A 72,089-nucleotide genomic window follows, 5' to 3' on the forward strand; every position below is an offset into this window, starting at 1 on the left:
AAAGATTGGGGGATGCATAATATTCTATTAAAGGAATAAATCATAATTAATTTGATCTTTGTTCTACTTTTGGTCCTTGAGATTTTCAAAATTGCCATTATAAATAATTATTCAATGAGTGGCTTTGCAAAGTAATGGTTGTTGTGATTCTGACTTTTCTCTTTAACCAACTTCTTAGAAGGGAAATTCCTGTGTCAAAAGTTATGGGTTATGAATTATTTGAAGCCTTTTCATATATTTTGCCTTTTTTTTTCTCTTTTCCAACTATCAAAGATTCCAAAAATAATAATGTAATGCTGGCAAGGGTGTGGTGAAATGAGCATCCTTTTATACTGATGAATGTAAATTGGCACAATTGCAAAACGTATCACTACAATGAACACATTTTCACAATCAGTTCAAAAACATTTTCGTTTATGCTAGCAGGATGGTTGTGAAAATTAAATGAGTTAGTTTGTTTATTGACCTACACAAAATAGGTGTGTAGTTTCTCCTATAAATTTTGGCTTACCGGGTTTTTTTTGTTGTTTTTTGTTTGTTTGTTTGTTTGTTTACTTATATATTGTCATTACACCCATGGTATTGACATTCTCTCCACCCTCTGATCCCATTGTTCCAAATCTTGCACATTTTTGTGGTTCTGAGTCAAAATTCACTTAGCTCAAAATTCGTATTTTCTCTGACATCTTTATTCCTCTGGGATCCTTCAAAATATATGCAAAACATTAAAATATGTTAAAAATCATCAAGAATCCGGGAAATAAAAATGAAAACCTCAATGAAATATTACCACACAACTATCAGAATGGCTAAAGTTTTAAAAAATAGTGACAACATTTAATGCTGGCAAAGATGCAGAGAAACTGAATCACTCATAAATTGCTGGTGCAAATGTAAAATTGTACAGTCACTCTGGAAAATTTTTGCCGTTTCTAATCAAGATAGACATGCAATTACTATACTATTCTCTGGAGCATTTATGCTAGAGAAATCAAGACATTTGTTTGCAGAAAAAAGTCTGTGAATGAATGTTCATAGCAGGTTTGTCATAATATTCATGAACTGGAAATAATCCAGTTGTCTGTCAACAAATGAATGGTTAAAAATATAGGTAGATTCTAGGTATATGGTATTTGCATAACTTGAAATAATACTCAGAAATATCAAATAATAAACTATTGACACATGTCAAAATTTAAATGTGCCTTGATGGAATTATGCTGAATGAAAAAATAATAATCTCAAAAAGTCACATATTTGATTAGTTATATATCATTTTTTTGAAATGACAAAATCGTAGATTAAGAACAGATTAGCAATTGTTCAGAGTTAAGGATTCAAGCTGATGTGGTTATAAGAAGTAGAATGAGAGATTCTTAATAGATATCCAAAATAGAATGGTTCTATATTTTGATTTTTGATTTGATAAGGAAACTCACACAGATATAAACTTGGAGATCACTTACACTATACATACATATAAATACACAAATGAGTACAAATAATACTGGTGATCTCTAAAAATGATTGGTGGTTTTTATCAATGTTAATTTCTTGGTTTTGATATTATACTATACTAGAGTCCCAGTGCACAAAATTCATGCACGGGGGGGGGGGGGGCGGGGGGCCCCTCAGCCCAGTCTGCACCCTCTTCAATCTGGGACTCCTTGAGGGATGTCTCACAACCCAGGAATGCTGGCTCCAAACTGCTCCCCTGCCTTCCTGACTGATTTCCCCTTATCACTTCTGCCCACCAACCTGATCACCTCCTAACCACTCCCCTGCCAGCCTGATTGGTGCCCAACTGCTCTCCTGGTGGTTCAATTGCCCCTAACTTCCCTCCCCTGCCAGCATGGATATCCTTAACTGCCTTCCTTGTAGGCATGATCATCCCCAAATGCCTTCCCTTGAAGGCCTGGTCCCTCCCAACTTCTCTCCCCTGCTGACCATCTTGTGGTGGCCATCTTGTGTCTACATGGGAACAGCCATCTTGTGTGTTGGAGTGACAGTCAATTTGCATATTACTTTTTTATTAGATAGGATTTGTGCAATATGTTACCATTTGGGGTAACTGGGTGAAGCACAGGAAGGATTTATTGTATGATTTCTTATTGAAGGGGAAAACACTGTGCTCAATTAATATTTGACAAAGGAGACATGAACATACAATAAAGGCAAGACAGTCTCTTCAATAAATAGTGTTGGGAAAATTGAAAAGATTCATGCGAAAAAAATTAAACTAGACCACCAACTAAACCATACACAAAAATAAACTCAAAATGGATTAAGGACTTAAACATAAGACAGGAAACCATAAAAATACTAGAGAAATCCACAGGCAGCAAAATCTCAGACATATGCCAAAGGAATTTCTTCACTGATACTGCTCCTAAGGCAATGTAAACTAAAGAAAAAATAAACAAATGAGACTAAATCAAAACAAAAGCTTTTGCACAGCAAAAGAAACCATCCACAAAACAACGAGAAATCCCACTGCATGGGAAAACATATTTGCCAATGTTATCACTAATAAGGGTTTAATCTCCAACATTCACAGGGATCTAACACAACTTAACAAAAGGAAGATAAACAACCCAATCAAAAAAATGAGCAACGGACCTAAATAGATACTTATCAAAAGAAGACAGAGGAAGGACAAGAGACTCATGAAATCATGCTCAAAGTCACTAATCATCAGAGAGATGCATATCAAAACAACAATGCAGTATCATCTCACACCTATCAGAATGCCTATCATAAACAAATCAACAAACAAGTGCTGGTGAGGATGCAAAGAAAGGGGAACTGCTGGTGTGAATGCAGACTAGTGCAGCCACTGTGTAAAATAGTATGGAGTTTCCTCAAAATAATATGGAGTTTCCTAAAAATGGAACTCCCATTTGACCCAGTGATTCCACTTCTACGAATATATCCCAAGAAACTAGAGACATCATTAGAAAAGATGTATGCACCCCTATGTGCATAGCAGCACAATTCACCATAGCTAAGATTTGGAAATGGCCTAAGTGCTCATCAGCAGATGAGTGGATTAAAAATATGTGGTACATCTACACAATGGAATACTATGCTGCAGTTAAAAATGAGTTCTTACCATTTTGCAACAGCATGGATGGAACTGGAGACCATTATGCTAAGTGAAATAAGCCAGTCAGAGAAAGATAAATATTACATGATCTCACTCATTTATGGAATATAATGAACAACATAAACTGATGAACAAAAACAGATCCAGAGACAGAACCATTGATCAGACTGTCAAACCTCAGAGGGAAGGTAGGGGAAGTTTGGGGGAAGGGGGAGAGATCAACCAAAGGACTTGTATGCATGCATATAAGCCTAACCAATGGACACAGACAATAGGGGGGTAAGGGCATGAGTGGTTGAGGTATGGGGGGTAATGAGGGGATAAGGACACATATGTAATACCTTAATCAATAAAGAAATTTTTAAAAGTATATATATATATATGGCCCTGAATTGCCCCATATATCCCATGCCCATGAAAACATTGCTCCTTATTCCCCCAACTCCCTGCCAACAGACAATTTTTCTTACAGACAATGTCCTAACATAGGGTTTATCACACCAATTTTATTATGTTTTATTGGAAAGCAATGCCCCTTACCCCAATAATAATTTTATAACTGATAGAACATGAGGTATTTTATTATTCTTTATTTTAAATTATTCAATACTGTTATTATAAAAATGTTTTGGGCCCCTACAATTTTCTGAAAACTGCAACAATATGGAACTAATCATAAAAAACCAAATAGATATTCCCTGCTTTCAAGGCATTATTGAAAGAATTTTAGCATAATGATTTAAAGTGAGCTGAAGTCCCAGCTTTCTTATTTCATAAAAAATAGATAATAATAGTATGCATATTATAAGGTTGTTATAAAATTAAGTAATCATGAAAAATGATCAGTACAGTACCTGAAACACAGTAAGTGCTTAATAATGTTATCTATTTTTCTATTACTGATATTCTTCTGGTAAGCTCCTTGTATACAAGCTACTTACTTGTGCTAAACTATGTAATACAAACAATACATATATTAATATATTAATCTTCCAGGGATGCAATATAATGTTTCACAAACTTGTTGGCTTAAGACAGAAACTTATTCTCTAATAGTTCTGGAGGCTATAAGTCTGAAATCGAGGTGTTAGCAGGGTTGATTCCTTCTGAACATAGTCAGGGAGAATCTGTTCTATGTTTCAATTCTATATTCTGGTGATTACTGGAAATCCTTGGTGATCCTTGGCTTGTAGACTCATTATTTCAATATTTTTCTTCATCTTCACATGGCATTCTTTCTGTGTATCTCTGTTCTTGTGCTCATATCTCCCTCTTATTATAAGGACACCAATCATTCTATGTTTAGAGTGCACCCTATTCCAGTATGACCTCATCTTACTTTGATTATATCTACAAAGACCCTGTTTCCAAATAAGGTTACATTAAAAAGTTCCTGGAGTTAGAATTTCAACATACCTATTTGGAGGAACACAATTCAACTTATTACAGTTAGGAATTAGGAGTAAATGTGGTATCTGAAGACTGAAATACTTATTAAAAGCTTTATGGAAGAGGCGGGATTTGATGTTTTGATTTGATCAGGTAAAGAAGAGTGAGCAGGGGAAAAGAACAATGACAATGGACACAGGCATAATTAGATGAATATCTTTTTCTATATTTATTCTCTATGATTCACATTAAACCTGTAATAATCTGTAAACTTCCTATTAGTTGAGAGCTTTTGATTGGTAGAGATAGCTATTCCTTACCTGTATATCTTCCCTGTATTGTCTTCCTTGGGATTGGCATAAAGCAAGTACTATGTAATACTTTAATCAATAAAGAAAAAATAAATAAAAATCTAAAAAAAAACTTTCTGAACTGAACAGAATTTAGTAATGTTAGCAAGGAGTTGATGATTAAAATAGTATTACAATTAATGCAGATGAACTTTTTTCTCTGTAAGGTCTGTTCAAATATACATAAATCTGTTTTAAAGGTCAAATTCATATATTATGCATTTTATGAGGATGCAGAAAGAGTTCTAAGAGGCTGAACTGCTATCAGGTGTACAAGTTCTCTATACCACAGTTGATTGCTAAACTTCGAATAACTTTGGGAATGGCCAACTCAGTATTTCCCATAACTATAATTGTTAGAAATATTTTTAATTTATTTGTTTCCTTGACTAAATATTAAGATTAAATATCTGTTTCTGAAATTAAGACCCATTGGCCTTACCTTTGTATTCTGAGAATGTAAAAATTAAGTACTGTTACAAAACCATCTTTGTGTTCTGAGAATATAAAAATTAAGTACTATTACAAAACCATAATCCAAGAATGATATCCAGTGGTGAAAGCCACTGTAGAGGAAATGTGCAATAATGGAATCACATTTTGAGTGATTCTTTTAAAACTTAATACCTGCCTGTGCATTAAATGAAATATCTGACTGGGAAAATTTTATTGCTACCCACAGGAAAAGAGAACATTTTTGTTTCCTATTTAAAATCAGTACTCCTAGAGTAAATCATTTCTGTTTATATCTCTGATTGCTGCACATAAATATTTGACCTACTCTATCCTTGTAACTCCTTTTGAGTGTGATTGGGAAAGCACAGCAGAAAAGATTTCTGTTTGATTCAAATCCAGACATAAGCTGCACAACTATATTTACATTCATAAGATGGCTAAGTAGGTCAGTGGTTTAGAACTGGAAAATATCTGCTTCTTGCTTCCTCTCCTCCAGGGCCTCTGAACACAGAAATGTGACAGGAAACAGGTTTGAGTTCCTTCCGTGTGTGTGTGTGTGTGTGTGTGTGTGTGTGTGTGTGTGTGTGTGAATCATGTCTTTTCTTTTCAGGAGAGTCCAGACAACCTCATGTACACTACTTTTATAGGTGTGAGTACATATTACATATGAAGAAAATGATTAAATGAGGTATTAAAGTAATAAAGCTTGTAGAATCCTTTCTAAAGTTCAGACTTCCTTTAAATTTCCCAAAGAATGAACAGAAATTCTACAACATGAGGAAATAAAGTCACATCTGAAATTTTGCAGGGAACCAGCCCTAATCAACAAGCTAAAGTTTGTCTCAAGAAGTTTATCTAATCTCTGCTACTGCTTGGTGTTTTAAACCTATTAAGCCTGAGAAGGTGTGAAGTCCCTGGCAAACTAACATTGACCAGACCAGCAAGATTTAGATTTGTTCCTAGAGCCACCATTTATTCCACAGCTCTCCCTCTTGGAAGTTGTACATTGTGCATTTTACATCTATTCTTAGCCTTCCAGTCCACCACTTCTTTTTCCTCATGGGATATTGTATCAGAAAAGAATTAAAGGCCAGATGATTCCTTGAAGTCATTGTGAATACTAACAGAGTTAAAACTGAGAGCCACCTGTTGTTCCATCAATCTTGGCTATTTCCTTTAAAAAAAAAAAAAAAAAAAAAAAAAGGCATGATTATACTGTGTTTCTATGGCAACATAATAGTCAGCTGTGGCTTTGGCTGTGTGTGCAATGGAATCACATTTTGAGTGATTCTTTTAAAACTTAATACCTGTTTGTGCATCAAATAAAATAACTGACGGGAGATTTTATTGCTATCCATAGGAAGAGACCATTTTTGCTGACTTTTGGAAATTGTCCTCCCCCTTCCCTATTTACATTCCTATTTTATTTATAAATTCTCTGTGGAATTTGACAACAAATTGTAAAGAAGAAATCAGTATTACTTGATTTCAAATGATAATTTTATAGTCACAGAGATCAACATTAAAGTTAACCTAATCTTTTCATCTCATTTAAGTTTATATGAAATCAATTTCATTAATTCATTAAATGAGAATCTGATATCTGGATATATTCAAGATATCCGTCCCAGGAACAATGACAAATCAAATTAGGACATTGTAGTCCCTTTCTATAGGATGATTTGATTGGGGCTACTTAGAAAAAGAAAGTGATAGGGAGAACTGTGACACTAATAGTTAAACCATAGTACACTGGAATTTTAACTGCAAAATTCAAAGGAGAATAAGATACTCAACACCTCAGGAGGTGATTGTGTCTGAGAGGAATAATTTAAGTTGCTATCATGATCTATCAATTATCCATGCCTGGGGATTCATGTTTTAACTTTCTCAAGTGGTAATTCAATAAGCATTGAAGACAACAGAATCATTCTTTAGGAGAGCCCCCAAAAAGAGTTTGCTGGCTGGGTTGATATAATGATACTAGAGGCCTGGTGCATGAAATTCATATATGGTGTGTGTGTGTGTGTGTGTGTGTGTGTGTGTGTGTGTGTGTGTGTGTGTATTGTCCCTCAGCCCAGCCTGCACCCTCTTCAATCTGGAACCCCTTGAGGGATGTCCGACTGCCTCTTTAGGCCCGGTCCCAGGGGGCCTAAATGGGCAGACAGACATCCCTCTCACAATCCAGGACTGCTGGCTCCCAACCACTCTCCTGCCTGCCTGCCTGATTGCTCTTAACTGCTTCTGCCTGCCAGCCTAATCACCCCCTAACCACTCCCCTGCCAGCCTGATAGACATCTAACTGCTCCCCTGCTGGCCCAATTGCCTCTAACTGCCCTCCCTTGCCGACCTGGTCACCCCTAACTGTCCTTCCCTGCAGGCCTGGTCACTCCCACTACCCTCCCCTGCTTGCCCAGTCACCCCTAACTTCCCTCCCTACCCTGGTCACCCCTAACTACTCTCCCCTACCAGGCTGGTTGCCCCTAGCTGCCCTCCCCTACCGACTTGGTCACCCCTAACTGCCCTCCCCTGTTGGCCTGGTCACCCCCAACTGCCCTCCCTTACAGGCCTGGTCCCTCTCAACTGCCCTCCCCTGCGGTTATCTTGTGGTGGCCATCTTGTGTCCACATGGGAGCAGCCATCTAGTTCATTGCATTGTATCCTGTACTAATCTACTTCTCACCAGGAAAATAGGAGCTCCTTGAGAGTAGGTAACTGTCATTCATCATAGAATAATCATGAATGTCTTTTTGTACCAGGCACTGGAGATAGCCAACTGGATATTCATTATGAACAAAGTTGACTTGACCCTTGCCTTCCTGGAACTTACTCTCCAATAATTTCAAAGTCCTTACAAAAGCCTACAAAGCCCTATATTATGAAATTTACTCAGTGTCTGTGATTTTCTTTCTTGCTTTCAACCCATTTTTTTATTTTAGCCACACTGACCTTTTTGCTATTTCATTAAAACTTCAGACATGATCTAGCCCTAGAACCAATGCACTAGTTGTTTTCTCACCTGAAATGTTCTGTACATAAATATCCATATGGTAAACTCCCTATTCTCTTCACATCTGCTCTGGTATTAGCTTCTCAAATGAAGCCCATCCTGAACAATCTATTTACAATTACAGCTCCTATTTCCAACACTCCTTATTCTTCTCTTACTAAGGTGCAATTTTTACCTCTGAAATATTTATCACTTCCTATATACCACATGATTTACCTGTTTATTATGTTATTCATTTATTATTTGTCTTTCCCTATAAAAATAAGAGCTCCATAAGACAGAACACAAAGTTTGTCTGTTTTATTGACTTAATAGATTAGAACAATGCTTGGCACAGAATATGTTCTCAATTACAATTTGTTAAATGAGTAGATTCCTAGAGACCTTTTGCATATTCCCTTTCCCATGTGCCCCTTTGTTCAGCCCAGATTCCTATATTCTAGTATCCCCCAAAACAGCATTGTTTTTCTTTCATGTTCCTTCTTTCTCTCCATTTTCTGAAAATAAAATATATCTTTTGTGTTTTATTCATTCAGGGTGCTGCTTTTATTAAGAAATAAACCAACTCCTCAGAGTATAATATAGATTAAAATAACCTAGAGGATATCCTTGCCTACAAATCCAAATAAATTAAGTTGGTTGGGAGGTTTCAAGAATGGCACAAAACTGGGGAGGAATATATTTTGTTCCAATTAAACTTCTTTCTTATTACAAATTCTACCCCATCCTATTGGAAGGTAGCAGAAACCCTGTTATAATGGAAAGATACAGGGACTTAGACTTGGAAGCCACAGGTTTACTTTTGCCTTGCCACTTAATTATTTATGATTTTCAGAAATTTACTTTCATTTTCTAATTCTCAATCTACTTATCTCAAAAATTGGGAGGGAGAAATAGTAGTAATTGTTTTACAGTTGCCAAGATGAAAAAACAGGATCAAATAACTAATGCACCTAGCCCATGGGTGGCAAACTGCAGCTCGCGAGCCCCTTGAGTGTGGCTCTCTCCACAAAATACCACAGCCTGGGTGAGTCTATTTTGAATAAATGGTATTAAAAGAAGTTTAAGTTTAAAAAATTTGGCTCTCAAAAGAAATTTCAATTGTTTTACTATTGATATTTGGCTCTGTTAACTAATGAGTTTGCCAACCATTGACCTAGCCCATATTAATATCTCAATAAATTATAAGTATCATTTTCAGCACAATTTCTTGTCATAAAATTTGTTCACATTATTAATTTCCTCTCTCACAAATTTGTGGATATTAAATTTCATAATGAATTAAGAAGCTATAAAATGCTGCACAAAGGTTAATTGCTTAGTTAGGATACAACTATTAAATTAAGTCAACAGACAAAAAGGTCATCTTTCAATATCTTTAAGTCTGCCAGTATAGTATTGTGAAAACTACGAATTAGGTCTATATTTTAGAATAAGATGTATTGTAAGAAAGTACATACCAGGGGAAAGAAACAAAGATGGAGGCATAGGTAAACACCTAAACTGCTGCCTTGTACAACAATTTCAAAACTACAACTAAAATACAAAACGTCTATCACCCAGCACCACAGGAAAGCTGGCTGAGAAGAAGTTCTACAACTAGAAGGAAAGATAAAAGAGCATTGAGAAGTGTACAAGCCCTGAAAAGCTGAGGTACAGAGGCACATAAATCGGGATGGCAGCGGGCAACTGAGTGTGTTGCTTTTTCAACCCAAAGGGAGACAAGCTCCCGATTACTCTGAACTCCAGTTTCTGGGGAGACACTGGGGACCCAAACTCCTATGGGAAGAAACTGGACTGTATGTCATGGGGTCAGAAAATGATGGTGACTTTCTTGCAGAGGTGCACCCAGCATTCATTGTTTACTGTGCTGGGGCATGGGATGCTGGTTCTTGGAAATGAGGAAACACAGAGATGGCTGATAGCAGCCATCACTGTTGGCCATGCCCTAGCCTAATGATTGTTCAAGACCCTGCTCCAGACAATCTACAAACCCACCCAAGCTCCATGCAGCGGTTTTTGCATATAAATGGCCTTCCCTATCACAGTTTAACCTAACAAACTGCAGCTCTGCTCAAACAGCTCCAAAACCTCCAAACCCCAACAAAGAGGAAAAAACTGTAGTTCTCACTATAGCTCCTGATGGGTTGCCTTAGACAGTAGATGACCTGCACCTCATTGGAGATTCAAAAGCTAGTGTATCTAGTGGTCAGTGTGAGACGGCACGAGATTTCAACTAGTCACATCAATAAGTGACTCATTCAAGAGGCAGACTCGGTGAGCACCAAAGCCCAACTGAAGCAAGTCCTGCCCCATAAGGATGTCTCCAGTATAGCAGTTCTTCCATTATAGACACAGTGGGTCCTCACAGCCAATTGGCCTGGAGGTCAATTTCTTCCAATGACACAAACAACAATAAAGACTTAACTACAACAAGGCTGTGCACACAGTCTACAAAGGGGTGAACCAAGAGTATCCACCTAGGGTACTGGGAGGCCAACCCTTTGTCTATAGGGCCATATAGGACACCTAGAACACAAAGCCACCCTACCAACTCAGGGAAGCAGCAAAAATGTGGAGACAAAGAAACAGATCACAAACGAAAGAAATTGAGAAAAACAAACTACTGATCTAGAGTTCAAAAATACGGTAATAAGGTTTTTCAAGAATTTCCTAGAAAAGGCCAATAAATTTAGCGAAACCCTCAAGAATATGAAAAAGGACCAACTAGAAATTATGCACTGACTGATATATATATATATATATATATATATATAATACAAAGACCCAACAGCAGACTAGAGGAACACAGAATCAAGTCAAAGATTTGAAATACAAAAAAAGCAAAAAACACTCAACAGGGAAAAAAAAAAAAAAAAAAAAAAAAGAAAAGAAAAAGAAAAAGAAAAAAGAATCCAAAAAGTTGAAGATAGTGTAAGAAGCCTCTGGAACAATTTCAAGTGTACCAACATCAGAATAATGGGGGTGCTAGAGAAGAGAGAGAGCAAGATAGTGAAAACCTATTTGAAGAAATAATGACAGAAAACTTACCCCACCTGGTTAAAGAAATAGACTTACAAATACAGGAAGCACACAGAAACCCAAACAAAAGGAATCCAAAGAGGACCACACCAAGACACATCATAATTTAAATGCCAAGGACAAGAGACAAAGAGAGAATATTAAAAGCAGCAAGAGAAAAACAGTTAATTACCTACAAGGGAGCACCCATACAATTGACAGCTGATTTCCCAACAGAAACTATGCAGGCCAGATGGGAGTGGCAAGAAATATTCAAAGTGATGAATAGCAAGAACCTACAACCAAGATTACTCTACCCAGCAAAGTTATCATTCAGAATTGAAGGTCAGATAAAGAGCTTCATAGATAAGAGAAAGCTAAAGAAGTTCATCACCACTAAACCAGTTTACATGAAATGCTAAAAGGTATTCTTTAAGAAGAGGATGAAGAAGAAAAAAGTAAAGATAAAAATTATGAACAACAAATACATATCTATCAACAAATGAATCTATAAAATTAAGTGAATTAAAAATCTGAGGAATAGAATAAACTGTTGAATATAATAGAATAAGGGGCATAGAATGGGAGTGGACTGATAATTCTCAGGGGGGGAAAGGTGTGAGGGGTACGGAAAGAGACTGGACAAAAATCGTACACCTATGGATGAGGACAGTGTTGGGGAGGTAAGGGCAGAGGGTGGGGTGGGAACTGGGTGGAGGGGAGCTATGGGGGGGAAAGGAGAAACAATTGTAATAATCTGAACAATAAAGATTTATTAAATAAAAAAGATATTAGATATCATCTGACTGACAACTCACAACTCAAGATGATTTTAAAAAGATTTAGCTCATTTTACATTGAGAATTAAATTCTGATTATTTATCTGATGGAATCATTGTATGAAATCTTTTCTTTGGATAAACGTCCCATTTTGGATTCATTGAAACCACTTTGGAGTGAACTATAGAGATTGGTAAGAGTCTTCAAAAGAATAGCAACTACAAGGAAATTATGTTCACCTAGCACTCTGGACCAACCACATACTCATTTAGTGTCCCATATCTTCCCTTATCTGTAATTTCCTGCTTGTTTTGATCTTCAATTTACACAGAGATTACAAATATTACCCTCATTCTTATGCTCAACTATTACTCATTCACTTATTTATTTAAAAGAATTTAATAGTCACTACATGCCATCGAGTGGGGATGCAAAAACATAAAACTCAATCATTGACAAAGAATAGGGGAAAGATTTCCAGAATAAAACACTAGCAGATATAAGAGCTCAGCCTGGCTATTCAGGCTAAATGATAGTAAGATAGGTGCTTAAGTAAGGCATAATAAGAAGCCTGTAACTATTAAATCATCAAGGAATTTTTTGTTGTTTCTGTTGAATAATGTAAAATTGTTTATTGACAAGTAAACTTATATATAACATATTCTTAGATTAAAAATCAAATTATAAAATAGCAGTATAATATGATCATATTTGAGGTGGGAAACACACAAAGCAATATAAAATGATATATCATAGAATTGTACTCTTGAAACCTATATAATTTTATTAACCAATGTTACCCAAAAAATTTAATTAAAAAATAAATAAAAATAGAATTTTAAAGTAATTCAAAATGTTAACAGTAGTGAGCTTATGTATATTTTATTTTCTCTGTGATATAATATACTAACTGATTTTTAAAAATCAGAGCATTTATTTAATTCACCATTTTAAACTTAATCATTTCTATTTTGTAAAACATCAAGTAGACTTTAAAATACTTTTTTCTGTCACAAAGTTTTATTTGAATGACTACATTTGACATACAATATCCAATTGGAATTCTGAATGCAAAACAAAATGTTGGCTTATATTTATTTATTTTTAAAATATTATTTTCATTGATTTCAGGAAGAAAGGGATAAGGAGAGATAGAAACATCAATGATGAGAATCACTGATTAGTTGCCTCCTGCATGTCCCCCACTGGGGATGGAGCCCATAACCTGGGCATGTGGCCTGACCAGGAGTCAAACCCTGACCTCCTGGTTCATAGGTCAATGCTCAACCACTGAGCCATCGTGGCTGGGCAGCTCATATTTATTTTTATTTTATTTCTGAATACAGGGCTCTCTAAAAATATAATTATTATGATCAATTTGTTTCTGTATTACATTATTTTATTTTTCTGCCCATATGTATTAAACTCTTCTATATCCTCTTATTCATTTTCCAAATCATTATCTGGAGAATAAATAATTCTCATTTTTTCATTCTATCCTAATTTAACTGAAGGCCAAAAAAAGGCAGCAAACTTCTGAGTTAAAGAAAATGCCAGAAACAGACATTCAAAGCACCTTTCTTGCATGAGACATGTTTGAAAAGGTGTTTTTTTTAAGTTTTATCAAACCTCCAAAACTCTAAAAATTTTCCCATTTTATTTTATGTTTGTAATCTTTATTGCTAAAAGTATTACAGATTTCCTCTCCTTTATCACCCATTGCCCTCCTCCACCTATCAATAGCTCCCACTCTGCCTCAGGTCCTTACCACCCAATTGTCTGCAAATACCTTTTAATGCTCTTACTGCTTGTAAAATTATAATTAAGCATTTTAAAATACTAGCTCATAGTATTTGTAAATAAAGCATGTCCCAATGATTTTTAAAGAGCAAGAATATACTCCTGGATATCTTAAAAAGTAAAAATAACTGCACATTTTATACAACTCACATTATTCATGTAAAATAGAAAATAGTCTTTTATATATGTGTGTGTGTTTTCCTCACAAGAATAGTTGAAAGAAAAGTTCCATTAAATGGAGAAAATATTTTATATGCCTACCTTTTAGTAACATTAATTTTGCTGTCTTGTTCTCACTTGTTTCAATCCACTGACACAAAGACCTCAGCTCCATACAAAATTTGACAGCCTTTGGAGGACTAGTATAATATTAGTACATCATTACTCATTTCAAATAAAATGTCTAACAGAATAGTGTTAAATATTGTAACTTAGAGCTTAGTCATGTACTACAAATAATTCATATTACAAACAATAATAAAAACAGCTAGACTTTACATATTCTTTAGAAGCATGCAAAATTTCAGGGTGTCCTATCAATCTTCATTTCAGACCCTGTAACACAGAAGCTAGGTTTTCTAAGTAGGATTTCCACAAATTTCAGAAGGGAACGTTGATCTGATCACTAATTCACTTCCACTATCTGCACCTTATATACTCTTATATACTTGCCCCTTTTCGTTAAGTCAGAGAATGGTTTTAGTTGTTCCAAGAGCCTCAATTGCTACTTGAGGTATATGATTTGGTATGTGTATCACCATCTGAGAGTTTACAATGAACAATCTGTCCATGAGAACAGCAATTGTTTTCAGCAATTGGTGTGGATGGCTATACTGAATGAAGAATAACTGAAAGAAACAACATATTTTGACTTTAAGACATGAACATTGCTACATGTTTGAAAATTTCTAACACAAATCAGTTACACCTCATTCCAGCTCCAGGTTTTCATCACTTGCACTACATCAAAAAGCTCTAAACAAAGGTGTTCTGAGGACAACTTTGCCATTTCTCATTGGGTTTTCCTGGGATCTAAATAGAGTTTACACCCAACACTGCTTTTGGCTCTCTACACTTGATTTCTGTGCACTATCCAGACTCCCAAACCACCCCAATTTAATCTGGCTGTTTGAGGCTTTGACATTTACATATCAGAACTGGCAGGTCCCAATGGATAATAATTATTCTTCTGGACCACACCTGCATCCAGGGAACACTAGGGAAATAATAGAGCTTCTTCCTACTATAGGCAAAAAACCACTACCCTCCACCTAGAGAACAGAGCTTCCTGTTCTGGACCAGGTGCAGAAATAAGCAAATGAAAATGCAGCAGGCCAAAGTCACTAAGTTAGCACCATTTGGCATCAGCCTTGGCATTTATGAAGCTTTTCAAACCATTTCAAAATCTGTCTCAATTACCTTATGGCTCTTTTAAAGTATCCTTTCAAACAAGAAGTCTCTCAGAAAACCAAAAGAGGTAGACAGCTTTATAGATTTAAACTGCATCAGTCTTCCAAGAAATCCAGTAAGAAGTGATAAATAATGGAAAAATCTCCTGCTTATTTTTAACTTTATTTTTATTGTTAACAATGTGAAAGATGTCCTCATTACCCCCACCTCCACCCAGCTCCAAGCCCCCTTCCCTCTGGCCATCATCACACTGTTGTCTATTTTTATGGATTTTGCTTAATTGTCTGTAGCTAATTCCTTAACCTTCTTTCATCAAGCTGTCAGAGTGTTCAAGGTGTCCATGCCTCTATTTCAATTTTGTTCATCAATTTATTTTGTTCATTAGATTCCACATATAAGTGAGATCATATGATATTTGTCTTTCTCTGAATGGCTTATTTCACTTAGCATATGATCTCAAGGTCCATCCATCCATACTATTACTAAAGGAAAAATAGTTCCTTCTTTTTTATTGCTATGTAGTATATCCCATTGTGTAAATGCACCACAACGTTATTATCCACTCATCTACTGATGGGAACTTGACTAGCATGAATAAAACTGCAATGAACTTAGGGGTGCATATAATTTTTAAAATTAGTCTTTTGGGTTTCTTCAGATATATTACCAGAAGTAGAAGTACTAGGCCATAATGCAGTTCTGTTTTAAAGATTTTTTAGGAAACTCCATACTGATTCCCACATTGGCCGCACCAATCTGCATTCCCACAAACAGTATATGAGGGTTTCCCTTTTCTCCACATCCTCACTAGCACTTGTTCTTTGTTCATTTATTGATGATTAGCATTCTAGTTCTAATTTGCATTTCTTTGACCATTAGTGACTTTTAGCCTCTTTACCTACCTATGTCTATTGGCCATATGTATGTCCTCTTTGGAGAAGTGTCTAATTTGGTCTTCTGCCCATTTTTTTACATTGCATTATTTGTTTGTGTGGGTTTTTTTGGTATTGAGCTTTTTATAAGTTATTTGTACATTCTTGATATTGACCCCTTATAGGATGTATTATTGGCAATTATGTTCTTCTATTCTGGTTGCCTTTTGTTTTTGTTCATGGTTTCCTTTGCTGTAAAAAAAACAAACACATTTTAGTTTCATGTGATAATGGGAGAAGCTGAGTTCAGCTTCCCTCTATCCTGCCATCTTGGCATAGCATCTACATGATTGTTAACTTCATTTTTTCTTTAAATCAAAGCATTTCTTTTTTAATTCAAAAATATTATGTCTTGAGTAAGAGTAACTGCGAATTTACAAATTTAGTGTTGCATTATAGCTTTTATAACATTAATTAAATTAAATACATACTCAAATTAATATTCAAATTAAAAAATATTCATATATGTACCAACTTTAATCAACTCACAAACCTAGCAATGGTACACATTTCATACAAATCTATGAATGATACACATTCCACACTTCTAGGAGCCACTGAGACATACAATTCTGCAATTTTATCACTTGCCCAATATCATACAGCTAGTGACAAAACTAGTATTATTATCCAGGTCTTCCAACCTTTTGTATTCTACTAGACTAGGCAGTATCTCTATGGATACCAATGAATAGAAGTGGATCAAGAAATTAGATGGAGATAATAGAGAAGCTTAGCTTAGTGCAAAGCAGTGAAAGTATTATTAAGCTAATATAAATATATTAGTGGCCCAGTGCATGAAATTCATGCACATTAAGAGGGAATTAATTAGAGGAAATATTTTAATATTGCCATTTTAATGTAATAGAATATTATATTAAATATTAGAAGTGTCACTCTATAATAGAAGTGTCAGAGATGAAAGAAAATTAGTAAAATGTATATGAAAATCTCCCTCCTGTCAGAGTCTGGGGTGTGCTGTGGGACCAGGAGTCAAGTCCCCGCCCACCCGCGTGCACTTAGAAATTGCCTGAGACCCAGACCTGGCCGGTGCCACCCCCATCAAGCCCCACAAGGGGAGGTGGTGGCACAGCCTCAGGTCCCTGGGCCCAGAGCCAGGTCCCCCAGCATGGCCTCAAGTCCCCCAGCCCCAACTCTGGGACAGGTGGCACAGCCTCAGATCCCCCTGCCCCAGTGCAAGGGCACGAGGGCTTGAGGGCACGAGAGTGCAATGACTATTTGCATATTAGCTCTTTATTATATAGTATGTGAGATACAGAAAATAGGGGATGGAGAATGGAACATAAGGTGGCAATTGGTTGAATAAAGTGATTTATGTTCATTTCAGAGGTTCTTAATGGCATATGACAGCAGCTTTGATATTCAGCTCCAAAGAATTCTCACTCCATAATTTATCCCTGGGTCTTGCCCTATAGTATAGTTTGTGACTGGATCTTTACCCTAAGACTTTTGGTCACTTGCCACACCTTATACACAAAACTGCTCATTAGGCAAGAATCCCCCAAAAGCTAAATCTTTCCATTATAAAACTCCTTTACATATGCTAAAATATATTTTCCACAAAGAGAAATAATACATGGTAAGAAATACATTAATGTACTGACTACAAATATGGGAGTCAAATTTTCTGAATCTTCACCTTTGTTTCCCCACTCATTCACATTTAGAAGAACAAGCTTTTACAAGAAGCTTCGAGAATAAACATTTACTTTGGTTCAATTCAAAGCTAGACTCAATATAAAGACCTCTTTTTACTTGTAAGGGAGTGACTATGTTGGATCAGCTCAGCAGAAACACTGGTTCTGGACCAATTCCTTTTAAGAATTTGCCTTGCGAAAGTCCTTCCTCTGAGTTAAGTGACTGCACAGTTATGATCTAGGTTTAATAGGTGCTGCTTATTCCAACACAGCTGTGACAGCACAAGTAGAATCATGACAATATAAATTATAGAATGCTAGACTAAACTCTGCTGAGTAAATTCTTTTATAACAACCATAGATCCAGGATAATAAATCTTTGCTTTGTAACAGCTTTCACAAAAAAGAAAGAAGAAAGATTTGTTTATTACAGATTTACCCAAAGCACTTTGGAAAAATTAAGGCTGGTCTTTGACTGACAACCTGAAATACATACCCATTTCACCACCACAACTCATGCACCTACACATTTTTCTCTAAGATTAACATGGTTTTTTTTGTATAATTTTCTCATTGAGATATAATTAACATTGTATTATATTAGTTTTAGGTATTTGACATAATAATTTGAAATATGAATATATTTTGAAATAATAGCCACAATATATCTAATTACCACCCATCACCATACACAGTTACAATTTATTATTATAACATTTTAAAATCTTTATTGTTGAAAATATTACACATGTTTCTTTTTTCCCCATTGACCTTTCCCATCCTGCTCCGTCCCCCACTTCAGGCCTTCACCACCATATTGTCTGTGTTCCTGGGTTATGCATATATGCATACAAGTTCATTGGTTAATCTCTTCCCATCTGCCCACCCCAACCTACCTTCCCTCTGAAGTTTGACAGTCTGTTCGGTGCTTGTAAGTCTCTGGATCTATTTTTTGTTCATCACTTTATATTGTTCATTAGATTCCACATATGGGTGAGATCATGTTGTACTTAACTTTACCTAATTGGCTTATTTCACTGAGCATAATGCTTTCCAGAATGATCCATGTTATTGCAAATGGTAAGAGTTCTTTCTTTTTTACTGCAGCACAGTATTCCATTGTGTAGATGTACCACATGTTTTTAATCCACTCATCTGGTGATGGGCATTTAGGCTGTTTCCAAATCTTAGCTATAGTAAATTGTGCTGTTTTGAACATAAGGATGCATATATTCTTCCTGATTGGTGTTTATTATTTCTTGGGATAAATTCTTAGAAGTGGGATAACTGGATCAAATGGGCGTTTCATTTATAATTTTTTGAGGAAACTCCATACTGTTTTCCACAGAGACTGAACCAGTCTACATTCCCACTAGCAGTGTAAGAGAGTTCCCTTTTTTCTGCATCCTCACCACACTTGTCATTTGTTGATTTGTTGATGATAGCCATTCTGATAGGTGTGAGGTTGTACCTCTTTATTGTTTTGATTTGCATCTATTGGATGATCAGTGTCTTTGCTCATTATTTTTCATATGCTTCCTGACCTGCTCTTTCAAGAAGTGTTTATATACATAGGTCCTTTGCCCAATTTTAAGTTTGATTGCTTATCTTTCTTTTGTTAAGTTGTATGAGTTCCCTAAAAATTTTGGAGTTAACCACTTATTGGATGTATCATTGGCAAATATGTTCTCTCATGCACTGGGCTCTCTTGTCATTTTGTTGATGGGTTTTTTTTGCTGTGTAGAAGATTTTTATTTTCATGTAGTCTCATCTGTTTACTTTCTGCTTAGTTTCTATTGTCCTAGGAGATGTATCAGTAACCATATTGTTATGAGACATCTATAAGATTTTGCTGCCTGTAGTTTCTTTTAAGATTTTTATGATTTCATGTCTTACATTTAAGTATTTTATTGATTTTGATTTTATTTTGGCATATGGTGTTAGTTGGTGGTCTAGTTTCATATTTTCCATGTATATGTCCAATTTTCTAAACACCAATTATTGAAAAGACTGTCTTTATTCCATTTTATGCTCTTGCCTCCTTTGTCAAATGTTAATTGAACATAATGCCTTGGGTCAGTTTGTGTATTCTCTGTTCTGTTCCATTGGTCTATATGCCAGTAAGACTATTGGACTATTTTGAGTACAATACTTTGTACTATAACTTGATATCTGGTATTGTGATTCCTCCAACTTTCTCAAGATTGCTATAGCTATTCAGGTTCTTTTTTGATTCCATATAAATTTTGGGGTACTTTTTTCTATGTCTGTGAAATATGCCATTGGTATTTTAATAGGGATTGCATTGAATCTATAGACTGCTTTGGATGGCATGGACATTTTAATGGTGTTGATTCTACCAGTCCATGAACACGGTATATTCTTCCACTTGTTTATATCTTTCTGTATCTCTTTTTCAATGTCCTATAGATTTTTTAGTATAGGTCTCTTACCTCCTTGATTAAGTTTATTCCTAAGTATCTCAACTTTTTTGTTGCAATGGTAAATGGTATTGTTTTTTTGTTTCTCTTTCTGAGAGTTCATTATTGGTGTATGAAAATGCCATAAATTTCTAGGTTTTAATTGTGTATCCTGCAAAGTTGCTGAATTCATTTATCAAACTTATTAGTTTTTTATTGAGTTTTTAGGCTTTTCTATGTACAATATCTTATGATAACTTTTAAGATTTATTTTTGTAAAAATATTAATATAGTATTATTGTTAACTCCAATAACCATGCTGAACATTATATCCCCAGAATTTATTTATTTTATAACTATATATTTACATTTTTGGTCATTTTATCTCATTTTATAATTTCACCCACTTCCCATCAATCTCTTCTTTGTGTTTATAATTTGGGATTTTGTTTGGTTTGTTTTTATTCATTTGTTTTTAGATTCCACATATAATGAAGATCATATTGTATTTTCTTTCTATGTCTATCATATCACTTAGCATACTATCTTCAAGGTCCACCCATATTGGCGCAAATATGAGGATTTCCTACTTTTATAGGGCTGAACAATAACCCACCTTTTCTTATGCATTCATCTATCAATTGACACTTAGCTTGTTTACATGTGTTGGCTATTGTAAGTTGTACTGCAGTGAACCTAAGAGTACAGCTATCTTTTCAAGTTAGTGTTGTTGTTGTTGTTGTTGTTTTCAGATAAATACTCAGAAGTGAAATTACTAGATCATACGGTAATTTTTCAATTTTTTTAGGAACTTCCATAGTTTTTTTTTTTTTCCATAGCAACTGTACCAGTGTGCATTTTCACCAGCAGTGTACATGAATTTCCTTTTCTTCACATCCTTACCAACACTTATATTTTGTTTTTTTTATAACAGACATTCCCACAGATGTGAGGAAATATTGTGATTTTTCACTTGCATTTTCCTGATGATGAGCAATGTTATACAGATTTTAATATACTTGTTGACTATCTGAATAGCTTCATTGGAAAAATGTCTGCTCATATCTATCAATTTTTTAATCAAGTTGTGTGTTTTTTGATATTGTGTTTTATGAGATTTTATATATTTCATATATTAATCACTTATCAAATATATTATATGCAAATATTTCTCCCATTCTTTAGATTGCCTTTTCATTTTGTTAATGGTTTCCTATACTCAAGCCTTTAGTGTTTTTTACACTTGTTTATTTGTTTATTTTGTTGCCTTTGCTTTTGATTAAAAATGAAAAACTTATTACCAACTGAAGTCAAGGAGCTTATGACCTGTTTTCTTTTAGAAATTTTATGAATTCATGTCTTGAGTTCAAGTATTTAATCCATTTTGAGTTTATTTTGTGAATGATCTGGACAGTGGTCCAGCTTTTCCAGTGCCATGTATTGAAGAGTCTGTTCTTTCCCATTCTATATATTAAAGATGTAATATGCAAATGGTCATTACTCCATGAAGCATAACAACCAAATGACTAAGGACCAGATCACTGATCAGCAGAAGGGTGGGGCAGCAAGCTACAAGCAGGCAGCAGAGAGCTTCAGGAGGGGGCAGGGCAGCAAGCTATGAAGGGGGAGGGGGGAAGGGGGAGCTATAGGAGGGTGGGGCAGCGGGTGGAGAGCTATTGGGGAGCAGCTGTGAGCTACTGGCACATGGATTTGTGCACAGGGCTACTAGATACATATAGTTGACTCTGTCATAAAGTAATTGACCTGTTAAACTCTACATGTTTATATCTGGGTTCTCTATTCTGTTCCACTGAACTAGTTTCTGTTTTAAGCCATCACTAATACTGTTTTGATTGATATAGCTTTGTAAAAACAGTTTAAAATCATGGAAATAATGCCTCCTGCCATATTCTTCTTTCTCAAGATTGCAGTGGCTATTCAGTGTATTTTGAGGTTCCATGCAAAGTTTAGAATTGCTTGTTCTATTTCTGCAAAAAGGCTACTTGAATTTTACAATAATAAAGATTGCATTGGAATTTTAGATTGTTTTTCTACAAGTAGTATGGATATTTAAAATATTCCAATTGATGACCATGGAATATCTCCCCATTTCTTTGTGTCTTGCTAAATTTCTTTCATCAGATTCTTATAAGATTAAGAATACAGTTCTTTTTCCTTCTTACTTAAATGTACCCTAGGCACTTTATTTTTTAAATGTAAATAGGATTGGTTTTCTAAATTCATATTTCATTATTATTATACTAGAGGCCCAGTGCACAAAATTTGTGCATGGAGCGGGGGCTCAACCCGACCTGCACCTTCTCCAATCCAGGAACCCTGCAGGATCAGGCCTAAACCAGCAGTCAGACATCCCTCTCACAATCTAGGACCACTGGCTCCTAACCACTTGCCTGCCTGACTGCCTGCTTGCCTGATTGCCCCTAACTGCCTCTGCCTGTCAGCCTGATAGCTTCCTAATAGCTCCCCTGCTGGCCTGATTATCCCCAACTGCCCTCTCTTGCTGGCCTTATTGACTCCAGCTGCCCTCTCCTGCCTGTCTGATTGCCCCTAACTGCCTCTGCCTGCCTGCCTGATCACCCCCTAACCTCTCTGCCTGCTGGCCTGATCATCCCCTAACAGATCCCCTGCCAGCCTGATTGTCCCCACCTGCCCTTCCCTGCTGGCCTGATCACCCCCTAACTGTTTGCTCCCCCGCCAGCTTGATCACCCCTAACTACTTGCTCCTCTGCCAGCATGATCACCCCTAACCACCTCTGCCTCAGCCCCTGCCACTGTGGCTATGTCCAAAAAGAAATTGGATGTCTGGAAGATTTCCCGTTGACCTGGTCTAATTAGCATATTACCCTTCTATTAGTATAGATAAAAACAAAAGCAATTTTATATAAATATTTATCATGCAACTTCACTAAATTTACACATTAGTTCTAACAGTTTTGGGGAGGAAACTTTAAACTCTATCTATAATATCATGTGATCTGCAAATAAATAGTTTTGTGTCTTCAATTCTGATATAAGTGTCTTTTGCTTCTTTTTATTGCCTAATTGCTCTGGCTAGGATTGTCAATACAGTGTTGAATAAAAATGGTGGGATTAGCCATCCTTGAATTGGTTTTGACCTAGAGGAAAGTTTTCAGCTTTTCACCATTGAATATGATGTTAGCTGAGAGCTTGTCATATATGGCCATTATTATACTAAGGTACATTTCCTTTTTATTAACTGTCTTGAGAGTTTTTATCATAAATGGAGGTTTAGTTTTGTCAAATTCTTTTTGTGCATCTATTGATATAAAAATCATATGATTGTAGCTGTCAATATATTAAAGTGGTATGCCACACTTATTGATTTGCATATGTTGGACCATCCTTACATACCAAGAATAATATTACTTTATCATGATGAATGATTCTTTAAAGTGCTGGTAAATTGCTGAGACCGGTTTGGCTCAATGGATGGAGCGTTGGCTTGGGGACTGAAGGGTCCCGGGTTCGATTCCGGTCAAGGGCATGTACCTTGGTTGCGGGCATGTCCCCAGTAGGGGGTGTGCAGGAGGCAGCTGATCAATGACTCTCTCTCATCGATGTTTCTAACTATCTCTCTTCCTTCCTCTCTGTACAAAATCAATAAAATATTTTTTTTAAAGTGCTGGTAAATTGTTTTGCTAGTATTTGAATGAGATTTTTGCACCACATTCATTATGGATATTAATTTGTGATTTTCTTTTCTTGTAGTTTTCATTTCTGAATTTGGTGTTTGTGTAATGCTGGATTCATAAAATGAGTTTGAGAGTGTTTCCTCCTTTTTGATATTTTGAAAGAGTTTGAGGATTGGCATTATTTTTTCTTTAAATGTTTGGTAAAATTTACCAGTAAAGCCATCTGATACTGGGCTTTTCTTTATCGCGATATTTTTAATTACTAATTCAAGAAACTTACTAGTAATTAGTCTGTTTAAATTTTCTAACTTTTCCTGATTCATCCTTGGTAAGTTGTATGATTCTAAGAATTTTTCCATTTTATCTAGAGTGTCCAATTTGTTGGATTACAGTTGTTTATAATAGTAACCTATAATTCTATCTAATAAAAGAGTAATATGCAAATTAACCACCACTCTGCTACACCCATAAGCCATGCCCAGAAGCCACACTAACAAGCAAATCAGGAGCCAATATGTAAATAAACCCTACCAAGATGGTCACAGTCACCAAGAGCAGGAGGGAGGCTTGGGTTTCCCAGGCAATGGAGGAAGCCAAGCTTTCCACACACCCTGGCCTGCCCAGGCCTTCACTTAAGGCTACAAAGTTTCGATTTTAGAAGGTAAACAAATTCCAACAGAAATGGCTGCTGCAACAAGGCAAGCAGAAGGCTTGGCTCTAATCCAGGCTACAAAGTTTCAATTGTAGAAGATAAAATAAACCCCAGATAGCAGAGCCTCTACTTGGGTCACAGGGGGGCGTGGCCGACCTGCAAACCATCACAGGCCCCTTACCCAGGCTGTCCCACACCCCAAGGGAACTCCCACCTGATCTAGGACATCTTTCAGGGCAAACCAGCTGACCCCCACCCATGCACCAGGCCTCTCTTATCTAATAAAAGTAATATGCAGATTGACCATCACTCCAACACACAAGATGGCTGCCCTCATGTGGTCAAAGATACTGCCCCCATGTGGACACAAGATGGCCACCAAAAGATGGCCAACAGGGAAGGGCAAATGGAGGGACCCAGGCCTGCAGTGGAGAGCAGTATGGGAGGACCAGGCCTGCAGAGGAGGGCAGTTAGGGGTCACCAGGCTGGCAGAGGAGGGAAGTTTAGGGGAACTGGGCCTGCAGGGAAGGGCAGTTGGGAGGGACCCAGGCCTACAGTGGAGAGCAGTTGGGGGGACCAGGCCTGCAGGAGAGGGCAGTTAGGGGTGAACAGGCCTGCAGGGGATAGTAGTCAGGGGCAAACAGGCTGGCAGGAGAGCAGTTAGGCATCAATCAGGCTGGCAGGAGAGTGGTTAGGGGTAATCAGGCTGGCAGGCAGAAGCAGTTAGGGGCAATCAGGAAGGCAGGCAGGTGAGCAGTTGGGAGCCAGCAGTCCTAGATTGTGAGAGGATGTCCAACTGCCTGCTTAAGCCCAATAGGGCAGTCAGACATCCCTCAAGGGTTCCCATATTGGAGAGGGTGCAGGCTGGGCTGAGGGACCACCACCACCACCCGTCCCCCCCACCCCCGGTGCACGAATTTTGTGCCCTGGGCCTCCTCTAGTTATTTATATTTATGCAGTATCAGTTATGTCTCTTCATCCACTATATATATATATATATATATATATATATATATATATATATATACACACACACACACACACACACACACACTCACACACACACACACTGAGTGGCCAGATTATTATGATCTCTGAATGCATAATAATCTGGCCACACAGTGTGTCAGTGTGTGTGTGTGTGTGTGTGTGTGTGTGTGTGTGTGTGTGTATTAGATGTCCAGTGCATGAATTCATGCATGGGTGGGGTCTGGCCAACCTGGCCAGGGGGAGGGGACATAGGCAGTTGGCCAGCCTGCCTGCTGGTCAAACTCCTGGTCGAGGGGCCAATTTGCATATTAGCCTTTTATTATATAGGATATACACTGTATACATTGAGTGGCCAGATTATGCAGCTGTAAAAAAAAAAAAAAAAAAAAAAAAGAAGGACCTCTTACCCTTTCAGAGACCTGGAGAGTATATGCTAAGCAAAATAAGCTAGTCAGAGAGAGTATCACATGATCTCACTTATAAAATCTAATAAATAAAATACTCTGATGAACAAAATAGATGCAGAGACATGGAAACATAGAACAGACTGACAAATCTCAGAGGGAAAGGGGTTGGTGTAGGTTGACCAAAGAACTTATATGCATATATACATAACCCAGAGACATAGACAGTAGTGAAGTGAAGGCCTATGGGGTGGAGAGGGGTAGAGGGAGATAATGAGAAAAGAAAGGTGAACATCTTTAATACTTTCAACTATAAAGACAATCTTCATTTTAAAAAAGATTAACTTTGGAAGCCAATAAAGCCCCTTAAATAAACAGCCTCGTACCTTGCTTATTTACATGGTTTATGGCTGTTTTTTCTGTTAAGGACTGAAGTTTGCTTTACTGGGAGATGGCAAGTTAAGAACCTCAAGCCATTTTGGGGGACCTCAAGAACTTAAGGAATTCATCCAAATCTATAGGTATTACAGGTAAAGTCTGATGACAACTATGTGGCTTGGCTTCTTGAACTGGGAGGCTAATTGAAGCTCAATCTGCAAATTCCTTATGAGAGTCCAGCCAAGGCAGATTTAAGAGAGTCTATATGATTGATTGCTATTCTTATTGTATTTATGCAAATTGAGGCCAAATTAAAACTGTATAAAATGCAGTAACTAAATTGGTCTTAATGTGGCTCTTTGATAAAAATGTGGGTGATTTGGGGGAGAAAAATTATGTTCCAACAGAATCTATAATACATAATTGTGAATATTAGAACCTAGTTAATTGACCCCAATGTTTTATTTTCACCTATAAACTGGATCCTGACTGTTTCTCATTTCCTTGAATATTTGGTGACAACCCACCCAATTAATTTTTTCCATCCTTTGATTTGGAATTATTGAGAACTGAAACATTTTTATTACCTTTGTATTTGCAAATTACAAAGACATACTTACAGAATCTTAGTGACTATACAGAATTTACCTGAGCACTTGATGATATTATCAGAGATGTTACTTATTGGTCAGAGCAAACAACTCCCAAACTCTGAGCCAGCCAGCTGGGAAATCCCTTGTATTCTTCCCTGGATACTCCCTTTCATTGGACAATTCACCGTAACTTTAGTTGTTGTAAGCATTTTCCCCCCAATAATATTAATATTAATATTTATAACATAATTTGTCTCCACCAGGTTATAAGCCCTATTCATACTCTGGGAATATCATCCCTTACTAACTCTATACACCATTTCAATCTGTTTTTTCTGTAAATCCTTGGATATAAGACTTCTGTTCAGCTGGTTACTTAAGTTGATTTTTCTATATTTTTGTTGTAATTCCAGTTTCGTCTTGGGTGGAGTTGAGGGTGATTTCTACCTATTCTGCCACCATGTTGGATCCTCTGATCATGTCATTTAATTTTATTAATGCATTGATTGATTTTAGAGAGAAAGGAAGAGAGAAACATCAATTTGTTGTTCCACTCATTTATGCATTCATTGGTTGATTCTTGTTTGTGCCCTGATGGCAGCCAACTGAACTGTTTCATGAACCATAAGCCAAAATGATCTTTCCAAACAAATCTCTTTTCATCTGACCAACTCTTACTTCTCCATCAGTTTTCAACTTATATGTTATCTCCTCCAAAAGCGCCCCCTGTCTCCAAAGTCTTAGATAGCCCTGCTATATATTTTCATGGCACCTTCTACTTCTTTCATCTCCATTATATTGCTTATCACATTATATTATATTGATAATTGTTTACTTGTTGTTTCCTCTATTAAATTTCAAGATCTGTGAAAGCAAGAAACCTCTCTTATTTGTTGTTTTATACCCACGGACTATCATAATTCTTAAAAAATGGTAGGTACTCAATAAATCTATACTAATAAAGGGGAATATACTAATTATACTGGGTCGACCAGACATCCGACTTGCTTCTGGACAAAAGCACAGTGGTGGGGGCTGAGGCAAAGGCAGTTAGGGACAATCAGGCCAGCAGGAGAGGGCAGTTGGGGGTGATCTGGCTGGCAGGAGAGGGAAGTTGGGGGCTATCAGACTGGCAGGAAATGGCAATTGGGGGCCATCAGGCTGTCAGGGGAGTGGTTAGGTTGCGATCATGCCAGCAGAGGTAGTTAGGAGCAATCACGCAGGCAGGCAGGTGAGTGGTTAGGAGCCAGCAGTCCCAGATTGTGCGAGGGATGTCAGACTGCCAGTTTAGGCTAGATGCTTGTGGGATTGGACCTAACCGGCAGTCTGACATCCCCCAAGGGGTCCCAGATTGGAGAAGGTGCAGGTTGTGCTGAGTGACACCACCTCCCATGCATGAATTTTGTGCACTGGGCTTCTAGTATTAAATAAAGGTATACATCTGTGTAATAACTCAATTTTATCCAAAGTACTTCTCTTAAGTATCAATTACCTTACCTAAGCTTAGCTCAATTATAAATTCAGCTATCATTTATTGGGTACCTTATGTACCCTGAGCTATGCTATGTCTTTACATTGCTTTGTTCATTTGATCCTCACAAAAGCCCTATAAAGTAACTCCATTTTACAAATGAAGAAAACAGAGTCAAAAGAGGTCAAGTCTCACTCAAGGGCACTATATCAGGTTTGAGGTGGGATTAACTTATCTCTGACCATTACAACAGCCCTATAAACTAAACATTATTATATACTTTATTTTATAAATGAATAACTATAATCAAAAAGAGGAAGTTATTTGCCAAAATTCATGTAAAAATTTGAGGCTTAAATTCTGGTCTAATTCCAGGTGGGTGCTCTTCCCACAGTGATTTTCTGCCTTTCTTTTGGTGGTGAATTAACTAGTGCAATTTCTCAGCAAACAAGGGTTTTTCAAGCCAAGTGATCTGTTTTGGCTGGTTGTTCCATCCAGAGGAAAAGTAATTGTTCCTTTTTGCAACCCAGCAGAAACACCCTTTGTGCTGAATGTTTTCTTTCACCAGATCAATAAAAACCCCTTTCCATAAACTATTGTCTAGACCACATGTGTCAAACACAAGGCCTGCGGGCCAAATCCGTCCTGCCAGGCCTTGCAATGTGGCCCGCACCGCGCTGTCATCACTGCACTCCACTGCGTTTCCATCACAATGACAGTTTATGACGGTTCAGTAAACCATTCGGCCCACGATTTAGGCTGGATTTTATATTTTGTCCCCTTCTCTGATTGAGTTCGACACCCCTAGTCTAGACACTTCTTACAGAGGAATTTGATATATAGGTGAACGGTGTCCATAACTCATCTAGTAAGAATATGCACACATTATTTACAGTTTAAGATACAAAGTGCACAGGTTAAAAACAACATTTTCAGGACTTTCTTGAAAACACTTGGTAGTTTCCTTATTAGTGGAGAAAAGAAAAGTTAGTGAGAGGAGGATCTAGGAAAAATGTGTGCTCTTTTTTTCTTTCACAGTTCTCTGCTCTATTTTTGTGCTTTGTGTGACTAAGCCTTTTCCTTTGACCATTCAAAGGGAAGAAGGAGCCTATTTCCACAATTAGAACTCTGCAGACACTTGTTTCTTGTGAAGCACAAACTTGCAGCTATTATTTTTGTTTCTCCTTGAGGAAACAGTGCACAAACATGAGGCAAACATGAACTATTTACACAGTAGGAGGATTTCCAAGAGCAGATTTTTGGAGAGAGCAAATGCAAGTATTGTTCTATACAGGTGTTACATGTTTATAAAGATTTTCATGCATGTCTCATAGAGCTGCCTCCAGGGAAAGGTATAAGTAGCTGGTTTTTAGCAGCCTAGCTCTCACTATTCTCTCTATCCTTCCCTCCCTGCCATTCCATCTCCTCCTCAGTGATATTTGGAAGCAATCTCTGACTTACTTTAGAATATATATACTCACTGAAACTTCAGATTATTTGCTGAGATAGCAGTCCAATCTCTACTTACAGGAGTTCTCCACACTTTCTGAGAGACATTTCCCTGTCAGCTTCAAGGTCAGGGGGAGGGAAAAATGAACATTTCATGGTTCTTATAATCTGAATGATTGTATATTCATGGAAAAAGTTTGTTTCTCACAACCTTAATGGTAGGCTTGCTCCTGGACACGGATGAGAACTTCCTGATCCCTGGGATAAAAAGGAGGGAGTCTTTCATAAAAGAGACAACCATGGCCCCCTCCACAGTGAAAGCAGGAATAGGTTCCAAATATATGCAAGAAGTACTCACAGTAAGTGAATGTCTGTATAAGTGTATAAGCTATTATGCATTATGTGACTAGGCAAGTTGTTTAACTTTTTTAAACCTGTTTTTTATCTGGAAAATAATGCCTATTTTGTAGAATTGTTTTAATGAACTGTTATAAGGATCAAATGTGTAATATGATAATTCCTATCAAAGTGTTTAATATGTGGTAGTTATTTTCTTTAAATATACAGACTAGTATTACTTTAATTTGTTTAGTAGTTACCAAAGTGCGGTGAAAAGATTATATATTTTAAATTAACATAAATCTGTCTTTGAAATCCACCTCTGCTTTTTTGGAGTCATTCAGAGCAGAAAATCAACTCTACCCCTCCCAAACCTTAATTTGGTCAAATTTTAAAATGTTACTATATCCTATTCTCGCTCCCTGGCCATCTTGGCGGCTGCATCTGGTTGGGCGCTGTCCCGCACTTAAGGCAGGAAGATGGTAGCCACAAAGAAGATGAAAAAGTCGTTGGAGTCTATCAACTCTAGGCTCCAGCTGGTGATGAAAAGTGGCAAGTATGTGCTGGGGTACAAGCAGACGCTGAAGATGATCCAACAAAGCAAAGCGAAGCTGGTCATCCTGGCCCAGCCTTGAGGAAATCTGAAATAGAGTACTATGCCATGTTGGCCAAGACTGGTGTCCATCACTACAGTGGTAATAATATTGAATTGGGCACAGCATGTGGAGAGTATTACAGGGTATGCACACTGGCTATCATTGACCCAGGTGATTCTGATATCATTAGAAGCATGCCAGAACAGACTGGTGAAAAGTAAATCATGGGAAATTTTTCTTTAATAAAATTGACCAGAGCTTGGTTTAAAAATAAATAAATAAATGAAAATAAAATAAAATAGAAATGTGATTAGACCTGTATCACAGTGTTTGTAAAGTAGGATTCAATAAGATAGTTTATATTAATATCTTAGAATACTGGGCACAAAATAGGTACTCAATAAACATTAACCTCATTTTCTCTTTCATCCTCAGACAACTGGTGGCTGTCTAACTTATTGGAGAAACTAGATGGGAAAATACTATATTTTGTTCTTTCTGTGAAAAATATTCCAAAGAATGAATTTAAGTCATTTGAGTTCACTCCACTTATTTATGTGTTTTACAGTATGTGTATAAAATATCTCTAGTACAGTACCCCTCCTTCAGGGAACAGGAACTTTGACCAAACTTCCCCTACTGTAGTAAAGTTTCTAACATTTACCAGATAAAATGCATACTCTTTGATCAAGCATTCTTCAGATCTTATAGGTATGGCATTCATACACATCAGTTCTTCCAGGCCATCCAACTTCAAGTATTATATCCTATGTCTTATTCCTATATAATAAAAGCCTAATATGCTAAGTGTCTGGTCATCCGGTCATCCGTTCAACCAATCACAGTGTAATATGTTAATGATATGCTAAGGCCACTCAACTGCTCACTATGATGTGCATTGATCACCCGGGGGCACACACTATGACCAATAGGTTAGCATGCTGCTGGGGTCTGGCTAATGGGGACTGAGCTAGATGGGCCAGACATGCCCTGGAGCCCTCCTGTGGTTCCTCCCTGGCTGGCCCACCTCTTGTGTCCTTCCCCAGCCCTGGTTGTGCACCAGTGGGGTCTCTTGGCCTAGCCTGCACCCTCTTGCAATCTGGGACCCCTCAAGCAATGTGAGAGCCGGTTTCAGCCCTTTCCCACAGGCCAGATCAAGGGACCCCACTGGTGCACAAATTTGTGCACCGGGCCTCTAATGTCTTTATAAATTACTGAAAAGGTCTGTTAATTAAAATGCTTTGCTTTTCAAATTATCTCTTACCTCTTCCATTTATATCCAAAACCAGCATAAAAGTCATTTGATGAGCCACAGGACTTGATAATTGATTCAGAAATTGTGATAACTATACCTAGAGTTCTTTTCAGTATGTACAATGTGATAACTTTCCACTCATTCTTTTACACAACCAGCATTTAATTAGCACCCATTATTTGTTAGGTAAATAGAGCCACAGAGGTAAATATGTTATATGGGGAAGAAGATATATAAGTAGACAAATTATAAAATAATGTAACATAATGTAAAATAATGTAAACAAATTATAAAATCATGAATACAGAGACATATGAGATATATACATACCATCTCACACACACACACACACACACACACACACACACACACTCACCCCTCACGGTCCTCCTAAATTCAAAGTACAGATACAAAATTGGCAGGGAGGATTTCTTGAGTACATTACTTAATTTGGAGCTTTAAAAATATTGGCGCCATAGCTGGTTTGGCTCAGTGGATAAAGAATTGGATTGTAGACTGAAGGGTCCTGGGTTCAATTCCGGTCAAGGACAAATGCCTGGGTTGCGGGCTCGATCCCTAGTAGGGGGCATGCAGGAAACAGCTGATCAATGATTCTCTCATGATTGATGTTTCTATCTCTCTCTCCCCTCCCTTTCTCTCTGAAATCAATCAACATATCTATTTAAAAAAAGATTGAAGTTGATCATTAAATGCTGATTTGAGTTTTTAAAAATCAACTAAAACAATTACATTAATAGAAACAGTTTAATGCTTTTGAACTCAGTGACTTCTTTAAAAGTATTAATTTCATTGTTTTTAATTCATCATCTGTTAATTTAAGAAAGTTGACATGTTTGACTAGCCTTAATTGTTGTGTCCCGTTTTTCAAATTAATGAGAGGGTCTTTTCATTCACCCCTTTTTTTCCCTCACTATTTCCTCCACCCAAGCTCATTGCTTAGTAAAGCCATGCCACTTGTCACAAGGGCCAGGCGAGTAGAATGAACAGTTCACTGAAAAATCCATCTCATTGTGTTGGAACAACTAATCCCCAGGCATGCCCTGCTTTAGGGGGAGGTGTATCAAACACTCCACATACTAAGAACCGAATATGAAGCCAAAAGTTGTCCAGAACAAACCAAAGCTGCAGAAAGAAACATAAGTGCAAGTGTTTTAGCAGGGATCAAGCAGGTGAATTCACAGAGGAAGTAAAAGTTTTCATGACCAACCAGACACTACCATGGGTTTTGCAACTTTTATTTCTGTAAATGAGTCTGGGAGCAAATTGGTAAACTTTGATCAGACACTAGATTAACTCCTGGTCAATGTTCAAGAGGAAAGTGCCTTCTCCAGTATGCAGAGACAGCCAATATGGAAGGTCAAAAACGGCTCTGAAAACACATTGAGCTGTGCTTAACCAAGATGGGATTTGTCTGTCCTTCAAGCCCTGGCCAGCTCACAATTCATCTCTGTTTGGAAACAGCCAGCTATACATTTTTCATATAAATTCCAACTGGCCACTTTCAAATCCAGCCATCCCAGTTCCTCTGAGGTTAGCTGACCAGAAGCTGAGAATAGACCTTTTCTCTATGAATGCATAATTGGTCATTGATGAACACACAGGCACTCACTCAGTCTACCTGATCTAGGAAAAAAAATTCTGAATATCCTCCCAGATGTCCATGTCGGTCAACACAATCCCCGTATAATTTATAATGTATTAAATATCAAAAATAATGGATTTTTTCAGTTAGTATTTTGGCAGATGATGACAGCAGTACATTTTATTTGAGTAGCCAGCAAGACTTCTCCCAGTAAATCTGCAAACAGAAAACTGTGAGCATTGGCCCCAGATCCTCCTTGAAAAAGGCTACCATTATACTCTATTACAGTTAAGCTATGTATGCACCTCCTGGATGGCATCCAATTACATAGCAGTTTTCTCTCCCTTTTCCTTTTTTTTTTTTTTTTTTTTTTTTGTAAAAACATGTTCTCTCGAATGCTAGACAGTGGTTTCTAATTTTAAAAAAAATTGAATGAAAATCAACCAAGGGAGTATGTGCTGAAAATAATGGGAGATTTTTTAAATCACCAGTAACAAGATACTTTTCTGTAGTCCACTTTATGTCCTGTGTGACATGCCATATGGACTGAAGGTTCCGCTCTAATGTATAACTCAGAAGTGCCAGCAAGTGCCAGAAAATACAAATTAGATGAGAGGAAACTGAAAAAGGAAAGGTGGAGTTATTTACTTAGGACTTAAATATAGCTTAAGAGTTTTAAACAAGCTCAAGATCTGTCTTCTTTCTTTTAGCTGTTCCTTGAATATTTGGAAAGATATGTGGGAACCCCTACATTCTGGGAAAAAACACTAAGAAGTAAAAATAAAAAAGGTTAGGATAATGAAAGTAGCCTCTTTTGGAAATTAGGTATGTACTTTGCCAATTGTACTCTAAAATAAAAATGTTTTGCTGTTCAATGTTCAGGTTCTGATGACAATTAGCATAAAGCTATTAGAAAATATATTGCACATGGGGGAAACTGTTCAAAGGATAAATCAAGAGGCAGTAGAGTACAAAAAAAGAGCTTTAAAATCATATAAACCTGGTTTCTCATCCCAGATCTACCACTTTGAATCATTCAACTGTTATTAATTGAGAATCTACTATACACTAAATATTATACTGAAAAAAATAGCATGAGTGGCTACCCTTATGGAACTTAGCTTTTATGGAAAGGATGCATACAGACACTGAACAAATTAAAAGTAATAATATAAGAGGGCTCTTAAGAAAATTATAGTATGGTAAAGAGATAAGAGTAACTGCATATCTTCTGTAGATTGGATGATCAGGGAAGAACCTGAATGGTGAGAAGAAGCTAGCCATATGAGGAGGACCTAGTAGAAAAGTATTGTAAACACAGAGAACAGCAAAGGCAAAGACCCTGAGACAAGAATAGCTTCACTTTAAAAAAAAAAACAACACACAGAAAGATCAACACACCTGGATTTTGAGTATGAAAAAGAGAGTAGTAAGAGATGAGGTTTGGGCAATAGATAAGGGCCTGATCTTGTGATTCTCGCCATGGTTAGGTTTTGGGTTTCATAAAGACTCACTTACTATGAGACTTTGGACAACTTACTTAACTCTTTGAGTCTCCATTCCTTTATTTATAAAAGACATAATAAGAGAACCTACTTCATAAGATTATTGTAAAGATTAAAAGAGATATTTTATGCAAAGCACAATCCCTATTGGATATTTTCAAAGAAACAGAAGGATCTCTTATCCACAAAGCCTTCTTCTTCTTCCCTATAATGGCTGAAGTTCCACCATTAAAAATGCATCCTTTATGCTTAAGACTCTTGGATAGACAATCCAGTATTGATTAAGAACACAGGCTTTCGTGACATAAGGTACAGAACTGAGATCAAATCAGGCTACCACTTATTAGCCCTATGACTATTTTAAGTTTCATCAACTTGGTGAGCCTGTTTTCTCATCTATAGACTGCTATTAGCCATAAAGCCTGACATAGTACTTCTGTGAAATAATGCACATAAAGTTGTAAAAACAGTGTCTAGCACTTCCTTATCCATATCGATATTTTAAAAAAATATTTTAATTAATTTCAGAGAGGAAGGGAGAGATAGAAACATAAATGATGAGAATCATTGATTGGCTTCCTTCTGCATGCCTCATACTGGGTATTGAGCCTGCAACCCAGGCATGTGCCCTGACTTGGAATCGAACCATGATCTCCTAGTTCATAGGTCAATGCTCATCTACTGAGTCATACTGGCCGGGCCATATCAATATTATTAATAAGTATTGTTATTTATGATTCAGCATCAGTAAGTTTGTAGTTCCAGTCTTAGAACTATTAGGAATCTCAGAGATGACTTAAAACAAAACATGTTCATTTTAATAATAGAGGAACTCAGGCAAAGTGAGAGACTTGACCATGTTCACTCAGTGAATAGGAAAGGATAGTATAAAAAACCAAATGTGGTTTCATAAACCTCTATTATAGTACTGACTTAGAATTCAGATCCTTTTCTTAGAGCATGTTTTTCTCAGGGTGGGGAGAAATGGTGGAGAAAGAGACAGACAGACAGCAAGCAAGCTTCTTACTGCAGGATGACATCTTAGAAGAGAGGAGGCCGAGGCCATGATGTGATCAGTTTTGCTCACTGGAATTGCCTAGGCCCGGGTCTCCTTTAGCCTTTGTGGTCTCTGTAGCTTGGACAAGAGCATAAATACTGAAAGCAGATAGACTAGGCACAATAATTGGACAACTCAAGGCTTAAAACTCCTTCAAAAACAAACATTAAAAATATGATTTTTACAGTCAGAACTTTCTTGCATTTCCTTACATGCCCTGTAAGTATAGCATAAACTTTATTTAAATAATTTTATTTATTTGTTTAAACAGAGGCATCCTCCTCTTTTCAATGATCCTTAAAGTTTTCAACCAGTCTTGCTGTGGATCCTGAGATCTAGTTTCAGGTATGTCTTCTCTTTTATATTGATCTATTTTGCTCTATAGCTCTAGTTAATATCTATCATATTACTTTTTAATTTGCTTAATTTGTTTTGGGCTTCACGTGCTCTGACTCCAGAGTAAAACAGAATTTTGTCTCTTATTATCACCATATAATCCTTAGTGTCTGGCACATAGTTGATGTCCAAGAAATTTGTTGAATAAGTAAACAAATAAATTCGGGGTTCCTAAGTATTCCCCTAGTCAAATTATCCTATCCTAATATATAAAAAGCCTGGGGCTGTTACAACCAAAACTATCAGACAGACAACTGAACTGCAGGCTACGTGGGGTCACGTAGGCAGAGGAGTAGTGAAGGACGACCAAACAACTGAACAGCAGGCTGTGTAGGTGACCAAGCTGGCAGGGGGCTGTTGGGAGTGACCAGTCTGGCAGGGGGGACAGTTGGGAGCAACCAGGCCAGTGAGGGTGGGCAGTTGGGGACAACCAGGCCAGCAAGGGGGCAATTGGGGCAACCAGGCAGGCAGGGGGGCAGTTAGGGGTTATCAGGCCAGCAGGCTGGTGAGAAGTTAGGATCCAGTGGTCCTGGATTGTGAAAGGGATGTCTGACTGCCCGTTTAGGCCTAATCCCCAAGATTGGGCCTAAACTGGCAGTCGGGCATCCCCCAAGGGGTCCCGGATTGGAGAGGGTACAGACTGGGCTGAGGCTCCCCCACCCCTGTGCATGAATTTCATGCACCAGGCCTCTAGTCTATAATAATAAAAGCATAATATTATAATTAGACCAGATGTCCTTCTGGACAACCTTCCAGATGAAGCCAGGACTGCGAGGGAAGCCTGGGTCCCGGGTGCCAGAGGGAAGCCAGTGCCAGCAGCGTGGGGAAGGAAGGCCTACTCTTGCACAAATTTTGTGCATCAGGCCTCTAGTTTCCCAAGAATCTCAAACTGCCTTGAACTGGGTTAGTTCAGAAGCCCCAGGATCCCAAATGAGGAATGTGACCCGGCCTTGGTACCACCAACATGAGTGAGAAAGGTAGCAAGCTGAGTAGTTTACCCTGAAGTAGAAATGGAAGGAGTGAGGGTTCTTTGTAACAAGCTTCTCATCTATTGTATATGGCTGGAGCTCCCCCATGACAAGTAGAAAGGAAAACTAGTTGTCATGGCCACACAAATCTCCCCAGTCTCAGAGCCCGTCTGCATTTTCTCACAGACCTTACTCTGGCTCTATTCCTCTATGTTCTAGAATTCAATTCTTCTGTGGATGTTTGGTAGAGACGAGTTTCATTGAGACACTCAGAGATGGAAAGAAGCAAAGCAATGGGAAGTATATAGTTCTTTAAAAACCTAAATATACAGGAAATTTTTATTCAATAGACTGCTTTAGTTTTCTTATTGAAATAAAATGCTTTCTATGTTAGGAACCATTTCACTAAATCCAGAAGAACTAGGAGATATTTGGGCAAAAGAATTCAAGACTATATGAAATGAGAATACAGGTTCACAGTCACCTTGGGCAGTTTTGAAAAAGAGGATGTCTGGAGAAAGGAAGTGTAGGCTATGAACTCATGCAGGTAATGGTAAGAGAGCAGAACAAAAGAGTTGCAGTACAGAGGCTTTACCATCATGTGAGGCAGGCTGAGGCTCAAGAGATGATTTACGATGTACTAGAACAGTCATCTCTCCCCATCTTTACCCTGCTTCAGTCAATCGAATTAACTAGAATTTACTCATTTTCTAAGATGTAAATACCAATGGAGGGACTAAAAGCAATGGGTGGATGGATAAATCATTCACACCTTAGTGTAAATCTATTCAACCTGTCAGTCTTGACAGAGGTTTATGTATTTTTTTTTTTTTTTTGGACTATTGAAAAGCAATATTTCTGCAGGAGATAGAGATGTAGGAAAGGGCTGCAGGAAAGACAGAAAGTTTGGGAAACCATAGCAAATATAAGGTCCAGGAATCTGAGGGTGGAGATAGAAGTGAAAGGAGGTCAATAGGGATGTGAAACAAATAGCATCTGTCTCCTCTTATTTGAGGTTTTTGTTTTATTTTGTTTTGTTTTTGAGGACCTGGCCTAGAAGGTCACTAATGACAAAGTTCCTATAATTTTAAACATTGCCTAGGGCTGATCATGCTTGTCATGTCAGAAAAAAAAAGCATTTGCTATCTAATGGAAAATCAATATACAATGTGATTTAAGTCATGTTAATATTGCTTTCCCTGGGAGTTAGAAGGCATGAAAACAATAACCAGAAATTCCCTGTGCTGCCACCCTGGGCCCACCACCTGTTCTAGTTCTTGACCACTCAGACACCCAGGTCCTAAATCATCTCATTGTTATCAGATAGTCTGTTTGCTCTAACTTTTCTCAGGCCTCCCAGTTGTCCTAGTATATTTTATCAAATCCAAGAAATCAAATTTAAAAGTCAGCTTTTCAAGAAACTCCAAATATATCAAAAACAAGTCAGATAAATCAGAGAAAGTGGTATTTAATCTTTCAGCTTAATTGCTGAAAAGTCACCCAGGGACTTTGCATTTGCAACTCTGCATTTTTCTCCAAACAGCCTCAAAAAAAAGGATAGGAATTGATTTGTGAACAAATATACTTTAAAAAGTCCTTTCTTAGACAGTGAAGGAAAGATAATGGAAAGAAGCCACTGGGTGCCCACAAAAGAAGACACAGTTAAGTAAGTTCAACTGCTAAACCAAAGTATAACTGCTAGATAATCTAAATGTATTTTATTATATTTAATAAGCAATTAAAATCCAAGTTGCAATTATAACTGATTGATTGCTTTTTTAAAAAATGTAAAGTCAATTTTACATTTAGTTATACATTAAATTTTATTGATTACATTGCTCATATGACAAATGTTTTATTATTCCAAGTTATATTAACTATAAAATGGAAATTAATAAAAATAAATTGAAATATGGAAAATTAAACAAAACTAAATATGAAGTTACAAAATAGGTTTGCTGTTATATTTTACGTCAACCTGGTTAACATATCCCATTAAATGTTTTGGTATCATCACCCTAAAGTTTCATAATTTTGAGAGCCAAAGGCACAAACAAAAGTTCACATATAATTTATACTTACAAGAAACTGAAAAGAAAAAAATACCAGAAAAAAAACACAAAAAGATTCTTCATACTGTGATTACTAATTTTATCTTAAAATATAACCTAACAACTAAGCTTAACCTAACTTAACCTAATTGACTCTAACTGAACCTAATGTCATATATTCTATCTATTATCTGTTTTCACAAGACAATTTTATGCATGATTATTTTTAGCACTTTAGATAATGAGGGAAAAGTAATGTGATTTTTGAGAATTCATTTTTATTACTCTTCCATTGTTTTAGCATTTATTTTTCTATTAATTCCTAATCCAAGAACATTTTTATCAGTTTTTAAGGTTACATAATTCTTAGAAATGTATACTTAAAATCTTAGTATTTTTAAATCTATGCACAATCAGAAAGGGAAAAAGGGATGAGATATTTTAAAATTTGCTTATTTCTTTAAAAAATTTACTTTTTGGTTATTATTTTATGGTTTTTAGTATTTTAATCAATTTCTGGGACAAGTTAAGCAGCTAATGTCCCTTGTTACCAGCAGTTTTACTACAGCCTTAACATTTTAAAATTGCTATATCATCTAGGTATTTTAAAAATTGATTAATGTCCATTTTAAGAATATTTACTTTTTGTAGTATTTTAACTGTGTGTGTGTGTGTGTGTGTGTGTGTGTGTGTGTGCAGTTTATATGTGGGTATTTATTTCCATTGTTTCTAACATAAACACAATATATTATCTTTCAAGCTATATTGTGCTCAGAAATTTTCTTTACAAGTCTTAATACTCTTAAATTTACAATTCATCCAATAAATGATAGAGTTTTTAAGGATTTTCTTAATGCTTTTGCTGTTTTAGTGAGTTACAAAAAATTATTAATGTAAATTTTAAGAAAGCTTTTTTTTGGTTTTATTGTTCTGTTATTATTACTTTGTTATTTTTTCCAATTTTTTCTAACATAGACACAAATTAAGCAGCTTTCTGGCTGCACTATGCTCCAAAATTTCATATGGAGAATATTTTGTAGAAACCAGTCCCTCAAAAGTAATATTAGAAATTGGAAATTCTAAAAAAAAAAAATATATATATATATATATATATATATATATATATATATATATATATATATATATTGGTGTTACTTAGATTTTTAATGGACATTTGTTATTTTATGTGATTTTCCATTGTATACCTATCTTGGGCACATATTTAGCAGCTTTCTGAATTTGAAGTTTCATATGAAATTATTAATGTAGTAAAAAAAAATTTTTTTTAAACTGACAATGCTGGTGACTGCAAATGTGTAAATCCAGTTAATTTTCTGTTTCTTCCCATCCATGCTCATGCAAACACAATTTATGTTTCTGCTTTCAACATATATAAAATAAATTTGCCAGCCCTTTTAAATTGTATACATTTCTTATTAATTATTTTAGGCCAAAATAAACTTGATGGAAATTAAAAGAAAAACAATCCAAACAAAAATATATCAGTAGTAACACAAAATGTCTGTTTTAAATAATCCCTGAATTTGTTCTATATTTATAGGCCCAATCTAATTATCAAATATTTTCAGAATGGAGTATGATTTTAAAAGTTTGAAAGTAATATCCACATCACTAAAGTCAAGTCCACTTGCCAGTTACATAATGTGATATAATAAAATTTCAATCCAGCAGAAGAGTTTGGCATTACTTTTGATTGTAGTAATTAGACCTGACCTATAATTATTGAACAAATCAGCATATATAAAGTAAATGCTCAAATAAATGTATTTGGCTGTATTTAGTACATTAATCTATTCTTAGTGTCGTTAGCTTCAAATATTTCATCTTATTCATAACATAGGAAAATAATCATTGGAGAAACCATATTTGGATCTAAAGACAATTCTCGTACCTAGAAGGTGGATTCTAGCATTAACTCACCACCATTATTTGTTGTTTGATCACTGACTTCCTCTTGAATAGCTGGAAGGGAAGGCTTTGTGGTAAGAGGTGTTTCAGTCTTAAACATGGACTCCATCCTGATATGAGTATTGATGTAGAAGGACTTCTGAAAGGACTCAAGGGTGAAGTAATAGATGAAAGGGTCAAAGCAACAGTTAAGAGTTGCAAGGCACAAGGTGATTGGGTACATAATTTTAGCAAATCTTTCCAAAAAGCAATTGGTAATGGCTTGAGAGCGCACCAGGGCATACAGGAAGAGAACAGAGTTGTAGGGTACAAAACAGACCACAAAGATTGCCATATGCACTGTGATCATCTTCAGCACTTTTTTCTTATTGGTCCCAATTTGAGACAGTGTAGCAGGCTTGCGGAGGGTTCTCAGCACCACAGAAGAACAAGAGACATTCAATATCAGAGGAATGATGAAGCCAACAACTTCAATAAATATGGTGATCTTGGACAAATACGTCTTCCAAACACGTTTGGAGAAGCCCTCAAAGCAGGTTGTGGTTGTATTGTTGACATTAGTGGTTGAGAACAAGGAGGCTGAAATACCACCACTGAGGACCAGGATCCAGACTCCAGCACACACAATGGCAGAATTCCTCCTGGTCCTAATGGTACGAGATCTGAAGGGATAAACAATGGCCAGGAAACGATCCACGCTAATACAGGTGAGGAAGAGCATGCTCCCATAGATGTTGGTAAGGAATGCAGTCCCAGAGATCTTGCAGAGAGTGTCACCAAAAGGCCAGTGGCGATTGAAATTGTAAAATATTTTGAAAGGTAGAGTGCAGACAAAGAGCAAATCGGAGAGGGCCAGATTAGTGATAAAAATAGCTGTCTCGCTTCTCATTTTCATGCGGAAGCAGAAGACAAACAGAGAGGCACTGTTGGTTATCAGACCCAGAATGAATACAACACTGTAGACAGCACCATTCAGATTATACTTGAAGGAATCATCAACAATACAAGTATTATTGGCAGTAGCATTGCCCAACCTGGGTCTGAGGCTTGAATTCAAATCTTGGAATTGGAAGTCAATGAATCTTTCGTCACCCATGGATTTATTTCAGGAGGCCTGCTGGCTGCAGGGTTCACCACTCTCACACTAGGAACTAGTAGGAAATGTTTTCCTCCTGTGGGAAAGATATTATGAAGATATTATGAATCATCAAACCTGCCTGCCATCTATTATTTCTGTGGAGTAAAAGATATTCTATCTACCGAGATTGAAAATAACATTCAATTTGATTTGACAAGTACTTTTGACCACCTACCATATGTTAAAAAGTACTCTAAGAGTATATTGCAGGAGTGGAAGAGACCACATTGAATATAATAAGTGGAGTACTATAGCATTGCAATGAACAGGAATGAGATGTTGTGTTTACATGACGGACAGAGTTATGGGGAGATGGGGTTCAGGAGAGGGAGGAGAGACTCTGATAGTTAAAACAACACTAATACTTTGAAATTTATATGGCAGTTTTTAGCTTTCAAAAGCATGTTTTATTTTATTCCCACAAGAACACCATAAAATACACAAGACAAGAATGGTTCACCATATAACAGAAGCAGAAACTGAGGCCTATGTAATTTAGAATTATAGTAATCTCAGAATCGGAAGAATCCACGAATCCACAAATGATATAGTTAGAACCAGAGTTAATTTTTTTTAAACTCCTAACCAAATGATTAAGCTACTCTAAATTGTATTGTCTACTCTCCAATATTACTAAACTTCATTGTATGAGTATTAGGTCTATTGCACAAGACCACAGGTGGATATGGGACCTCCAGAACATGCTCTTAAAAACAGGTGAGACTAAATTCCTGAATTAAACTGTTGACTCATGTTTTTCTTCTAAAACATGAGCTCTGAGACTGGGGATCCCTCAGTTAAAGCTTCCAGCTAAAAGTTTCTTTACTGTATCACATTGTCTTTCTAGAGAGATAATTCACATAATGATCTCAGCATTTGCCTCTTGCAGATTGTAATCCCCTTTCCAAACTTCTCTCATGCCAAACCCTAAGTCTAGGACAAGCATGGCAAACTCAAAGGCTAACACGGGCCAAATAAAAAAGGTTTAAGTTTATGTGAGCCACAAAAAAAAAAAAAAAAAAAGAAAGAAAAGGAAGCTTCAATGTTCCTAGAAATGTATGTTTATTTTGACAGAGACATGCTGAATACAAAGGGCTGAAATAAATGAGTCATCTACACTAATAAGAGAAACATGCAAATTGACCATCCCTCCACTATACCCACCAGCCAATCATGAGCGAGTATGCAAATTAACCCAACAAAGATGTCCTAGGCCACAGAGCTGGAGCAAGCAGGAGGCTTGGGTTGCCCCTGGCAAGGGAGGAAGCCAAGCTTCTAGCCCCCGACCTGGCCTCTGCTCAAGGAGAGGCTAGAGGGGAGAAAAAAAGGCGGGGCTGGGAGCCTGGGCCGCCAGGGGGTGTGGCCAGCATGAAAATGGCCCTCAGCTTCTTGCCCAGGCTGGCCAGGCACCCCAGCAGGGACTCTCACCCTGAAAGGGGTGTGGCCAGCCTGAAAACTGCCCTCAGCCCCTCACCCAGGCTGGCCACACCCCCACAGAGTAAGAGTCTCTGCTGGGGTCCTGGCCAGACTACAAACAGCCATCAGCCCCTCACCCAGGCTGGCCCGGCACCCCAGTGGGGACTCCCACCCTGAAGAGGATGTGGCCAGCCCGGGTGAACAGCTGGGTGAAACGGCCCTCAACCCCTTAACCCAGGCTGATCATGCTCCCCATGGAGTAAAAGTCCCTGCTGGGCTGTGTGGCCAGCCTACAAACAGCCATCAGCCCCTCACCCAGGCTGGCTATGCCCCCATGGGGTGAGGGTCCCTGCTGGGAGGCATGGCCAACCTGCAAACAGCCATCAGCCCCTCACCCATGCAGGCCAGACGCCCCAGCGGGAACCCCCGTCCTGAAGGGGGTGTGTCCAGATTGAAAACAGCCCTTAGCCCTTCACCCAGGCTAGCCACACACCCACCAGTGGGGACCTTTACCCCATGGGGGGGTAGCTGACCAGCAAACCACCACAGGTCCCTCTCCCAGGCCACCCCATGCCCGAAGGGAACCCCCACCCTGATCCGGGACATCCTTCAGAGCAAACCAGCTGGCCTCCATCCATGCACCAGGCCTCTATCTATACTAATAAATATGCTAATTAGACTGGGAGACTTTCCAGGAGACCTTCTGGACATTCTTCTGGACAAAGCCATGGTGGTGGGGCTGAGGTAGAGGTGGCTAGAGGCCAAAAGGGGAGGGCAGTTGTGGATGATCAGGCCAAGATGAGATAGCAGTTGTGGGTGATCAGGCTAGTGTGGGGGTTGTTGGGGGTGATCAGACTGGTGGGGGGGAAGTTGGGGTGAGCAAAACAGCAGGGGTGAGCAGGACAGTGGGAGAGCAGTTTGGTGTGAGCAGGCCAGTAGGGGGGAAGTTGGGGGCAAACAGGACAGTGAGGAGGGATGGTGGGGGTGAGCAGGCCAGCAGGGGGGCAGTTGGGAGTGAGCACACTGGCACGGGGGGAAGTTGGGGGCAAGCAGGCCTTCAGGCAGAGTGGTTAGGGGCAATCAGGCAGTCAGGCAAGTGAGTGGTTAGGAGCCAGCAGTCCCAGATTGCAAGAAGAATGTTCGACTGCTGGTTTAGGCCCATTCTCTGTAAACCAGCAGTAGGTTATCCTTCGAGGGGTCCCAGATTGGAGAGGGTGCAGGCTGGGCTGAGGGACACCCCACCCCCATGCACAAATTTCATGCACCAGGCCACTAGTCATTAACATAAAATAATAGAACATTTTAATAAAAATAATTTTTTTCTTGAATATTAACTTACCAGACACTGCATAATTGCACAAATTAATACACGTAACACAAATAAACCTATTTTTCTTGTTCTCCGAAAGCGAAATATTTCCTGTTGTGCACACCAAACAAGTCAATACAAGATTAATGATGAAAATCAGCTGCTAAAATATTCCCTGCTAGTATTAGTGGAGATAATGGTGCACCTATGCATAAGGCGCATAAGGGAATGAATGCAACATGATTCTAGTAATCAGTTATTAGCAAATATTGTAGTTCATTGTTATTAGTTATGTATAACTGAACATTGTAAAAATTAAGTTATGAAATTTTTATTAAAAATTTTTTATATACTGTTATATTGGCTGGGCCGCAAAAATATTCATTGTGGGCCAGAAGTTTGACATCCTTGGCCTAGAATGTACTCCTTCTCTCGCTCTCCCACTGCCCATTCCATCACTTATTTTCATGCCTTCAGCTCCTAATATGGCCCTGGTCAATAAAGCCTTTTCTGGTGAACACAAGTGAAATGTATGCTCACCTAGCTAGTTACCGTATTGTCCGGCGTATAAGATGACTTTTGAAACGAAAAAAAGCCTGCTCAGATTGGCCAGAGTCAGAGAGGCGGTCTATTAAAAAAAGAACTGGTGTTGTCTCAGAAGTGGGGGGTAGTCTTATACAGTGAATATAGGCCTAAACCTATGTTTTAACGGTAAAATTAGGGGTCGTCTTATACGCTGGAAAATACGGTACATGCCCTCTGCCTGCCACCACTTGTACATGTGGTAGTCACTGATTTAATCACTATGTTGGGTAACTAAGCCAACATTGTTCAAAGGTACATATAGAAATCTTACTAACCTCCTAGATTAACAGCTGCCATTGGACAAAAACTGTCTTTGAAATGTTCTGTAATACACTATAGACAAATAGCTGCTGAATGAATTCTTTTCAATGAGGAGGATATGGAATCAAAGTGTTCTTTGTCCCCTTGTATAGTATAGGCGGTAATGCTTTTTTACATAATTATATTTTAAAATGTGAAAGGCATTTCTTTGAAGTGATTCTTACTTATGTCACTTTTTCCTCTCAACTCCCAACGAACAGGTCAAAGACACTTTCTATATAACAAAGAAGGGAGTGGAGGGGGGAATCTGCCAGCATTATAGAGGCCTAAAATCATGGCAGTGTTTGGCTTGAGGGGGGGAAAAATAGTTTGAGGAAAAAAGAAATTCACTCACTATAGTGCCTATAGGGAAAGATGACCTTGAAAAATGCAGGATGCAAATAGTTGTCATTTTCAACAGCTGAAATTTTCAAATTAATATTGGAATCTGGCTATTTCTGGATTCTTATTTAACAAATCTTTATGAAGTGCTTCCCCTGAGCCTAATACTACGCTAAGATCATATTCCTTCTTGACCATTTTATCTCATAAGCCAAGCTCAAATTTGCTAGAGGCAACTATGATAGATAGAAGCAGGAACCTGGGCCAAACAAGGTCCCCAGATAGAAAAAAAAAAGGCAGATGAGAAAGAGGTAAATATAGGTGGGGAGAGCAGAATAGGAGATCATAAAGGAAGTAGCAGAGAAAGAAAAATAGGAGAACTGAGAGAAAGAGAAGAAAGGGTGAAATAAAAACAAATGTTGCTGGGGAGAGGTCAGTGCTGTCATCCAATTTGTATCTAGAGCCTTGGGAGGTGTTTCTATTTCACAATTACTCCAATCCTATCCTCTGTATCTTGCTTCATCTCAAACATTTCAATTTTATCAGGAAGAAGTACAATATGCAATACTCTGCTTATGGCCACTGAAACTGGAAAAATATAGGAATAGACTAGAAAATATCAGTCAATGGATTTCATATTTTCTTTGGGAGCTGTAGACCCAGGTTACTGCAGATTGTTTCACCAGTGGGATGGCAGAAACAAAAAGAGAATGGTGAACATGTCAACTGCTTAAACCACTTTACATACTATTTTTAACACCCCAAATCACTATCCATTACTCTAGAGGTCTTTTTTAATTGTTGAAAGAAATCAAAATGTAACATAGTTACACAATCTAAAATAAATATGGAACTGCAAAAGCCAACATTAAAATCAAGCTTCGTTTGCTATTATTTGCTTGCACCTGCCTTTTATACTAAACTGACAATAAGTTTATTTGATTTGGAAAATGCTTTCATAATAGAAGTCTTTTTACCCCACCCCAGAGTTCCTCCAGTCTGCCCAGTGGTGAGCCATTTTCACAGCATACTTCTAGCTCTCTGACTATGTGTTATTTTGTACTGCCCAAAAATGGTGTGTTTGAAATAGATGAGCTCTGCCGAAACTGGTTTGGCTCAGTGGATAGAGCGTTGGCCTGCAGACTGAAAGGTCCCAGGTTCAGGAGACCCTTGGTTGAGGGCATGTCCCCAGTAGGGGGTGTGCAAGAGGCAGCTGATCAATGACTCTCTCTCATCGATGTTTCTAACTCTCTCTCTCCTTTCCTCTCTGTAAAAAATAAATAAAAAATATTTTTTAAAAAGAAATAGGTGAGCTGTCTCCCCAGTTTTGCATCCAGTTTTATGTCTCCCAGAACATATGCATTATACCCACAGCATGCAGTCTGCAAATGCCTAATATGTCTGCTTTGCTGTGTTGAGTAACCAAATATTGTGGGAGAGAAAGGACCAGAGACAAGAAAGCATTACAGTCTCAATCCTGAAAAGAGGGCATGGGAAACTGCCACTAAGACCCTATTCATAGCTTTCCCTGTTTAAACACACAGCACCTTTGCGGTCTAGCAGGGAAGGTGTGGTGATGGGACTTAACACAACATTGGAAGCAAGGAGTTCTATTTCTGACTCAGACACTGGTTCACTCTGTAACTCAGCTATACAGTTTATCTTCCCTGTATAAACATACCTCTGGGCCTCACAGTTGATGTTAGGAAGATTCAATAGGGCTTATCAAGAGGTTTATGTGCTTGCAAGTATTCAGTTCTACCTAACCACAAATAAACATTATATAAGCTTTTATCTTTCTCCCTCCCCTGACACAACTGGACACCTTTGACTGTCTTTCTTGCTGAACTTCATATTTGCAACACATCATTCTCCTAACACCATGTATACCAAGAGAGCCCCTTTTGAGTTTCAACCTTAACAACACAATTTTCTCATAAAAGGACAATCCAGGAGGGTGCTCCAAAGGAATATCTCCCACTGAGCTATGGTTTAAAAAAATCAGAGAAGTATTTGGCTCCTAAGCTGATTATGAAGGAGAATCAACAGCATTCAAGAAACAACTTCTCTTTTTTGGACTAACTCCTTTCTTTTCACAAAAAAAGCAGTGTTTTTAACCACTAGATTTTCCTAAATGGATAACATATTGTGCACTGAATGGAGGCAAAGGGCCAACTCTTGAGCTTCAGATGAGATCAAGAAGAAAAAAAATAGGCTGACGCAGTTAATTACATCTTCCACTGCAAGTAGCATTAGACTATTGTCTTGTAAAAACCATTGTACCCAACTATTCCAACAATTAATCACCTAGAGGGGTCAGAATACTGGGTGGATGCATTTTCATTGACAATGGGCAGGAAGCAGGTCACCTGGAGGGTGACCAAAGAGAAATCTGACCCCAATGAATTTTTAACTCTGACCTACACATATGGAGCCAATTCGGACAGTTCATACTAGTGTTCACAATTTTTTTCTTTTTATAAACATTTATAATGTTAATGAAATATACCATGTTTGGAATCTTTGGGGCTCTTGGAGGAAGTGCAGTTAGACTTTTGGCCCTATTAAAATACATACCTAAATTATTCCACTTTACTAATGCTAAACTTTCAGATGATATGTTAAAAACAAAGCTCTAAATTCTGACATATGACCAGTAGCCTAGAAAGGCTGGCTTGCTTTTGTTCCCTACAGAAGTGAATCCAGAGAAAAACAAAGCCTGGAAGACAGAGTATACTCAAATTCTCTTGCTTTGCTCCCTTTTTCATGAGCTCAGGGTCAGTTCAGAGTGCTTCTGATCCCCAGAACATTTCCTCTTTCTACTCTGAAGCTTAGGAACATTGACACAATGGTTTTTAGAGGAAGCTGAAACCTATTGTATCCTGGCCTATAAATATCTAGCAGTGAGGTAAATGAAAAAATACAAAAATGTTTCAAAAATACAAATCAAAACCATAATGTGGGGGGATGAGAAGAGATAAACCAAAGAACTCATATACTTATATACATAGCCCATGGACACAGGCAATAAGGTAGTGAAGACCTGGGGGATAGGTAGGGGTTGGGAGAAGGGGGGACATGGGGGGGAAATGGGAGGTATCTGTAATACTATCAACAATAAAAAATACATTTTAAAATGAAAAAAAAAATTTAAAACATCATGCTGGAGTAATAGGGAATGTGTACATGCTGTTGTTCCTCAGATGAGTGACTACTAACAGAGAAGACTTCTTAACAAAACCTTCTAGACCAAGTCAGAAGGACAGGTCACAATCATAACCATGGTTCCAACTGATGTAACTATGCATTAGTTGATGTCTCATAATAGTTTTCAAAACATAATATAGCCTTATGACATTACATATGGAGGAAACCACAGGTAGATATTTCACTTTAGAATTGAGCTGGGAAATTGATCTGTATGAGGTATCATTTCAAATAAGCCTCCCCATGTGTGTCAATTGCTTAGATTGATATGCCTTGTTTAAGTTTTTATTTTTATTGAATTTATTTGGATTATATTGGCAATATAATCTTATAGATTTTGAGTATATAATTCCATATATATTTAGCATTCAAAGTCTAGTCTCCTTCCATCACCATTTATACCCTATTTACTCTCTTCTACCTGCCCTCATTACCCTTTTTCTCTGGTAATTACCTTATTGCTATCTGTGTCTATATGGGTTTTTTCTCTCTCATAGAACATACTGACATCCTTGTTTATTTTTTACTCAAGAATCAGTTAGCAATTTGTATATCAATTTATCTGATAATATTGGAAATTGATCCTGATAATATGACTAAAAACCATGTCACCCATCTCTAAAGGTATATACCAGTGGCACAGAGGGCTTAAAACCAAAGAATCAATATTCAGCTACACCAAAATTGCCTGGACTATAATAAACAATCACAAATCCTCATGAATTTTTATATTATATAACCTATTATAAATTGGAAGTATTGATTACAAAAAAAATTAAAGAATTATGAAGAAAGCTATTATCAGGAGATTGGTACTCACCACATTAGTTCAAATTCTGGCACCAATTTTATCTGAGACTTGCGTGACCAAATAACTTTCTGGAGGCACTGTGGTTAGGGATTTCCTCCGATGGATGCTGTAAAATACAATTAGTCACAATAGTGTGACATCAAAAGACTTTTCAATAAAATGTATGTAAAGATCATAGGGTAAAAAAGGATTAGATGATACAAATCAAAGTAAATGAGAGCCAACATATTTTATTTTTTTCTAGTTATTTCACAATTTCTTTTTTATTTTTTAATTATTATTATTTTTTTTACATATGTGTCCTTATTCCCCCATTACCCCCACTCCTCACTCATGTCCCACTCCCCTGTTGTCTGTGTCTATTGATTAGGCTCATATGCATGCATATAAGTCCTTTGGTTGATCTGAGAGCCAACATATTTTAAAATGATATCTGGCCAAAACCGGTTTGGCTCAGTGGATAGAGCATCAGCCAGAGGACTGAAAAGTCCCGGGTTCGATTCTGGTCAAGGGCAAGTACCTTGGTTGCAGGCACATCTCCAGTAGGGGGTGTGCAAGAGGCAGCTGATCGGTGTCTCTCTCTCATGGATGTTTCTAATTCTCTATCTCTCTCTCTCTCTTCCTCTCTGTAAAAAATCAATAAAATATATTTTTAAAAAATAAAATAGTGTCTGAACGTTTTGCATTTCATTATTACAGAATATCAGATAACGTTTTATTTTACAAACCTGATATTACTGTGCCATATTTTATTAGTTGTATTGATAAGCAAAAAGTCCATGAGTCTATGTAACTATAATTGTTTAAAGATAACTAATAGCAAAAGGCATAAAAATACTTCCTCCACTTTCATAAGGAAATATACTGAATTAAAAATAACTGAACAGAGGAGGGTTGTTTTTGTTTGTTTGTTTGTTTTTGCCTGAAGTTATGTTGGTTCTTTGTTCTTTCTTTCTTTTTCTTTTTTTTCTTTTCTTTTTCCCTGGCAACAACTGTTACTATTTGGCAAGAGCCTTGATAAGAGAAGAGGAAAGAAGAATGGAACAACAGGTGGAGACCCTATTGGCATGTCTCCAACCTGCACTCCCACCCCAGTTAAATTTATTTCTCACTGAACTACAGTGATATGAACAAGGTTCCAAATTCTGGGCATTAGCACAATGACAATCACTGCTGCCTCTACTAGGATGAACTAGGCCTAACCAATATAGCATGTCTATAACATCTTCAAATCTCAACTCAGCACAAAATACTTGTACAGAACCAGAAATAGTTGACAATAAAATTCTTACAAGTAGCACCTACATTTGAACCCTGCTCATTCATTGCCTAGAAAGTAGAGTCATCTGTTAGTGCCAAAATTATATTATTGTCACATCTCACCCTCTTTTGAACAAAGGTGGCCTAAACAAATCAGACTGATAAATAATACTCCAATTCTCTTGAAATAATTTTTCTAATTTAAGAGAACTGAAATAAAAATAGTAAAATCATTAGACAATTTAAAATATATTTGAGATCACCTTGAATTGATTTTCACACTCCTCCAGATAGCAATATTCCTGGAATGAAATGAATATTATTTTACTGGTTTATGAAGACAGCAATATTAACATTTCTTTTTTTATAGCTTTCAAAATGTATACAGATTATTTTTTAAAAACAGTTTTATTTGGAATCCAAGCAAACTTGGAATTTCAAATACCCAGAAGTTTTCATATTTGTTATTAATTCAATAAAACCACATCCAGCCCCATCCATCACTAGCTAACTGTTTGACAGCAAGTCACAATCTCTTTTTGGACCTCAGTTTATTTTCTTCTACCTTTTGCATTAATTGATAGCAACTTTAAACTGGTACTATGGAATGGCCTCACTGACCCCTTTAGTCAGTTGTCTTCACCTGCTCCCATTTGTCACTGCAAAAAAAAATGTAATCCCTCAAAGTGTGAAGTAAGGGGAATTCATTTTTGTTAGACTCAATGAAATTATTCCTAGATTTATTTTATCTATTTTAATTGAAGTATAATTGACATGCATTAAATTAATCTTATCTATGCAACATAATAATTTGATATTTGTATTTCTTGCGAAAGAAACACCACAGTAAGTCTGTCACCATATATAGTTTAGTTACCATTAATATCAGAAATATTTATTAATTAGTTCTAATGTCTTCTTAATGCCCTCATTTCTCTCATATTCTGTCTTTATGCCCATATCAGTAGGCACATAAGCTTTAACTAAGTTTATTCCTCAATCTTTGCTGCCTGTTCCCCGGTCACCTAGTCAATTCTTTCCTCAAAATATAAGGTTATCAAAATACTTCAGAACATAACTAAATAATAAATCAATAGAATACTTATCCTATGTTTTATTCTGATAAAATTACGTATCTACTAAAAATAAGGCTGGATTCCCAGTGGTAGGTGATCTCCTATTAAGCACCCAATTTTCAGTACTAATATTCAGTACAAATACATTATAGGTATGTGTTTTTTCCTTTCCAGTTAAGGCCAAGAGAATACTAATATGTGATGACCGTACACACAGAAGAAAAAAAAAAAAAAAAAAAGCAACACACAATTAGGCCCTGACCACACCACAGCAAGGGCAATAACTATCACTGCATTTTCTCTCAAAGGAAATTGAATTAATGAAGCTCCAGCTAATTTTGGCCTAAGTGTTGCTGTTAGGCCCCAGACCTCTCTTTAATTTACAGGGAGTACACATTCTGAAAGGATGATTTGATTGTTCCAATATTGCTTTCATTCGCATCTGATTGGCAGGAGATGCTCTAAAGTGTAGAAGCCATCAAGAATCAGCTGAACTCACCCTTTATAGCAGGGGTGTAAACTTTTCATCTATGACAAGGAAAAATTATTTAAAAATCTGTGTTGATAGAATATGTTCCTTGGAATTTTGTTCTGAAAAATAAACATGTTTCAAAGCCACTGGATAATTTGGAGCTTCAGTTTTATTGTTGTCTTCATGTTAGTCAAGGGAAAAAAAAGATGATATCATTTAGTATGGTAGCAAAGTAAATAACCCAAAAAAACTCTGAAATGCTCTAAGATTTAGATTTATCTGGTTTTGTCCATGCTGGAATAATGATTAATTACATTACTAAATTTCCTAAAACAAAGTAACTAAAATACAATATTTATCAGTTCAACAAGATCTTGTAGCTAAATTGTAAAAAAATATTCAGGACATACAAGAAGAGAATGTTAAATGTCATATTATTGCATTTGTATGAAAAACAGCAACTAATTTAACATATAATAGTAAACTCAATTTATTCCAGAATTAGTTTTTCATTGAAATGTTTCTTCCTTTATAGTCAAGCTCATGAATTATTCAATATAGCAAATGTCACATTCTTCATAAATCAATTAAGCATCAAAGTATGCTCCATATAGTTTTCCTAGAAGAAATCTCATAATAGGAGCCACATTAGCTCACAATCAATTATAAACGAAAGAAATATAAAGCTAGCCAAAAGAATTTCTAAGCTCTACTCTGTGTTTACATAAAACAACAGCCTGAAAAGCCTGTATCTTTTCCACCGAAACAGTATTATTGCCATAACAATAGAAACTTCTTTTTTTTCCTCGTTTTAACCATTCCACACGACGATCTGTTCAGCACTTCAGAGTTGAAATCTAACTTCTTTCCCCAAACACTCAAAGCATTTCCACTGAAGTCTGTTACGCGGCCTCCACCCACCCCACCCCCATCCACAAACGCCCAAATCAAATCTTTCTCAAAGAGACTTACCCCAAGAAAGAGTGTGCTAGATGAGAGTGTGCTCAAGCGAGTAGAAAATTAGCTAATAAGCATGTGAACAGGCAACTCGCACTTTAAAAGTGCATATTTTAATCCTTTTTTTTTTTTTTTTTTTTTTTTTTTTTTTAACAAGGAAAGGTTAGCCCAGCCCAAAGTAGCAGACTCTGGGCTGCCACAGCTTCTTACAGCAAACCGCTCATTCTGAAAATGTGAGCTTATTTACATCTATCTCTTTCCCTTTGTTAAAAAATGGCCCTCTTGAATGCAGTAGCCGGCATGCCTTTTAACAAACAGGACACAAGAAAAGGCCCAAACTCCCGGCTGAAGCTGAGGGCCGGGGGGAACTTCTGGGGGTCTCAATAGGAAATGCTTCTCATTGGATAAGGAGGCACTATTGGGAGCCGAGACCCCGCCCAATCCCCTGTGCTCCCTCATTCCCTTAGTCACCAATCCCTGGACTGAAGTTTTTCCTTAAAGAGCATTGCCCAGGAAAAGCAGTTTTCACAGTCAAGAATTAGCAGCTTAAGTGCTGCTTGGCAATATAAAAAGTGTCTCTCCTAACTAGTTAATCCACAGAGAAAGCCTGTGTGCCTGTCTTTGCTGCAGGACTGCTACCCCTCCACAATTCTAATGAGGAGGAGGAGGAGACAAACCTCCAAACTTGGAGGAGAGAGTTATGAGCAGCCCTTGTTTATGCTCATTTGTTTAAACCATTACAACAATATTGATAATATAATTTGGGTGCAGGGAAAGGCAAAAGTGAATGCTATCATAAATACATTCCTATTTATGCTATGTAGAATTAAACCTCACACCACCACAAAAATAGAATTCGATATATATTCTCTTAAGCCAGTGAAGTGCCCTGACATGGAATGGGGAAACAGAAGATCTCAGAACTCTAATACCCATCCTCCATGAACTAAGGAGTACTCTGTGGCAAAAGGAGGGTCTGTACTTCTCTTAAATAACTGCCTGGCAGGAAGTCTAATTACCATTAAATTTTCAAAGTCTTATATACATCAATAAAATAGAATAAAGAACCCAGAAATCGACCCAAATCACTATGCTCAATTAATATTTGACAAAGGAGGCATGAACATACAAAGGAGTCAAGACAGTCTCTTCAATGAATGGTGTTGGGAAAATTGGACAGGTATATGCAAAAAAAATGAAACTAGACCACCAACTTACATCATACACAAAAATAAACTCAAAATGGATCGAGGACTTAAACATAAGATGAGAAACCATAAAAATACTAGAGGAATCTATAGGGAGAAAAATCTCTGACATATGCCAAAGCAATTTTTTCACTGATACTGCTCCTAGGGCAATGGAAACTAAAGAGAAAATAAACAAATGGGACTACATCAAAATAAAAAGCTTTTGCACAGCAAAGAAAACCATCAGTAAAACAAGAAAACCCACTGCATGGGAGAACATATTTGCCAATGATATCAACGATAAGGGTTTAATCTCCAAGATTTACAGGGAACTCATGCAGCTTAACAAAAAGAAGATAAATAACCCAATCAAAAAATCGGCAACTGATCTAAATAGACACTTTTCAAAAGAAGACAGAAGGAAGGCCAAGAGACATATGAAAACCTGCTCAAAGTCACTAATCATCAGAGAGAGGCAAATCAAAACAACAATGCCTTACAATCTCACACCTGTCAGAATAGCTATCATCAAGTCAACAAATGGCCAAAACCAGTTTGGCTCAGTGGTAGAGCATAGGTCTGCGGACTGAAAGGTCCCAGGTTCTATTCTTGTCAAGGGCATGTACGTTGGTTGCGGGCACATCCCCGGTAGGGGGTGTGCAAGAAGCAGCTGGTGATGTTTCTCTCTCATTGACATTTCTAGCTCTCTAGCTCTCTCTCTTCTTCTCTGTAAAAAATCAACAAAATATTTTTTTTTAAAAAAGTCACAAACAATAAGTGCTGGCCAGGTTGCGGAGAAAAAGGAACTCTCATGCACTGCTGGTAGGAATGCAGACTGATGCAGACTGTGGAGAACAGTTTGGAGTTTCCTCAAAAAACTAAAAATGGACTCCCATTTGACCCAGTGATCCCACTTCTAGTAATATATCCCAAGAAACTAGAAACACTAATTAGAAAGGAGATATGCAACCCTATGTTCATAGCAGCACAAATCACCATAGCTAAGATTTGGAAACAGCATAAGTGCCCATCATCAGATGAGTGGATTAAAAAACTGTGTTACATCTACACAATGGAATACTATACTGAGGTAAAAAAGGAGTTCTTACCATTTGCAACAACGTGGATGGAACTGGAGAGCATTATGCTAAGTGAAACAAGCCAGGCAGAGAAAGATACATATCACATGATCTCACTCATTTGGGAAATATAATGAACAACATAAACGGATGAAAAACAAAATAGATCCAGAGACAGAGAAACATCAATCAGAATGTCAAACCTCAGCAAAGGTAGGGGACAGTGGGGGTAAGGAGGAGGAGATCAGCCAAAGGACTTATATGCATGCATATGAGCCTAATCAATGGACACAGAGAACAGGGAGGGTGGAGCATGAGTAGGGTTGGGGGGTAATGGGAGAATAAGGACACATATGTAAAACTAATAATAATAATAATTTTAAAAATTAAAAAAAGAAATTGTGAGGTAACCAGAAACACAAGATAGCCTGAGAACATCTTTCTTGCCATGCTAGCAGTCATCAGCTATATGGTAATATTACCTCGGGCAAATAGGGAAGTATTTTGGACTTATTTTCCTGAACCTTCATAGGTAAGAGGCCTTAGGTGGCCTGATCTTCGCCTAATGTAGTCACCAATAATGGCAAACACCTTGGTCATCCAGGAGGACTATGGGTGGGGCAAGGAAGTATAATTACACAGGGGTCTCCACCAAGCTTCCCTTTTGTATGACACAAAATCAACCCACTGCCCTTTTGTGTGTAAAATTAAACAGAGGTTTCTGGCTTGTGTGGACACCAAAGGAAGGGCCTATCACTACTTGTTCCTGGGAGAGGTGCAGAAAATGTAACTAAGACCTTGTCTATACGAAAAATTGACAGCCAGTTTGAAATGGAATTGTCATGGCCTAGAGCAAAGAACATGATATTATTCTACAATGTCACTATAATTTTTCCCAGATTTGGGTTATCCTCATTACCTATAATAGTATCTCGCACCCTTGGGAATCAATAAAAGCCATCTTTTTGGTCCTCGGAGACAAAGATAACACATCTCTTGATATTTTGAATTACAAAAGCATAATATACAATTATCCCAAACAAACTTAAAAACTAATTCTTTGAAAGTCTGGCAGCCATTTAAAAAGGACATGAAAGGATTTAATCCCTTCCACTGTGTAGAGGGCCTCCTGGGAAGGCACCTGAGCATTCTATATTGATCCCTCTTGCTCTTTTGGCCAAGAGGAGCCCTCTTCTCACAATCCAATTGCCCACGGCTGTTGCCTGAGTTTTCTGTTCAAGCCAAGGTTGAAGCCTTGTGATGCCTGGTACCATGAATCTGTCTCTTGCCCAGTTGGGCAAGCTGGGCCCTCCCTGGAGAAGAACCCCGGGTTCCCCAAGATATGTGATCATTGCTGGGGCCCCATCAGCAGCCAAAGGGATCACAAGACAGGTGATGGGTGTGGAGGCCATGGAGGCATATGCTACTAAAAAGACAGAACTAAAACTCACATCACCCTGGTTGGCCCTGGAGGGTGGCTGGTTAGCCAGAGATGGGTAAGATTCCTCAGGGAAAGAACAGCCTAAGTCAGGCACAGTTGCAGAGGGACCATCAGGAGAGAACTTGGGGTCAACAAAGGTGGGGCACAGACCCTCACCCCCCCATCTTTACAGGGACCTGGACCCTCACCCCTTCTGAGGGAGGTCTTCTGCCCTCATGCTGCTTAACTCCCCATGCCCAGCTCAAATTGGGACCCAGAAAACAGACAGTGACATTGCTGACAGCAGTTGCCCTCTCACTGCAACAAGACTTGTTTGAGTTGTCTTGTACCCATGGTGTGGGGAAGTGGGGTTTTGATATCTAAATCTAGCCTAGTACAAGGAATGTTCAGGGCCAACTCAAGAAGGCAAATAATCCTTTCCACTAATATTTACAGGGTAAAACAAGATTGTTGTTAGTATTACATTTTACAGTATTAAATTTGACAGTAAAATAGAAGTCAAGTTTCAGACTTGACTACTTTTATTCAGAGTATTAAATTTGACAGTAAAATAGTAGCCAAGTTTTCAGACTAATTTAAATTGGCTAATTGAAATAAGCAAATATTCTAGAAAAATTCATTGTACTAGACAAAAAGCTGTTCCTAAAGTGTTAACAAAAATTGTTATTGGTCATTCGTCTCATGATAAAATTGCATAACATGTAATGAACCTAAAGCAGTCATATTTTAGTGAAAAAAAAATAAAATTTAAAAGCTATCAAGACTACATTATAAAACTTCCAAAAACCTCCTAATATTTAAATCACAAAAGGGAGGTTAGTAGAAGAAGATCATGTAAGGAAAAATATCCTATAAGTAAATTACATCTAGAAAAATTTTACTTTAGAAAATTAACTTTTATTTGTAATGCTAACAGGAAGACACCCATGTAAAACATACATGGTGTTGAAACAAGCCAGAGAAAAATCATTTAGGCAAAAAATGAAAAAGGATCTCAAGTCAAATTTATAGAAAATATTCCTTTATTAACTTGTGGTCGAGAATATGTTTGTATATTTTAAGAAAACAACTCGGAGACTATGTGGATTCCTGCAACAGAGAGGAATTGACAGGATTTTTCCAGCCATGAAGACAGAAGAGAAACAGTCCAGAGATGGAAGACACTGATGATGCCTTGCCATAATAGCAGTCAGCAGCTGTGCATCACTGCAAGTTGCCCAGGACCAAACCAGAGAGGGTCGGGCCTGCATTATCACCATTTGCCCACGATCCAGAACTGAAATATCATTGCTGACATGTACACATAAGGAATTGTTTGACATTGAAATTGGGACTCAAAAGAACTATTGGCCCAGAAAGAAACTCACTACAGACTGATTCATTTGCCTCTCAGAATAACCGTTATGGCTTGTCTCATTTTAGGTTCTTATAAGTGTGTTTCTAATATCACATGATCTCACTCATCTAGGGGAAATGATGAACAACATAGTCTGATGAACAAGAACAGACCTGGAGACCAGGAGGCATAGATCAGACTGTCATACTTCATAGAGAAGGTAGGGGAGGGTTGGGGATAAGGAGGAGAGATCAACCAAAGGACTTGTGTGCATGTATATGAGCCTAACCAGTGGTCATGGACAACAGGGGGGTGAGGGCATGCGTGGTGAGTGGTTTGGGATGGGAATGGGGGTTGAGGACAAATATGTGATACCTTAATCAATAAAGAAATTTTAAAAATTTTTTCAAAGTCTTACTCAAAACCAAAATAAATAGTACAGTTCTGATTTGTTTATAATGGGGAGTTATCTTCAACTGTACTAGTATACCTCCCCACCCCCATCCCATAAGTTATTTTTCTATAGCTTGACTTCCTTGGTCACTCACATTGCTTTTTTCCCCCCTCCCTATTTTTTCCTCCTTCCCTCTCTTTCTCTGACATGAATTTGTTGCAGAAATATACTCATCCATCTGTAATTTTATTGTTAGCCTTTCCCCTCTGCCAGCCTTCTCGCCCAGTCCTCTCTCCCCTATCCTCCACTTACTGCCACTAACAATAACCCCCCTCTCTTCTCTAGAATGAAATTCTTAGAACAGGGAAAAAATGCTTTCTCCAGTCATGCCCTTGGAAAATTGGGGAATCCTCTGCCTGCTTCAGGACTTAAGTCTATGTAATTAAGCTGCTTCCTAAATAAAACATGTTTCAAGTTTCTGTATTCTCCCTCATTCTTCAGTCCTATTGTGGCTGTTCTCACTATCAGTCAATGCCAGTAAACGAGTGTGAAGTTAATACTAGTCTTATTGTCACTGATTCTGAAAAGTACTTCTCTGTTGTCTCTCCACCTCCACCTCTAGTCCCTGTTCTTTCTGTCACCTCTCCACTTACCTCAGGTATGTCTATATCTGTCAATTGTTAATATAGACTGTATCCTCACAAAGTGGTCATTTACCCACTCTGAGGTAGGACTAGCTCTGAGTGCATTTATCAATCTACAAGAAAAAGATAACACTCACTGCCTTGTAGTGCCTCACAGTCTAGCTGGAGACATAAGACATGTGAAAGTATGAGATACCAAAGGCAAATTAAGAAAAAAATACTAAGGGAGTTATATGGAGAATAAGTTTTGTAATGGCTCAGAGGATGGAGATAAAGTCCCAAGGACAGGTGAGGGCTTCCCAGAGGAAGTGGAATTTGAGCAGGACTTTAATGGTGATTATTATTTAAATAAGCCAAGAAAGGAAGAGGAAATCTTTACAGGTGGTCCTATCTAAGTGACAAAATGCAGGAGGTGTGAAGTGAGACAAGGTGAGAAGGAAACTGGCTTGTGAAGAAAAAAAAAAAAAGGAAGGTAAGGAGAAGAGCTTTGGAGGGGGCAGGGAGGGGGGAATACTCAATTGTTGCAACTTAATGCACTATAGTGATTAAAGTCAACCGATAATCATGGTCAATATCTGCCTATATGACAGACCAGCTCAGTATAATTCTCCTCTTTGGGTTAATATCTCTCAGTCTTCCAATTCATCTCCCTTAATTTGTCCCTAAGGTATTCAACTACTTTTCTAATTAATCTCATAAATGACTCCCAGGTATTTTACCATATCACTGGGTTGCAAGCCCTTTTAGCTTCACTCTTCCTTTATCTAAGCTCTAGACTCACACTTTCATATTCCTAAAATGAAATATGATCCCTCACACTCTGGATATTTTCACAAGCTATTCCCCCTGCCTGAAGCACTCTTCCCTTCCTTAGCCTCCACTTCAAGTTAATTCTTATTCTTCCTTCAGAAATTATACCAGTAATCATGCTTCAGGGAACCCTTCCTTAAGCCCACTTTAGGTCATAGCCATTTATTATATACTCATATAGCATCATGGACCTTTCCTTCAATGCATTTATCATAAGTATAATTTTATATGCTGTTGTGTAATTTTTGGGGTGAAATTTGATTGTCAGTTTCTCTGAACCATAAACCCCAAGGGGATAGCATCCATATGAACTTAATACAAAATAAATAATGATAATGTTCACAAAACCTCTTCTCCCTCATTTTCTCTTCTCCCTCATTTTCTCTCTTGTCTAAGCAAAGTAGCAGTGTCCCTTTTCTAAAATTATCAACTGAAAATATGTGCTATTTCATCCATTTACAAACAAGTCCCCATCAAGTTGTTATTTTAGAACAAAGAGTACATACAAATAAAGAAAAAAAAGTCCCGTGAACAAGAAAGTACTGAATTTTATTCATTACTATTCCCTTTTGCCCTCACCTCACTTTTTGCTACAAACATTCTAGTTTTGCCTGTTCTAATATTTGTAAGGTAGAAGGGAGAAAATTTAAAAATTTTCCATGGTGTTCTCCAAGCTGCCAGTTAATAGCTACAAAGTGTAACCCAAAAATTCCTATAAAAATAGCCTTCATTAAGTTTCTGATGTCTTCCTACTGAGGGGAAAATGAATATGCAGCTGAAAAAGTGCATATTCAGAAATACCTGTGGGAGTAAGCATTTCATTTTTATCTGTTCAAAAAGAGAGCACCTGAAATATGACTAACTTCCCACAGGACATTTACATACTTGAATAAGAATAGTCAGAGGCTTCAAACCTTCACACTTCAAACCCAAATCAATTTTTCTTTCTGCCAGTAATAACAAAAGACTGAGAGAATTCACCCCAAGTACCAGAGACTCATCACTGTGCTAGTTTCCTTAAAAACCGTACAAATGTAACTATGCCTGTGGCTTAGGGTAAGACTAAGAGTTTTGGTAACACATATTGTCTGAATGATCTCAGTGCCTATATAAACCTGAGAGTGATCTAGGAAAGGAAGCCATTCAATTACTAATTTTGAATTATCAAATGCATTGAGGCCTTTCACAAAAAAAAAAAAAAAAAAAAAAAAAAAAAGGTGAGACCCTGGGTTCTACAGTCCTCTTTTTAATAGTCTTCTTCTGCTCCAATAGGAACCATTATTTCTGGTTCCAATGCACTTTATAATACTGGATACTACATCTCTGAAAGAGTAAAAAACATTTTTTAAGCACAGACCCTGGAAAAAATTTTAGCACATACTTCATGCTGGAGCACCATTACCTGTTACTTGTTTCTCTAGCAACTTAAATTTTCTTCTCACTAACTGAACAAGTTAAATAATAGCAAGATTCCAATTTTACAGGCAAGGTTGGTAGTTAGAACATTTCAAAGAGATTGATAAAGTTCCTAGAAGCCTAAAATGTTTGGTTATAGGTAATAAAAATGTCAAGGTAGTAATAATAATGGCAATAGAAAACTTCTTGAGCATTATTATATGCCAGGCATTCTTCTAAATGCATTACTTATATTTATTTATCTAATCTGCACAACTCCTATTTTATACTTAAGAAAAATCAGGTGCAAAATAATTAAGGACTTGCCCAAAACCACACAGCTACCCGTGTTTCCCCGAAAATAAGACATCCTCCGAAAATAAGACCTAGCGCATGGAAAGATAAGACATCCCCTGAAAATAAGACCTAGCGCAACTTTGGGAGAAAAAATTAATATAAGACAATGTTTTATTTTCGGGGAAACAGGGTAGTAATTCTTTCATTAATTCCGATCATTTGGGGGTTGATAATCATGTCCACATTTATTTATTTATTTATTTATTTATTTTAATTCCAGATTATTTATTTATTTATATATATTTTTAAATATATTTTATTGATTTTTTTTTTTGCCCCCTCCTTCCCTTCCTCACATCCCCTCCCTCCCCAGAGTTTTGTGTCCATTGGTTGTACTTATATGCATGTATAAAAGTCCTTCAGTTGATCTATTATCTCTCCCAGATCTTCCTCCCCTCCCCGCTGTAATTTGACAGTCTACTTGTTGATATACTGTCTCTATATCTATCTTTTGGTTCATCAGTTTATAATGTTCTTTATCATCCACAAATGAGTGAGGTCATGTGGTGTTTCTCTTTCATTGATTGGCTTATTTCACTCAGCATGATGTTCTCCAATTCCATCCAGGTTGCTGCAAATGATGAGAATTCCTTCTTTTTTATGGCAGCATAGTATTCCATTGTGTAGATGTACCATGGTTTTTGGATCCAATCATCTGCTGACGGGCACCTAGGCTGTTTCCAAATTCTGGCTATTGTAGATTGTGCTGCTATGAACATAGGGGTGCATATATCCTTTCTGATTGGTGTTTCTAGTTTCTTGGGATATATTCCTAGAAGTGGGATTAGTGGGTCAAATGGGAGTTCCATTTTCAGTTTTTTGAGGAAACTCCACACTGTTCTCCACAGTGGTTGCACCAGTCTGCATTCCCACCAGCAGTGCACAAGGGTTCCTTTTTCTCCGCAACCTCGCCAACACTTGTCGTCTGTTGAATTGTTGATGTTGGCCATTCTGACAGGTGTGAGATGGTACTGCATTGTTGTTTTGATTTGCATCTCTCGGACAATTAGTGACTTTGAGCATATTTTCATGTGCCTTTTGGCCTTCCTTCTGTCTTCTTTTGAAAATGTTCTATTTAGGTCCATTGCCCATTTTTTAATTGGATTATTCATCTTCCTTTTATTTAGTTGTATAAGCTGTTTGTAGATGTTGGAGATTAAACCTTTATCAGTGGTATCATTTGCAAATATGTTCTCCCACACAGTGGGCTTTCTTGTTGTTTTGTTGATGGTTTCCTTTGCTGTAAAAAAGCTTTTTATTTTGATGTAGTCCCATTTGTTTATTTTCTCTTTAGCTTCCATTGCCCTAGGGGCAGTATCAGTGAAGAAGTTCTTTTGGCATACGTCTGAGATTTTGCTGCCTGTGGATGCTTCTAGTATTTTTATGGTTTCCCGTCTGATGTTTAAGTCCTGTATCCATTTTGAGTTTATTTTTGTGAATGGTGTAAGTTGGTGATCTAGTTTCATTCTTTTGCAAGTGTCTGTCCAATTTTCCCAACACCATTTATTGAAGAAACTGTCTTGACTCCATTGTATATTCGTGCCTCCTTTGTCAAATATTAATTGAGCATAGTGATTTGGGTTGATATCTGGGTTCTCAATTCTATTCCATTGATCTATATGTCTGTTCTTGTGCCAGTACCAGGCTGTTTTGAGAACAGTGGCTTTGTAATATAGTTTGAAGTCTGGTATTGAGAGCCCTCCTACCTTACTCTTCTTTCTCAGGATTGCTGTGGCTATTCGGGGTCTTTTATTGTTCCAAATGAACTTTTGGAGAGTTCTTTCTAGGTCGGTGAAATATGTCATTGGTATTTTAATGGGGAGTGCATTGAACCTATAGATTGCTTTAGAAAGTATGGACATTTTGATGATGTTGATTCTACCAATCCATGAACATGGTATGTTCTTCCATCTCCTTACATCTTCCTCTATCTCTTTTTTCAGTGTCGTGTAGTTTTCTGCAAATAGGTCCTTTACTTCCTTAGTTAAATTTATTCCTAAGTATCTTAATTTTTTTGGTGCGATGGTAAATGGAATTGCTTTTTTAGTCTCTGTTTCTGCAGTTTCACTGTTGGTGTATAGAAATGCCATGGATTTCTTGGCATTAATTTTGTATCCTGCTACATTGCCAAATTCATTTATTAAGTCAATTAGTTTTTTAACGGAGTCTTTGGGTTTTTTATATACAATATCATGTCATCTGCAAATAAGGATAATTTTACTTCTTCTTTTCCAATTTGGATGCCTTTTATTTCCTCCTCTTGTCTAATTGCAATGGCTAGTACTTCCAGTACTATGCCAAACAGGAGTGCGAGAGTGGGCATCCCTGTCTTGTTCCTGTTCTTAGAGGGAATGGTTTTAGTTTTTGCCCATTGAGTATAATGTTGGCTGTGGGTTTATCAGATATAGCTTTTATTATGTTGAGGTACGATCCTTGTACTCCCACCTTGTTAAGAGTTTTTATCAGAAAAGGGTGTTGGACTTTATCAAATGCTTTTTCTGCATCAATTGATATGACTATATGATTTTTATCTTTCAATTTGTTTATGTGATGTATCATGTTTATTGATTTGCGGATATTGTACCATCTTTGCATTCCTGGAATAAATCCTACTTGGTCATGGTGTATGATCTTTGTGATGTTCTTCTGGAGTCGATTTGCTAGAATTTTGTTGAGGATTTTGGCATCTATGTTCATGAGGGATATTGGCCTGTAATTCTCTTTCATTGAGTTGTCTTTATCTGGTTTTGGTATTAGGGTGATGCTGGCTTCATAGAAGGAGTTTGGAAGTGTTCCTTCCTCTTGGATTTTTTGGAATAGTCTGAGGAGGGCCACATTTATTTTAAAGAAGCACTTACAACTCAGTCCAAATTATCTTTTTCATGAGCAAATATAAGGATCTTCAAACTGCTCAGTAGAAACAAACAAATCCCACCAACAGAATATGTTGCTTTTGAACCATTTTAACATTTGTAAGTCTTTGGATCTGCATATGTTAATATAAGGCCTAAAGTAACAGTCTAACTCTAAAAGGCACAAGCAAAGAGTGACTTACCTAAGACAACAAAACAAATAATAAAACCATATAATAATGCAAGTGCTTTGACATTACATTATTATAATTTTGAAGCAGATTTTGATGAGTTGACCTAAATATTGGAAAGCCAAGAGTACTCATTAAGAAAGTATTATAACTTAAAAATATAGTAAAAATTATTAAAGGGAAAAAAATACACTAGAAAATAGCCACTCAAGACAAAGAAGAGATAGTAAAAGAGAAGCAAATGACAGAAGCAGTATAGAAACACACACACACACACACACACACACACACACACACAAAAAAAAAGTGGTATACAAAGTCACAACCATATCAATAATAGCTTTAAATAGGATTGACTAAATAATTCAACCACAATGCATGGATTATAAAACAAATTAAAAACAAGATCCAACAATGTGCTGTCTATGAATCATACACTTTAGATTCAAAACCAAAAATAGTTTTAAAATATAAGGATAGAAAAAGATATACCACACACACACACAAACTTACAGTGGCTATACTAACATCAGAAAAAGTAAGCTTATCAAAAATACCTGTTGCTTTGGCCGGTGTGGCTCAGTTGGTTGAAGCATTGTCCCATGAACTGAAGGGTCATGTGTTTGATTCCTGGTCAGGGCACATACCCTGGTTGTGGGTTTGATCTCTGGTCAGGGAGTATACGAAAGGCAACCAAATTGATGTTTCTCTCTCACATCAATGTTTATCTCCCTCTCCCTTACTCTCTTTCTAAAATCAATAAAAACATATCCTCAGATGATGATTTAAAAAATACTTGTTATTAAAAATAAAGACATTTTATGATAAAATGGCCAATCTATCAGGAAGATTGTTATGATTCTAATCATAAATGCACCTATATACAGAGGAACAAAATACAGGAAGCAACAACTTACATAATTGAAGGAACTAATATACAATGTAACAATAATTGTAGGAGACATAAGTTCCTCACTTTCAATAATGGACAAAATGACTAGACAAAAGGTCAAGAAGGATATAGAATAATTGAAAAATATTATACACCAACTATACCTAATAGAATAAGTCTATAAAACATTAAACCCAACAACAGCAGAATATACATTCTTCTCAAGTGCACATAGAATATTCTTCAGTATAGACCATATACAGAGCATAAAACATATCTCAATAGATTTAACAAGATTAAAATCACACAAAGTATACTAATAGCCCACAGTGGAATTAAATTAGAAACCATCAACAGAAACAAATTGTGACTTTTTATGTAGAATGATATATACTTCTGAATACCACTGGGTAAAAATTAAGAATCATGAGACAAAAGAGAAAATCATTTAGGATGAATAATTATGAAAACACAACATACCAAAATTTGTGTTATGCAGCAAAAGCAGTTCACATAGGGACATTTAAAGTTGAAAATAACTATATTTTAAAAAGAATAAAAATTTTAAAACAATATCTTACTTTTCACCTTAAGATACTAAAAAAGAAGAAGAATATAAACCCAAAGCAAGTACAATAATAATTATTAAAGCAGGCACTAATAAAGTGCAGTGAAAACTAGAAATTATTATTAAAAGAAATTTAAGAATATATAAATAATAGAATGACAGCCTATATTTATGGGTTGGATGACATAATATTTTTAGGAGAGTAATATTCCTCAAATTCATCTATATATTTAAAGCATTACCTATCAAAATCCAACCTGAGTTCTTTGTAGAAAATGACAAGCTACAATACATATGGTGGTGATGCACATGGGCAGGCTAAATAAGCATTATAGATGGTGATTCAAGAAAAATTGAATCTACTTAAGGAAATGGGATGGGGGATGGGATATCCGAAGTGAAGGGCTGCACAACACTGAGATAAGGAGACAGTGGATTGATGATGGCAGCACCCAGCAGCTGGAGTCTCAGCCTTATGTGCAGTCACTAGTGTGAAACTCTTGTTGTTGGTGGGTCTGGGACTGAGTTGGTGGGTTTGGAATGTGCATGGAATACAAGAATGCAATCAGGTACCTTCAGGACAGTTTCAGTTCCTTATATGGTCTGACTCTTGGGGTTCAGCAAGCTTTTCCTGCTGTTTTGTTCTTCTGTGGCAGGAAGCTTACAAATAGCTGTTAAGGATTGTATTGCCCTATAATCCTAACATTCCCCTCCTCTTTCTATTTGTTAGTCATTATTCTTAATCAGGGTGAGTCTCCCTCTTCTGTCAGCCATCCTAAAAAACAAGACCCCCCAGTACTGTTGGCAGGAATATAAGAATAAACAGTTACCCCATATATCATAAAACAACAAGCTGGTAGATTAGTATGCCCCTTATTATAAGGGAGGTTAAAATAGTCAGAATAGTTTATATTGTAGTTATTAGAAAATTAAAAACAATAGCTAGAACATCTGGCAAAAGTCAGGCATTCATTACAGGGAGCTACTGAAGCAATCTTTAGGGGGAAAAAATTCCTGCATCCTTTTCCCCAAAAGTAAGTCCCAATGCATAAAGACCCCCCCCCATGTGACCTTCTTCCCAAAAATGAATAGAATGCATATAATTCTGTATATTAGCAATAGGTGTCCCAACTCCTACTAGGCAAGATGTAAAGGGCTGTTCTACGTAGGTTCTTTCTTGAAGTGTTCCTTAGGTTCAGTCACACATTCTTCCCTTTCTGGTGCCCCTCTACTCTGGTGTGATGATCCAGGGCTTTACCCCTGCCAGCTTCAGAGCATTTGGAGTGTTAAAAAGCATGTCCCAGGGTCCTCTCCATGTTGATCATCTGGTGATCCAGTTTCTAGGTTTTGAATAGAATTTTGTTTCCCACTAAAAAGGGATGTAGAAAAAAATTTCAAATTCCACCATCATTAATTACCCAAGGCTGAGGAAACCTGTTGAGTGACTTGGGAGGTAAAAGCTGGTCCTGAGGCAGCGATGGCATCACTTGTGTGGTTTTGCTACTTTACTGGGCCTGGATCTGAAATACAGCTGAGGCCTAGATGTTATCTTTAGGGAGGAAAAGGACAGTAGGTCTAAACCACCAACCAGTGATATGGAAGATCCTGAGTCCAAACCACATGACCAGTGATATGCTAGGGAATGAAAAATTACCCTGGGGAGTGAGGTTCTTGTTTTCCCAACTTTTCCCTTTGCTACACTTCCCCAGCTTCCTGCCCTGGTTAGTTTCTGTACCTGGCCCATCATTTTTGTTCTGAGGATCTGTCTAACATCCCCCCCAACTGAATTATTTCAGAGAAAAGTGGACACAGGGATTCTTCTGTGACTGCTTCCTGATGAAAGGAGGTGATGTTTTCCAGAGCAAAAAACAAAATCCTTGCTTTCTGTCAGAGAGACTATGAGACCTGGGCACCAAAGGAGGTTGTGATGGTATTTAGGGGTGGTACTTCCTGAGTACAAGTAGGGCTTGTAATGAATAATCCATCTTATAAAAACTGCTGTTTGAAATTTTAACCCTGCAATTGGCTTCTGTAGATGCTTGTTTGATTAAATAATAAGGAAAATAAGACTGCTCCCACTTCAGAGAAGCCATTAAACCTTCCCCAGACAAAATTATCAGTACTGGCACCAGGTCAAGCCTTTGGTTGATGTCTCAAGGCCCAGCACATAGGGGCTCTTTAAGAACTTGCAAAGGGGGCTGGAAACACCCCATATTTGGGAGACAAAGAAGGTAAAAACATATAAATAGGGAAAATTCTTCCATGTCAGGGCCCAGAATTTGAGAGACATTTTCCTCTGGTCCCACCCATAATAAATGTAACTCCATCTCTCTAAGTATTGCTTGGTTCTTCTCTTGTTTTCTATAACAGTAACTTGATGTAAATAAACTCAGTTATAGCCAAAACTGGTTTTGCTCAGTGGATAGAGCATAGGCGTCTGGACTGAAAGGTCCCAGGTCAATTCCGGTCAAAGGCATCTACCTTGGTTGCGGGCACATCCCCAGTAGGGGGTGTGCAGGAGGCAGCTGATCGATGTTTCTAACTCGCTATTCCTTTCCCTTCCTCTCTGTAAAAAAAGCAATAAAATATATTTAAAAATAAACTCTGTTATACATTTTAGTATTATTAAGGCAAAAGTTAGAATGAGAAGAATTATGACAAATGGTCAGGTGGAAAGAAAAAAAAAACACATTAGTTTGGAGGGTCCTAGCAAAATATTTAATATAAATTGAGGATCCAGTTTAATTTGTAGGTGAAAAATAAAGCTTTGAGTCTAATGTTCATAACTGTGTATTATAGAGTCTATTGAAACACAATTTTCCCCCTAAAATCACTCTCCCTTTTATTAAAGGGCCAAATTAAGATGAATTTATTTACTATATTGTTTAGTTTTAATTAGTCCTGGTTGTTTGCATAAACACAATAAGAAAAGCAATTGATTATATGGGCTTTTAAGGAGACATGTGTACTACTATTTGTAATACTTTAAACAATAAAATAAAATTTTTAAAAATAGAAGCAGATAATTAGTCAAAAATTCATTATGTTAGCTTTTGGAATATTTCCTTAAACCTTGAACCAATTATACTATACAGTCATCCATCAATATTCATGAGGGCTTGGTTCCAGAATCCCCCCATGGATACTAAAATCTGTGAATGCTCAAGACCCTCATATAAAATGGCATTGTATAACGAAACAAAAAAAAAAAAACACAAAAAACACACAACAACAACAACAACAACAACAACAAAAAACATGCTTTCTGGAATCTCATGATCTAGCTTTAATTAGCCTCTCAAGACAAAGAAGCTGAGCCATCTAGCTTCCACCAGGTTTTCCTGTAATACCTGTAAATGGTTGAATACCTCACATTCATGAAGTCCTCAATGATGTCTTGAGGTTCCTTCCTTGCCATCTCTCAAGAAATCAACCTTCATTCCTTACCTGGAAAGACTCCAGTGAAACAAGTGATCAAGCAAGATACTTTCTCCAGCAGCTCTTATTGGCTTTTTAAGGCTTTCTGGTGACATTCAGAACCAAGCATGTTTCTCTTAGACATAACATAAGTGTTTATATATATATGCCTATGTGACCATTGCAACTGAACAGACGACTAAACAGGCTGTGTGGAGCAACTAGACCGCAGGGATGTTAGTGAGGGGTGACCAGACAACTAAGCAGCAAGCTGCATGGGTGACCAGGCAGGCAGGGGGGGTCAGTGAGGGGAAAACAAACCACCAAGCAGCAGTCTGCAGGGGGTAACCAAACCAGCAGGTGGGTAAGTGAAGGGTGACCAACCAACTGAGCAGCAGGCTGTGTGGGGCAACCAGGCCTGAAGGAGGCTCAGTTGGGGTGATCAAGCTGGCAGGGGTGCCAGTGTGGGGCAACCAGGCCTGAAGGAGGCTCAGTTGGGGTGATCAAGCTGGCAGGGGTGCCAGTGAGGGGCAACCAGGCCAGCAGATAGGGGAAGTTGGTGATGACCAGGCCAGCGTGGGGGGTGTTAAGGGGTGACCAGGCCAGTGAGGGGGAAAGTTGGGGGCAACCAGGCTGGGGGGGGGCAATAATAGGTGACCAGGATGGCAGTTGGAGGTTACCAGGCTAGCAGGGGGCCAGTAAGGGGCAATCAACGTATGTGGGGTGAGAAGTTTGGGGCAACTAAGCTGGCAGGGTCAGCAGTTGGGGATGACCAGACCAGCACAGAGGGCAGTTAGGGGCAATCAGGCAGGGAGGCATTTGAGCAGTTAGGAGTCAGTGGTCCTGGATTATGAGAGGGATGTCCCAGATTGGAGAAGGTGCAGGCTGGACTGAAGGGACTCCCCCTGTGCATGAATTTCACGCACCAGGCCTCTAGTCTTTGTTAATAAAATCACAAACTGGTCTTACTGAATTCATGCAAAAAAAAAAAAAAAAAAAGCCAATGCC

The 72,089-nt window shown here is 37.5% G+C and overlaps 1 protein-coding gene and 1 pseudogene across 1 annotated transcript; one reads left to right on the top strand and one right to left on the bottom strand.

The window, feature by feature from the left end:
• The first annotated feature begins 30,746 nt into the window (after positions 1-30,746).
• On the top strand, positions 30,747-31,149 carry LOC118719967 (annotated as a pseudogene).
• A 9,712-nt stretch (positions 31,150-40,861) lies between these two features.
• Positions 40,862-54,883, bottom strand: LPAR4 (lysophosphatidic acid receptor 4). The gene is made up of 4 exons (XM_036439838.2): positions 54,531-54,883; positions 52,274-52,312; positions 50,760-50,856; positions 40,862-42,814 (listed from the first exon to the last, which is right to left on the bottom strand). Exon 4 carries the CDS (start codon positions 42,736-42,738, stop codon positions 41,626-41,628), a length of 1,113 nt encoding a protein of 370 aa, XP_036295731.1. The 5' UTR covers positions 42,739-42,814; positions 50,760-50,856; positions 52,274-52,312; positions 54,531-54,883; the 3' UTR covers positions 40,862-41,625.
• Positions 54,884-72,089: the final 17,206 nt, after the last annotated feature.

Source organism: Pipistrellus kuhlii, unplaced genomic scaffold, assembly GCF_014108245.1.
Source record: "Pipistrellus kuhlii isolate mPipKuh1 unplaced genomic scaffold, mPipKuh1.p scaffold_m20_p_16, whole genome shotgun sequence".
NCBI classification, from domain to species: domain Eukaryota; kingdom Metazoa; phylum Chordata; class Mammalia; order Chiroptera; family Vespertilionidae; genus Pipistrellus; species Pipistrellus kuhlii.

Coding starts and splice junctions, on each gene's coding strand:
- LPAR4 (XM_036439838.2), bottom strand. CDS start 42,738: ATGGGTGACGAAAGATTCATTGACTTCCAATTCCAAGATTTGAATTCA.